The sequence below is a fragment of the Drosophila suzukii genome, chromosome 2L (assembly GCF_043229965.1).
Source record: "Drosophila suzukii chromosome 2L, CBGP_Dsuzu_IsoJpt1.0, whole genome shotgun sequence".
In the NCBI taxonomy this organism is placed as follows: domain Eukaryota; kingdom Metazoa; phylum Arthropoda; class Insecta; order Diptera; family Drosophilidae; genus Drosophila; species Drosophila suzukii.
In genome coordinates this window covers 26508308-26579803 of record NC_092080.1, presented here as the reverse complement: position 1 = coordinate 26579803, position 71496 = coordinate 26508308, and the positions used below count along the sequence as shown (strand labels likewise).

The 71496-nt window shown below is 40.4% G+C and overlaps 5 protein-coding genes and 1 long non-coding RNA gene across 7 annotated transcripts in view; 1 reads left to right on the top strand and 5 right to left on the bottom strand.

Annotated features, from left to right (window-relative positions):
• The window catches only part of H2.0 (Homeodomain protein 2.0), a 1327-nt gene extending 512 nt beyond the window's left edge, over nt 1-815 (bottom strand). Inside the window, exon 1 of the mRNA XM_065868798.2 lies at nt 1-815. This exon is cut by the window's left edge and continues 512 nt beyond it. Within this exon, the coding sequence (XP_065724870.1) occupies nt 41-541 (501 nt within the window). The 5' untranslated portion in view covers nt 542-815 and the 3' untranslated portion in view covers nt 1-40.
• Nucleotides 816-2161: 1346 nt separating this feature from the next.
• On the bottom strand, nt 2162-5035 carry LOC118879653 (uncharacterized). Of its 2 annotated transcripts, XR_011605927.1 has the most exons (5): nt 4729-5016; nt 3957-4669; nt 2948-3087; nt 2488-2867; nt 2174-2333 (listed from the first exon to the last, which is right to left on the bottom strand). It is a non-coding gene; the product is annotated as an uncharacterized lncRNA (long non-coding RNA). The 2 variants fall into 2 exon arrangements; XR_005015981.3 differs by having other exon boundaries at nt 2162-2333; nt 2948-4669; nt 4729-5035.
• An 18154-nt stretch (nt 5036-23189) lies between these two features.
• Nucleotides 23190-28125, top strand: LOC118879637 (uncharacterized). Its single transcript, XM_065868901.2, has 3 exons — nt 23190-24174; nt 26533-26670; nt 27992-28125. The coding sequence occupies exons 1-3, from the start codon at nt 23475-23477 to the stop codon at nt 28123-28125; spliced, it is 972 nt and encodes a 323-aa protein (XP_065724973.1). The 5' UTR covers nt 23190-23474.
• Nucleotides 28126-33307: 5182 nt separating this feature from the next.
• LOC139352306 (uncharacterized) lies at nt 33308-34051 on the bottom strand. The gene is made up of 2 exons (XM_070994387.1): nt 33818-34051; nt 33308-33631 (listed from the first exon to the last, which is right to left on the bottom strand). The coding sequence occupies exons 1-2, from the start codon at nt 34049-34051 to the stop codon at nt 33308-33310; spliced, it is 558 nt and encodes a 185-aa protein (XP_070850488.1).
• A 597-nt stretch (nt 34052-34648) lies between these two features.
• On the bottom strand, nt 34649-36549 carry LOC136117843 (uncharacterized). Its single transcript, XM_065868900.2, has 3 exons — nt 36296-36549; nt 36149-36216; nt 34649-36087 (listed from the first exon to the last, which is right to left on the bottom strand). Exons 1-3 carry the CDS (start codon nt 36547-36549, stop codon nt 34649-34651), a joined length of 1761 nt encoding a protein of 586 aa, XP_065724972.2.
• A 2065-nt stretch (nt 36550-38614) lies between these two features.
• Nucleotides 38615-61563, bottom strand: LOC136117842 (uncharacterized). Its single transcript, XM_065868899.2, has 4 exons — nt 61413-61563; nt 54254-54611; nt 38799-39465; nt 38615-38740 (listed from the first exon to the last, which is right to left on the bottom strand). The coding sequence occupies exons 1-4, from the start codon at nt 61561-61563 to the stop codon at nt 38615-38617; spliced, it is 1302 nt and encodes a 433-aa protein (XP_065724971.1).
• Between the last annotated feature and the right edge of the window lie 9933 nt (nt 61564-71496).

Sequence of the window (71496 nt, the reverse complement as noted above, 5' to 3'; positions counted from 1 at the left end):
ATATTTCTTGCTTTCATACCAAATATTTTCATAACGACATTTAAAAACATTTACAAATATACTGACCGTGACGTGCTACCCTAATTGGCGTCGGTTTCATTACTGATTTGTAATCAATATACAGGGTAGGATATAGTTGGTTAAGTTTTACATAGGGGGATGTGTGCGTTGTCGCCGGTATCGTACTTGCAGGGACCGGAGTATGTTTCGTCGTTCGAGATTCGATATTCGCTTCGCTATAACAATGTGGAAACAAGCAGGAACAAAAGATACCACGATCGCAGCAGGACCTTGTCAAAGGAGACGAAGAGTTCTTTCTATGGTATTTACCTGGCTCGGAGGCCAGTAGCCGGTCAACACTAAAACTCAGCTTTAATTTGGTGGTGCTCGTGGTGGTGGATGGCGTCGAAATAACTACGGTAGTCGGGGCACAGGACTCTTTTGTCGTCGGATCACTTTCCATCGGATCAGGGCCTTTCATTCGAGCTAAATTCTCGGGCATCCTCTGTTCCATACTGGCGGCGCTCTCATGAAATAACATTGCTCGGTTATATGGAGGTTCACGAAAGGAAACTGGAAAGTCACAATCATGTTCCAAAACACCGTCGCTTGGAATTGCTTTTATAGATCGCGAAATTGTATTAAAAGTCTGTGCACCTTCGATTAAACCGCTGTGCAAGACATGCCACTCAGAACTGATCAAAACCTACTAGGGGTACGCTCAATCAGCGATCGATTGCCGTACACATACAAGAGGTCTGTTGCATGGGCGTATTAAAGGGGGAATATGGGGTATTGTTTAATCCCCCACCTGATTTCCTATGGATAACATTTTGTCGAAAAGTGTGCTGCACAATGTTATTTATAAGCACCCCTCAACTAAATTATAGCTACGACACTGATAGGTTAATCTCACTGAGGTTGTGGGTCCCTACAGTTACAGTGGGGCAAAGAATGTAAGATATATGAATAGGAAGTTAAAACTACGTAAGATAATCATTTTATATCCCAGAACTATTGGAGCTAGAGAGATGAGATTTCAGGTTTTTATGGTGTGGAATTGCTCTTACGCTCAATAATATAAAAGCATATTAAATATGCTTTTATCGGTATCTGAGTGATTTTTCTACAATTTTTGTTCTAGATGTGACCAAGTGACATGATATTGTAAATTAATTTTTTTTAATTAAAAACGTCTTATATAAGTTAAAATAAAAAACCAAACCAAAAAAAATGTTTGAAATTTTTGTGACCTCTAACCCCCATGCCGGTGCACCTAGTACGATGCGAAAACGCTAAAAATCACGCCTACATTTTGTTATATTGCTGCAGAATGCTTTTGTAAAATGCCACAAAACCTTTTTCGTTTTAAACTTTTCCCAAGTCACAAAAAGATCCCATATTAGGGTACATTTGATCTATCAGAGATTTATTGACACTCAATAGCATCACATTGACACCTAAATAAGGGCTCATTGATGACAATTATTTTTGGGTGCGTCTTATTAATTTACAATGCATGTGGTTTTAGTCATTTTCGCTTCAGTATTCATTAGTGGCATAAAAAGGTGCAAGTTTCACTTCAACTAAAGCAAGTCTCACAAAATTTTTCATACAAATTTCCATCGACTTGATACCACTGTGATCGAACACGGATGGATATACAGTTGAGCTGTTTACACATAAGCATGCTGCTGTGTCATTAGTTCAGTCGGAGATTGTTTCTTCGACCGCTGCAGAGATTTGTTTACAGATTTCTCCATATGTTCCCGTACTCCCACACAGACACAGACACAGACAACTTAGCGAATTCCGGTTTCCTTGCGTAGAGACCATGGCCTGTGACCAATGGGAGCAAACCGTTGTAGTGGGCGGAGTCAAAGTGAAGATGCTGGTACCCTTGATGAGGTATCTCTCTTTCTCACACGTGGAGTTGGTGCTTAGTTGGTCTGGAATTGAGCGATCTCTGCGAACTTCACCTGCTGCACAAGTTTTGCGGTTTGTGCGTTTGTCAATGATGTGGGTAACCAAGCGTAAACCAGCGAAACAGTACACAGAGAGAAAAAACAAAGAACATTGTGCTTGAATTGAGAACATTCGTTCTTAAAAACCGTGTAAGCACACTTTAAAAGGAAAAAAATGATTTAAAATTTAATACTCTTCCCAAAAAAAACTCAAAAATAAGTTTATTAAGTTTTTAATAGTTTCATATTTTTATTAAGTTGGTGACAGTTATTTAATGTTTGATTATTTTAAAGCGTATAATATAACATTATGGTACATATAAGTGCTTATAAATATATACATTTAAATTAACGTAATGGAAGGGGGCGCTGGAAATAAAAGAATAAATGTGAGAGTTATTATAAGTTTTTTTATGAGTTTATGACAATTATAAGTGTTTTTGCTTACATGTGTTTATATATACATACAAACATGTATGTAGAACAAATAAACACACGTGAACACGAACGAATTTGTCCCTACCAAATTCTTGAGAAAAACACACTCAATGCAGCCATGGCTTTTGCAGTTGCAATCTTTAAAAACAATTCAGCACCTTGCAAGCATTTTCTATCGCGGAAGGCACTATTAAGTGACTTATAGAAGATAAAAACGATGCTGCCGAAGTTGCACATTTCTTCCCGACGGGAGTCACTTCCGCGATCCGAATGCGATATCGCCGAAGTAACTTCTGGAAGTGTCGCCGTGGTCACCTATGGAAGTCACTCAAAGTTACTTTACATATGTTTGCAGAAGATACCTAGAAGAGTCTTTCAATATTTTGCATTTATTTTTGTATAAAGGCTTTGTCGCTCGAATGAACAATGTTGTTTAGGTCCAGCTCCGTCGACATAAGAAATGTACTAATAACCATTTGTAAAAGAAACAGAAACAAAAAATGTTTTGTGTTCAGTCAAAGTAAAAATAAACTAGAAGACATTACCTTTTACAATGAAATATGTTGAGAATCGTTGGATGATGCGGCTTCTCCGCAGTTACACGCGAAGTAATGTCCACAGCTAGCTGGTCCGTAAACAGCTTTAAATAATCGTACAGCTCACGATAAGCACGTAATTTCGCACCCTTTGTTGAGGGGAACATTTAAATATGTTAAGCAATTAAAAACTTTAAAAAAAAGAAAGGAAGTTAACTTCGGCAAGCCGAAGCTTGTATACCCTTGCAGCTATAATTATTAAATTTAAAAACACAAAAAATGATATTCTTAATACTATAAGATAATATGTCAAAAAACACCGAAGCTATAATTTGTTTCATATTATTTTCCCCACCGATTTTACGATCGTTCCTATGGCAGCTATATGATATAGTCGTCCGATTTTGATAAAATTAAATTCGAAATTCAGAACTAATTAAAAAATGTTATTTCCAAGCGTAGGAGGTTATATGTTAAAAAACACCGAAGCTATAATTTGTTTCTTATTATTTTCCCACCAATTTTCCGATCGTTCCTATGGCAGCTGTATGATATAGTCGTCCGATTTTGATAAAATTAAATTAGAAATTCAGAACTAATTAAAAAATGTTATTTCCAAGCGTAGGAGGTTATATGTTAAAAAACACCGAAGCTATAATTTGTTTCTTATTATTTTCCCACCAATTTTCCGATCGTTCCTATGGCAGCTATATGATATAGTCTTCCGATTTTGATAAAATTTAATTCGAAATTCAAAACTAATTAAAAAATGTTATTTTCAAGGAAAGGAGGTAATATGTTAAAAAACACCAAAGATATAATTTTTTAACATTTTTTTTCCGATTATTCCTATGGGGGCTATAAGATATAGTTGTCCGATCCGGCTGGTTATAAGACTTTTGGGAAAGTTTCAGCCCGATAGCTTTAAAACTGAGAGACTAGTTTGCGTAGAAACGGACGGACAGACGGACATGGCTAGATCGACTCGTCTAGTGATGCTGATCAAGAATATACATACTTTATGGGTTCGGAAACGTCTCCTTCACTGCGTTGCAAACTTCTGACTGAAATCATTATACCCTCTGCAAGGGTATAAAAACAAAGCTATATTTTTAAAACGCACAAATTTGATACAAAACCGCACTGTACACAGACAAATTGCGCAACGAAATGACGCTCGGCCGAAAAATAGTAGCATGGGTCAAACCAAACCTGGGACCTCTTATTATGACTTCTTTTTCTTTCCACTAATTTTGTTTTTGTAAAATGTGTACTATCGCCTTTCTATCGCTCAGAAGTGTCTCAGAAGTTACTTCTTCGCGATCCCGACCCTTTTTGTTTTTGTAAAATGTGTTATATCGCCTTTCTATCGCGCAGAAATGTCTCAGAAGTTACTTCTTCGCGATCCCGCCCCTTTTTATTATTTTGTTTTTGTAAAATGTGTACTATTGCCTTTCTATTGCTCAGAAATGACTTAGAAGTTACTTCTACGCGATACATGTATATTTTGTTTTTGTAAAATGTGTACTATCGTCTTTCTATCGCGCAGAAGTTACTAAGAAGTAACTTCTGATAGACAGGCGATAGAAAGATTTCCCTTTTGCTTGCTTGACACTTCTCGGAGTCGGCGACACTTCCAAAAGTGACTTCCGCGATCCGAATGCGATATCGCGGACGATCGTTTTCATCTTCTATAAGTCACTTAATAGTGCCTTCCGCGATAAAAAATGCCTGCAGGGAAAAATTGTATTTTATTTTAAAGCTCTAAGTACTCAGGAACTTATACTAACCCTCATGGAATTTTCTTACGGACTCCATTTCAATATTCTTCAGGAACTTTAACAACTGCTCGTCACTTTCACTTTTCATTACTTTAAACTTTTTGCAATATATGCTGCACAAACAAATCGAAACGCAAATGTCTAACGCGTGCTAACTGATAACCGAAAGATAGTAACGCGTTATAAATAATCCGCAACACCATTTGAAGTCGAAATGCAACTCACTTTTCGTTCTATTTTTAACAACTGCTCGTCACTTTCACTTTTCATTACTTTAAACTTTTTGCAATATATGCGGCACAAACAAATCGAAACGCAAATGTCTAACGCGTGCTAACTGATAACCGAAAGATAGTAACGCGTTATAAATAATCCGCAACACCATTTGAAGTCGAAATGCAACTCACTTTTCGTTCTATTTTTAGTCCTTCCCGATCTTACTTTAAGAACATTTTGAGATTATTGGGTTTCTGAGAACAAATTGTACTTGATTTAAAAACCACGTGCTAAATGTGTAACATTTCGTTCTTGTTTTGAGAACAACTTTGAATTAACCAAATTTTAAGTGCAAACTCAACTTGATGCAATCACAAAGAGAACATTTTGAGCTCAAAAAATGTCGTTCTCATTTTACGAAAATTTTCAACTCAGATGAGAACGTCAGAATTCTCTCTGTATACAAACAGATTCTCAGCATAAACAACTGAACTGAAAATCTGCAATGCAAGACTTCACTGAGAAAAGATATACCAAGACGACATCAATCGTGTATTTTTTCATACTACATTTTCTCATACACCCAGAACAGTATCGTCATCAATATGCTTCTATTTAGGTGTCAATGATACGAAGAACATCAAATTGACCCTAATAGGATAACTTTGACACTTGAAAAAGCCCCCAAATTTCGTTATATTTTTGAATAATTTTTAATAAGTGTTTGTTTTAATTACAAAAACCTATATACATGCCAAAAATTATTGAAAAAAAAAATCATTAAAAAGTTATATAAAAATTAATAGTCAATATTTTGCAAATTCAATCGAGATACACACCATATGCAGAAATTCAGCTGCCTTCACTAATTCGCCATTAAGACGCTAGGTGCGCTATGAGCTATGCGGCTATGGACTATAGCGTTCTCTCTTGTTAATATTGATTTTGTTTTATTTCTAGTAAGTAACATTTTAGCCATTAAATCTATATTTTTACCAGTAACTAGTAGAATAAAAGAGTTAATTGCATCTGTGGAAAATTATGTAACAGGTAGAAGGAAGCGTCTCCGACTCCATTAAGTGTATATATTCTTGATCATCTGTCCGTCTGTCTGTCCGTCCGTATCAACGCTGAGACCTCGACAACTAGATTGACTCGGCTAGTGATCCCCGAATACAATATTATTTAACAGTAACGATTATATGTAATTATGTAAGAAAAAATCAAATTATTCTGACTTGATTGTGTTCCCAGCCTTCATCGTCAGCTTCTTGGCCTTCAAATTGCTCTTGTAAGTTCTGATTTTTACCTTTCCAAAAGCTTCTCTTATGGACGTAACGAAATTCTGAGTTACGTCCTTCAGTCGTTGATACTTCTAAATTAAAATGTATTTTAATATTATTTTAAACATTAACTTTAATGCATACATAAGTGTTTGGAGACTCTCTTATATCCATTTCTTTGAGCTCAAGGTCGCCCTTCATAATCAATGGATATTCGGATTTTGGGGTTTGTCCAAACAGGCAGAAATCCAACAATGCGTTTTAGTATTAATTTAAAAAAAAATAATAGACTAAAAAATGTTGTTTAACTAATTAGTCTAAGCTTTGTTTATTTACTCCCCATATTAGCGATTTGTTTTTTTTATTGTTATTGTTTCAATCTACCCTTCAGTTCTGGAGTCAGCTCCGGGCAGAACAGGCAAAACAGTCTCAGCAGAGAAATCGGCGCAGCGAAGAAGACTGCCGACGGAAACGGTCGGTCAAGAAAGAGAGGCAGATACTCGTAGATTTCACTCTCTTTGTCTTATAATCTGCCTGCACTCGGCGCTCGCACAGACAAATTTCGGCCGGTCCGTTATACTTTTGCGTCTATCCGTTATGTTAAGCTAGCTACCAACATTGTGCTTCGCCTTTCTCAAACAACTGTTCGGGTCCTTTGTATCTTTTGCCAATGTTTCCAAAAATATAAGCTCGAATTGTTTCATCATGTTATGTTTGGCATTTTTGCAATGTAATTGTTACTATGTTTGTTCTAAGGGTTTCATGATTTCTTAAAAGAGTGAAATAAAATTTGCCCCTGTTAATGCGACACGGCCGAATCCATGAATTTTATCAATCTTAGCTGACGGAGATGCCGGACCGGTGGAAAAAGGTGTTAGCGATTATTAAACCGATTATTTTTTTCGATTCGCATGAAATAAGCTTACTAGTATTAAAGAAAAAGTGTGTGCAAGCCAGTATAACATTTTTTACCGTCAAAATAAAAGATGAAAACTAGTTTCCATTGGCACTGAATGAACAAATAATTTGTTAAATGTAAGTTGTATTTATGTATTTATATCGATCTGGCAACTCCGATAATTATATAGAGTTACCGGAGTTTAATTGGCACCATTTCACGCTTTGAGGTTGAATTCATAGTCAAGTTTCGTGTGTTGTCGAATTCACGAAATGGCGTTTATGCACACACGAATCGGCTGAAATCGCGAAATGAAAGCGTGAATTCGGCATCGCATAAACACAGTATGTGTTTCACAGAAGCTCGAATTGTTTCATCATCTTATGTCCTGCGTTTTTGCAATGTCAATGTTTCTCCTGCTCGCCTTGCAAGGTACCGTTAGAACTGTTGCCTGTGCGGCGCTACAAAAAGTGTAGCGCGACACACACACCCAGAAAAAAATGAACGAAAAAAATCAAGAACATTTTTCATGATTTGACAACAATCCGTTCGCTAAGTTCCGTTCATAAAAAACGAACGCCGCGTGGTCATATCATGAACATTTAGGTGTAATTGTAAACGCTTCACTGAAAAATGCCTTGGCAGTAAATGGGGAGAACGCTGTTCTTAAATTATCAACACCGTTCATAAAAACATGTATGTAGGTCTAGTGTCCCGATTTTCCGCACTCGAAAAATTAGCTCGGTGGTCCAGCGCTAGAGCGTCCGCCTTCGACACATGGTAGCACAGGTTCGAGTCCGCGAGAAGACGGTTGTAAATTGTAAGTTTTATTAAAATATTATTTCTAATGTTTATATGTACTTCTATTAATAAATAAGTTCTTTGTCTTCAGCAAAATAACCAAAATACATTGAATTCTAGCAATAACAAAACATACACACATAAACACATGGGAAATTAAATAAATCTCTACCAGGCGTCCAGAAAGTCTAGCGTGTACACAAACCTCGTTATACCCGTTACTTGTAGAGTAAAAGGGTATACTAGATTCGTCGGAAATTATGTAACAGGCAGAAGGAAGCGTTTCCGACCCCATAGAGTATATATATTCTTGATCAGGATCACTAGCCGAGTCGACCTTAGCCATGTCCGTCTGTGCGTCTGTCCGTCTGTCGGTCCGTTTGGATGAACGCTGAGATCTCGGAAACTAAAAAATATAAGAAAAATGATTTTTGAAAAATTCTTTTTGCAGTTACTATTGTTTTTGTTTGAAGAAACTTTTTGCATCAAAAAATTTAAGTTTTCAAGACGAGGAAAAAAGTTTTTTTTAAAAATTTCAAAGTTGATTTACACAAATTCGTCCTTTTCAATAAGTACTGAATGGGTAAAGAAATGTATTGTATCATTCAAACGGCATTGAAATTACCTTTCCATTGATGCCTATAGTTTACAAGAAGTAAATTCAAGTTATGAGTATACTTAACTTTTATTTTGTCAAAATACATATGCCGACCAGTGTATAAGAGCTAGGCTATTGAGATTTGGCATGCAGATTCCTGAGCTTCAGCAATGAATGTGCCACGCTCACTCTAACGCCCACAATCCGCCCAAAACTAAGGCTCCTACAGTTTTGATGCTAAAATAAAAATTTTAACTGAAATGTATTGTTCTCATCAAGACCTATCGATTGACCTAAAAAAACCGCCCAAACCTGTGACGCCCACAATTTGCATGCTAGGTATAAAATTTTAACTGAAAAGTATTGGTCTCGTCAATACCTATCGATTGACTTAAAAAAAATTTGTCACGCCCACTCTAACGCCCATAACGCTTAAATCTGTCTACCGCCGGTAGGTAGCGCATTTTAATCTCGCTTTGCTGCTTGCATATCTCCATTTCCCTTTGGTCCCTTTAGCTGAGTAACGGGTATCTGATAGTCGGGGTACTCGACTATAGCGTTCTTCCTTGTTATACCCGTTACTCGTAGAGTAAAAGGGTATACTAGATTCGTCGGAAAGTATGTAACAGGCAGAAGGAAGCGTTTCCGATCCCATAAAGTATATATATTCTTGATCAGGATCACTAGCCGAGTCGATCTAGCCATGTCCGTCTGTCCGTCCGGATGAACGCTGAGATCTCGGAAACTATTGGTCCCTTTAGCTGAGTAACGGGTATCTGATAGTCGAGGTACTCGACTATAGCGTTCTTCATTGTTTTTTTTTAGATTTTTATGTTCTCAGGTTACCACCATTGACATCATTCATTCGGAACCCAACTCTAAAGTTTCGGTCACATTTTACAAACGGGCTTACGCACTTTTTGACAACGTTTGGTCTTGATATTTGAACGTTTCGAACGGATTTTTTTTCTGGGTGCACAAGTGCAGACAAACTAATGTTTGTTTTGATCATGGCGAGTGGTGCATTAGATATGAGAATGGATGAACTGAGTTGGTTTAAAGATAAGTTTGTTTTTATGAGATTGAAACATAATTCTTGAAGACCTGATTTGTTAATAAAAACCAAACAGAATGATAAAGTTTATGTTAAGGTATGTCTTAAGGAAATCTGATACTGAATTGTGGAATTAGTCATTGATGAGTTTACATAAATTAAGAAATGAAAATTGATTTTTGTTGTGGAAATATTTGTTTGAGTTGTAAAAATAAAAGGTTGTTAAAAAAAATATAAATAAACAGAAAGCAAAAGAGAGACTAAAAATATAGTCTTTTACACACGAGGTCGTGTTAGAGTCAGTATGGCCATGTCGGCGATTGGTATATCTCAGTGTATAAGGAATGCTAGTTTCTTGGAATGCTTGTGTTTCACAGAAGCTCGAAGTGTTTCATCATCTTATGTCCTGCATTTTTTCAATGTCATTGTTTCTCCTGCTCACCTTGCAAGGTACCGTTAGAACTGTTGCTTGCGGCAGGCTTCAGGAATTTGTCATGTCCTTTTTGAGAGGAACCGTTAAAGCGAGGCGACAGCGTTGAGTCGCTGTCGCCGTGTGTGGTTCGCAGGAACAGGAAAGGCAGTTACAAGAACGAATAGTCACTCTCTGTAAATCAACGCCTGTGTTCAGACCGAAACGCACTCCGCTCTAACGGAACCCGAACGTAACTCGACATATATATGGATAAAAAAATGTGTTTTGCTTGTATACTTGTATATTTACCCTTTGATATATGCAGCTAAATCTTTAGTAGCGAAGAAGTTAACACTCTCTCCGTTCTCTCAAAGTTGACAGCGTTAATTCTTGAAAAAGAATGCACTTGCTTGTATGAGTAAGCACATCGTTTTTAAAGGGCCCAGTGCCTTAAGGTCGAAGATCCAAGATTGCAACCAAGAGTTCCAAGATTTATCCTCATACCTATTTCGATAATATTATCACTCTTTCGTCGAATTTCCACGTAAGATAGTTTACACTAAAACTATATCTGGCGAACGGAGCTCAAATATCTACAGGACAAATCTCAAATTGCTAGCTTTTATAGTTTCCGAGATTTCAGCGTTCATATGGACTGACAAAAAAACATACATGCATAGATCGACTCGGCTAGTGATCCTGATCCGAAATATATAAGTTAATTTCCAAATAATTAAAACTTCAAAAATTGGATTAAGGTGTCTTATTTATTCGAGATACAAATCGGAACTACTCTACTCTACATAGCGATCCCTATTTAAAGCTGTGGGTTGGGGCAGCGACGTTGACTTCGGCGGCAGCGGCGCTGGCAGCGGCGTTGGTAGCGTTGACAAAATTGCTTGGTTGCAGAATCTGCAGGGTCTTCAGAATTCGTATTCCGTACTTAGTTGCGGCTGACCGGATGCTCGTGTTTATGTTATTGAACTTTATGTTATTGAACTTTATGTTATTAAACTTGGGCTGCAACTTTGTGCTTGACAATGTTGCAATATTTTCGGAGAAAAATATGCGGAAATATTGCTGTTGTTAACTCTCCCTCCTCAAAATCCTTCTTGTCCTCAAGAGGAGTTAGAAATATGGAATGTTATTGAATTAAGGTATTATTGTTTTAGTGGTTGATATGGTGTTGGTCTTGTTATTTAGAACTTTTGGAAGTGTTTCCTGAACTTGTAAAATTACTTTTTCTTTTCTTTGGAAACAGGTTCTAAATGTGATTAAAACAAGAACAATGACACATGCTAAAGTGATAATTGTGATTCGGTTTAGGGTCGTATCGCTTTCTAATATTTGTAGGTGTCTCTTATTTTTTATGTGTAGGGCTTTTAAGGCTTCTAAGGACAGAATTTGTAGACGCTCGGCTTCTATTGGTTTTATCAGGATTCGTGGTATTTCAGATCTTGTTATTGTTTTTTCCTTATTTGTGTAGTTCTTTCCGTTTATATTTATGGTATCGTTGAAAAAATGAATTACGAAGGTGCCTTTTAGGTTGCGAGTAGTGTTGTCTGCTATTACATTTCCGTCAAAGTCGTTGAGAAGTATTACGCCATCGTCTAGTTCTTCTATTGGCTCTATGTGGTCCAAGTTACTATAGTCACACAGCGATTCCTTTCCCTGAACTAATTTAGAAATACATTTCGATTCTCTTAGGTCTATTGTGTTTTCTTGCTTACAAATTTTAATGAGGTTGGATGCTTTACAATTTTTGGGTAAGGCTAATATTTTATTGTTTGATACAAAAATTTCGTTAATATCTAAATGTACTACTGATTGGTTCTTAATAACAGGTTTAATTACAAAATTTTCGTAGTTGCATGGTTCAAGTTCGGTAATTTTGATCATGTAAATAATAGTTGTTTTATTTTGTAAGACAGACACATCAACAAATTCTAACATTTCTTCAACGGAAAAGGAGGAGATATTATTTCTTTGGAATATCTTGTTTATTTCAATTAACTCGAATTCATTTAATAATAGGGTATTTATTACGTTAAATTTGGCCCATTGTATTGCGAATTTAATGTTTCGTATTTCTTCTTTTATTAGTCTAACTTGATTTTGTAAATTTGATGCAATTTCATTACTAAAACGATTGTCATTCTGAATAGTGTTTGTTAACATGTTCGAAATTGTGGTTAAGTTATTAATTCTGTCCTGAAGTTGGTTATTAATTATTATTTGCTCATTGTTGTTTATTGCTAGGTTGTTTAAATTTTCTTCTATCATTACTAAATCTTCATGATCTGGACTACCTGCGATGTATTTCCAGGCTGAGCCGATCATATATATTGATCTGGTGTGGCGTTTTTTTGGTTCTATTGTAAGTGTACTAATTGCTGTGAGTGATTGTATTATTTCGTGTGTTAGAGTATGGTAGTGATAGCTATTTTTTTTATCTGGTTTGTGTGTGTTCCCTTATTTCAAGTAATTCATGTTCGAGGTGGCTTAGATTAATTAAATGGATAACTTTTATTGATGATATGGTATGAGCGTCAGTATAGTTTGTTATGTCGGTGGTCGCGGTTACCAATGGTAATAATATTGTTAGGAACAATATCCTGTAATAAAAAAAAAATTCCATTAAACATCGGTTTTTTTAGGGTTATGGGTAATGGGTTTTTTTTTTTTTTTAATTTCGGACAAAGATGGACAAAAAAATTTCCCTACAAAAAAATTTTCCTACGGAGTGTGGGACCTAATCTCCTTTAATATTACTTTTGTGAACAATCCTTCCCGCTTCAGTAACTACGGTTGTATTTCTATTTTCTTTGACAATTTCTTTTTTAAAGCGTGGAGATAGTTTTGATCCTAATCTTGTATTTTGCTTAACAAAAATTTCTTGCCCTGGTAAATAAGTTTTTATTTCTTTTCTTTTTTTGTTGTGGTTTTCGAGGTCAAATTTTTGTTTTTGTTGGAGGTTTTCTATATTATCGCGTCTGCTTTTTTCATATTGTTCTGGATCAGTAGTAACGTTTCTTCCAAAAAATATTTCTAACGGTCGTTTTTTTGTAAAGGAGTGGATTGTGTAATTATATTCGTAAACGGCTCTATTTAATAGTTCTTCAAAAGTATTGTAAATTTGTTTTGTCTTAATGCATCGCATTATTTCAGAAAGAGTCTATCTGACCGTTAACTGAACTTTTATAAGGTGGGGCTCTAAAAATGGTAATATTTAATTGATCTTTCATCATAAAATTAATGGGTGCTGAGTAAAAAGATTTTTCATTATCCATTACAACGTATTTCGGTACACCGTAGTAAAATAGAATATCGTGTAGCTGTTTTTTAATGTCTTCTGTTGATTTAGATTTGATAATTTTAGCCTGTGCTAATTTTGAAAATTTGTCTATTGCGGTCAAAACTAATTTTCTTTCTGTGGAAAAAATGTCAATGTGAATTACATGTCCTGGGTATTCAGGAATTGGAGTTTCTGTAATTTCTGGGTTAGGTGGGTGTCTATCGTATTTTCCTTCTTTACACACTTTGCATTGCTTAACTAAATTTGTAACTTTTTGTTTCATTTTAGGAAAGTAATATTTTTCTGCAAGCTGCATTTTATTTTCTTCTGAATTTCTGTGGGCTCTGTTATGGGTTTCTAATATGATTTCTTCTTGGTCACTTTCGTTTGTTACGTCTTCTACCTTATTCTGTGTGAACCTGATTTTAAAAGATCTAAAATGTTCCGGATAAATTCTTTGTATTTCTCCCATTATTTCTTCCGTTGTAAATATTCCATTTATGACTGAAGGATTTAAATATTTTTTTAGTAATTCTATAAAAGTGTTTTTTTGAAGGTTTGGTTGAGTGATAATGTGCCGATGAAATGTTGGGAATGGAATAGTGAATTTATAAATAGGGGGATTTTCTTTATGAATGAATATTTGATTTTTAAATGCATTTATGGGTGCTTCTACGTTGTAAATAAGATTGTGGCCAGAACTCTGAGCGCTATGTTGTGTTATGGTTAATGAATTAATTTCGTTGGTTTTTGGGATTCTGGATAAGGCATCAGCCACTACGTTTTCTTTTCCGGGTTTGTAAAGTAATTCTTTGTTGTATTCGTCAAGGTATGATTTCCATCTCTTTATTGCGATTCCTCCTTTCCAGTTACAATCGTGTGTAAGTGGTTCGTGATCGGTGTAAATTTTAACTTTGGTTCCACCGTAAAGGTATCCTCTAAGCGATTTTACTGCCCAAGAGATGGCTAACATTTCTTTTTTAGCTGTTTCGTAGTTTTCTTCTGTTTGTGATAGGGTTCTGGATATGAAAGCTATTGGTCTGTCCTTTTGTGAAAGTACTGCTCCTATTGCGTGGTCGGAAGCGTCTGTTGTTAGTACGAATTCCTCATTAAAGTTAGGGTATTGTAATATTACGTCCTTTGATATTAGGGTGCTTTTAAGTTTATCAAAAGCTTGCATAGCTTCATCGTTGAGGTGGATGGTTTTCCTCGATGAAGCCTTTTTTGAAATACGCCCGTCCTCGCCTCTAAGTAAAGTCGTGAGGGGTTTTGCTAGTGTGGAGTATCCCATAATAAATCTCCTATAATATCCAGACAGTCCAAGGAATGCTCTTAATTCTTTTACAGTTTTGGGACAAGGGTAGTTGGCGATCGCTTCTACCTTTTTGGGATTTGTCTCTATTCCTTTATCTGATATTACAAAACCTAAGAATTCAACTTTATTTTTATAGAACTCGCACTTGTCTAGTTGGCATTTGATATTGGCATTATTTAAGGTCTCAAATATTTTTTCTAAGTTTTTGGAATGGGTTTCAGCGTCCGGACTAAATACAGTTATATCGTCGATATAAATGTAACAGATTTTACCTATGTGTTTCCTAAGAATGTCGTCTAATGCTCTTTGAAATATGGATTGCGCGTTTTTTAACCCAAATGGAAGTCTTGTGAACCGTTGTTCACGGAAAAGGCAGTTTTTTCCACATCACTTTCTTTTAAAGGAATTTGATGGAACCCGCTCTTGAGATCCAACACAGAAAACATTTTATTATTTCCTAATTGTGCTAAAACTCCATTAATATCTGGTATGGGGTATCTGTCTGCAATTGTTACACTATTTAATTTCCTGTAGTCTATTACCATTCTGTATTTTTATACCCGTTACTCGTAGAGTAAAAGGCACGCCACGAAGGCAATTTATATAAGTTCAAACTAGAAGCTAAGCTTATCCGATTTAAATATTGCGCGCACCAGGGCTGGAAAACCACCCAGTGTTAATCGACCAACAGCTGATAGTGCCGATAGCGATAGGCGGGAGGTTCGATAAGAAACTGTGTTGGGAAACGAAGAAACCCGGCAAGCCGGGCTTACATGCGGCCGCAAGGGCGGAAGCTCGCTCTCATTCCCGAATGGCAGAAAAGGCGACCAGACCTAGGAGCGGACTTCAACCCGGAGTGGTACAGCGGCATGAGCATCGGCACGCCGGATCCATGGACTGGGCATTCTCCTCACAAAACTCAGAAATAGGTCAAATTCAATTGACATTTATTGGCCAATATATATGTATATAAAAGGCACTAACGGAAGCGAAGGAATATCGAGAAAGAAATAGCAAAAAAGTAGAGCACATCCTCTACAGATAGAAAATAGTTAAAATATCTATTTCAATGCCGACAACGACTATTCCGACCCATCACATGCAAATGGCCAACAAGTGGAGGACGAAGAAGGACTGTGGATTCCAGGGGTATGGACCCTTCAGTGGGCGTGGCTGCGTTTGCTGGATATCCTTGGTGCTCATACTCGTCCTTGTGCCTGATTTTATTGTGGCACTCAAGGATGTGTCGGTAATGATACCACAGGCGGTGAAACGTGGCAGCAACGCGCTGTTCACGTGTAATTACGATATGGAAAACGATACTCTATATTCGGTGAAATGGTATAAGGGCAAGCGTGAGTTTTATCGCTACACGCCCAAGGAGAATTCGGCTATGAAGGTCTTTGCCATGACAAGTGGTCTCAATGTCGAGCGCAACCTTTCGAATCAGAGCCACGTAGTCCTGCAGTCGGTGCCGCTGAATATTTCGGGAAAATTTACATGGGAAATATCCGTGGAGGCGCCCACTTTTCAAACGGCCATGGTGTCCGGCGAAATGGAGGTGGTTGAGCTGCCGGAAGAGCACACTGTGGTTACCGGGATACAGGCACGTTATCGCATCGGCGATTTGGTCGACGGCAATTGCTCAATTAAGTACTCGAAACCGGCTGCTAATTTGACATGGACTATTAATGGTATTGTGGTGCCACCGCATCACATAAAGACTTACCAGACTGAGAGACGGGAGCCCCGCCCCAATTACGGTTTAGGTAGGCGCGAGCCACGTGCAGTGATTTGTGCCGGTCGGGAATCGTGTTGCGCCAGAGCTGCTTACTCAGTGCACACGACCACCCGATCGCCCACAAGGAGCATAGGAAAGGATCGCATCTGGCCACCCTCTCCTGGGAGCCCCGCCCCAATTACGGTTTAGGTAGGCGCGAGCCACGTGCAGTGATTTGTGCCGGTCGGGAATCGTGTTGCGCCAGAGCTGCTTACTCAGTGCAAACGACCACCCGATCGCCCACAAGGAGCATAGGAAAGGATCGCATCTGGCCACCCTCTCCTGGGAACCCCGCCCCAAATACGGTTTAGGTAGTCGCGAGCCACGTGCAGTGATCTGTGCCGGTCGGGAATCGGGTTGCGCCAGAGAAGCCTACTCAGTGCAAACGACCACTCGATCGACCACAGGGAGCACAGGGAAGGGTCGCCTCCGGCCATCCTCCCCTCGGATCCCTACCCCCCTACCCCAGTAGCTTGTGAGTCGCACATCCAGGGGGAACGGCCACGCCGTCCAGTTTTGTTGGTATTTTCTCAGGGATCGGCTACGCCGCTCGTTTCGTTAGTATTTTCGCCGGGAGCAGCCCCGCCCTCTCCTATACCTTTCGGGTGCCGTGTTGCGCTAGAGCTGCCTACTCGGTGCAACGCGGATACTCTGGCCTCCTTTCCCCACAAATCCCCGCGGCAACTCCCCGTCCAGTTTCGTCCCAACTCCTTTCTACAAATTTAACTGTAGAGGACCCTGGCCGGACTGAGTTTTATCCCAGCCCATGAAAAAGGTCCTTACAGTTTGGCGCCCGAACAGGGACGAATAAGGACGACTATCCTTCAGGAGAGTTGGGTTTTTACCACCAACCGCATGGCCTAAAGACCCATGTCCAGTAGACGAGATTTAGAGAAAGATAGGAGACCGCAGGAATAGTTAGAGTAGGGGATCCCGTAACGCTGCGCCCGCCAATGCCAACCCACTCCCGGAGCGCCACATAGCCACGTGGTCTCCCACAAAGCCGTCAAGCGCATACCGCGCCCCGAGCAGCGCCAACAGAGCGGCCCAGCAGCGCCCAACAAGCGTCCAGCGATCGGCGTCAGTGCACCACCAGCGGCACCCACCCACGTGCCCACCAGGAGCACGCACAGCGCGGCCACCGCGCCCTCAGCAGCGTTAGACCCAGCAGCGTCCCGCGCCGTGCAGTGCCACCCACGTGGCCATCAGGTGCCCACAGAGCGCCACCAGCAGCGCCGACAGCGCCGGACACGTGGTCACCAGCCACACAACGAGCGTCACCAGGAGCGCGCAACGAGCGGCCCCGCGCCCTCCGCAGCGTTCAGCGCCCATCGGGCGGCGTCATTTGCACCACCAGCAGCACCCACCGGGTGCCTACCGAGTGCCCACCGAGCGCCACCAGTAGCGCCCACAGCAGCGCCCATCAGCAGCGCCAACCGCGCCGGATACGTGGTCACTAGCCACGCTACGAGCGCCACCAGGAGCGCCCAACGATCAGCGCCGCCGCTCACCAGCCGCACTCACCGAGCGCCAACGGGAGCGCTAGCCGCAACCACATCGGTCAGCCAGTGCCGCACGTCAGCAGCACCTGCCGTGCGCCCAGCGCCCAGTCACGCCACTAGGAGCGCTCACCAAGTGATCCCCAGCAGAGCCATCGGCAGCGCCACCGCGCGTATGCCCAGTGTCTCGGGAAAGAAAACGTCAGAGGACGCAGAATCAAAGCCAGATCCGGCAGCTGCCGGACTGGAAGAGGACAGGTTTTTCACCGCATCCGGGGGTGATTCCACGACCGCAAACATGGGGGTCAGGTGGATCGCCTACCGCCGGAAGGACGAGCTGCAGGCTCTGCTAAAAGAGTTTGGACTTGACCCGAACGGCCAAGTAGACGAACTACGACCACGATTGGCATCCTTCATCGGAGGAGGAGACCACAGCCCGGCTCTACGAGAGCGCTTTGCCGCACTGGAGGCAATATACCCGGAAGCACCCACCCAGAGGACGTCCACCAGTCGGGCCACCTCACCGATGCCCGGAATTGAGGATCACACGCTTCCCGTGCCCTGCTTAGGGAACCTACGGAAAAGCCCTGGACGGGAGATACCGGCCGCCAACCCAGCCGCCCATCTTCCGCACAGCCCTATATCCGCGGCAGTGTTCGCCGAGAAACTGCGAGGATGGGGCGTACTGTTTGACGGACAGTCAGACCCCGTTCATTTTATAGAACGCATCGAGGAAGGTGCCACTGCCTACAATGTGAGAACGAGTGACATACCGAGGGCCGTCATTGGACTTCTCTCAGGCCGCGCCGAAGGCTGGTACCGGGCATACCAAATGCACACCGAGCCATGGGAAACTTTCCGGAGAGAGTTTCTGGAGTTTTTCTTGCCTCCGCGGTACTACCAGAGCCTAGAAGATGCCATCCGGACCAGGCAACAACAAGTGGGCGAGCCCTTCAAAATATACGTAGTGGAATTACGCCTGATGATGCAACGCGCCAAGTACTCACTAGGCCAGGAGCTCGAGCGGATCTACGAGAATTTGATGCCGGAGTACCAGCTTTTCATACGGCGACATGAGTTCTCCTCACTAGAGGGGCTTACCCAACTGGCAACTGCGTTCGAAATCGCACGGGATCGAGACCCCGTTCGACATGCAGCCCTAATTCCAACCGCAAGCTGGAATTCCGGCAGGGAGAGCAGCGGAAGACCCACACCTCGACCCCAGAACTTTCTCGCTCCAACGCCCTCTGGACCCAGGAGGCCGGCGATATCCAACGGGATGATCGCCCAGGAAGCGGAACCACCGGTTGACGTCGGCCGAGCTTGTCACCGCTGCGGAGAAATTGGACACTTCACACGAGAATGTCGAAACCCACCGCTGATGTACTGCTGGGACTGTGGGAAACGAAGCATCCGTACCATCGACTGCTGCCGCCGGACGGAAAACGGCCAGGGTCGCCGCCCACGTCGGAAGCCCGCGGTGACCCACTCGGTGCTCCCCCATCACTAGATTCCCCACTCCGCCTGGCGGGGGGGCGAATGGTTGCCAATGTTACCATCGAGGGACAACCTTTCTCGGCAACAATTGACACAGGAGCCTCGCGAAGCTTTGTCAGCGAAGCGATCGCCAAGCGCTTAGACTCAGGAAGAAACAGCAGAGAAGTTCTCTCCCGCATCTCTCTGGCGGATGGATCCCAGAAAGAGGTGACCAAGGCCCTCCGGGCGCAAGTCGGCTTAAACGACCGACAGATCGGGCTGACGCTACTAGTCCTGCCAACGATCCTGGATGAAGTGATTTTGGGCATCGACTTTCTTTGCGCCATCAGCGCAACTCTAATCTGCGGGCAAGTCTGTTTGCAACTAGCCCCACCTGCCACCCGGAAGGTAGAACCAACCCCAGATACGCGGGGGACTCCTACGGCCGCAACCGCGCAATCCCCAAGGACACCCGGTACGCCGCAATCATCGCAAGGCACCGAGGGGGGGACCAAAACAGTCCCAAAGCCTGCTCCGAGGACTCACATAAAGCCAAACGCGCCAGTGCTGAAGACAAGTCCTGACCCCTCGGGACCCCCGTTGTCAAGGAACCCGTCAGGCGACACCGCGGGAACCTGCATCACCACGGATAACAGGTACGGCCTACAACCGCAGGCGGACGCCGCCACGGCAAAGGAGAAGAACCCGTTTCGACGCCCCTCCACGAGCGCCCTGTTGGCCACCACAACGGTGGAAACTCACACGCGCAAACCAGCCACCTCACCTGGGCCTGGGGAACCACAACGGAAAATCGGTGTATATCAGCTGCCAGCCCAGTCGGACGCAGGCAGCGCACGGAAGCACAACCCGTTCCGGAGCCACTGTCCCCACGGACACCTGGCCACTGTAGCGGAGGACCCAACCAGGCTACAGGTGACCGAAGAACCTCACGCCGAGGAAACCGCCCACTTTCTGCAGGAGGAGCTACAGCTTTTCGACGAGCTAAGCGGGCCAACGGAGATCGCCGAGCATACCATCACTCTCCGGGAGAATAAGCCACTAAAGCAGTGGTATTATCCAAAGAACCCCGCCATGCAGAGCATAATCAATCAGCAGTTGGACGAGCTATTACGAGATGACCGAATCGAGCCCTCCCGTAGCCCGCACAGTGCCCCGCTGGTGCTCGTGCGGAAGACGACAGGGGATATGCGGATGTGCGTCGACTATCGACAACTCAACGCACATTCCATACCCGATGCGTACCCACTCCCACGAATCAACCACATATTGGAGCGGCTACGGAACGCCCGGTTCATCTCAACGCTGGATCTTAAGAATGGATACTGGCAGATCCCTATGGCGGAAGGAAGCCGCGAATGCACGGCTTTTACCGTCCCTGGGCGTGGACTCTTCCACTGGAAAGTCATGCCCTTTGGACTGCATTCTGCCCCAGCAACGTTCCAGCGAGCCCTTGACAGCGTCATCGGGCCGGATATGGAACCCCACGCCTTTGCCTACTTGGATGACATCATCGTCATCGGGGCGACGTGGGAGGAACATGCCAGGAATCTCAGGGAAGTCTTCCGACGACTGCGGGAAGCAAAGTTTCGGCTGAATCAAGGCAAGTGCAAGTTTTTCCAGAAAAAGCTGGTATACTTAGGCCACTTGATCAGCGGAGAAGGCATCAGGACGGACCCAGATAAGATAGCTGCTATCCAGGGACTACGCCCGCCAACCAACGTCAAGGAAGTCCGTCGCCATTTGGGCATCGCATCTTGGTATCGACGCTTCGTCCAGGATTTCGCCTCCATCGTTCAGCCCATGTCCCGACTCCTCAGGAAGGGGGTCAAGTGGAGCTGGGAGGAGCCCCAACAGCAGGCATTTGAGACACTCAAAGCCAGACTAACGGCCGCACCGGTACTGGCCTGCCCAAATTTTGAATACAAGTTCCAGCTTCAGACGGATGCAAGTGATACAGGACTTGGAGCAGTCCTCACTCAGAGCATCGATGGAGAGGAGAAGGTCATCGCCTACGTAAGTCGACGCCTCGAGCGAGCCGAGGAAAACTACTCCACTACCGAAAAGGAGTGCCTCGCCATAGTTTGGGCCACGCGGAAGCTACGCTGCTACTTGGAGGGCTACCAGTTTGACGTGATTACGGATCACCTCGCTCTCAAGTGGTTGAACTCGATTGAAAACCGCACGGGCCGTATAGCCCGGTGGGCTCTGGAGCTGCAACAATACCAGTTTACCGTCCTCTATCGGAAGGGCAAATACAACGTTGTCGCCGACGCCCTCTCCCGACAACCCCTAGGGATGCTTCAGCTGCTCGCGGAACACGGAACTCAGTGCAAATGGATCCGGAGGATGCAAGAAGAAGTCCAGAGGCGCCCCGAAAAGTTTCCGGATTACACTCTGGATCACGGACAGCTGTATCGACACATCGGACACACCTCAGACGTGGGAAACAGCAACCCATGGAAGCTTTGCGTGCCTCGGGAGCAGAGACAACGAGTGCTGGAGGAATGCCACGACCACCCTTCTGCTGGTCACCTGGGCATCCGGAAGACTCGCAGACGGATTGCCCAACGATATTTCTGGCCGGGATTACATCGAGACGTTGTGCGGTACGTCACCAGGTGCTTGGTTTGCCAACAATACAAGGTGAGTCAACGCAAACCGGCGAGCAAAATGCTCACCCGCCATCCCACGGAGCCATTTGCGCTCGTCGGAGCCGACTTCGTTGGACCTCTTCCTCGGACCCGACGAGGGAATACCATGCTGCTCGTATTTATAGATGTCTTTTCCAAATGGGTCGAGATCATACCCCTAAAGAAGGCCACAGCCGCCCAACTGGAGTTTGGATTTCGGGAAAGGATAATATCCCGCTTTGGAGCACCCAGGACTTTGATCTGCGACAACGGCACGCAGTTCACCAGCCGCGGTTTCAAGACATTCTGTCGCACTAACGGCATCAAACTGGAATACACAGCTCCCTATTCCCCGCAGCAGAACCCCACCGAACGGGCAAACCGGACCATCAAGACAATGATAGCCCAGTACGTGGACCAGGATCACAGGACATGGGATCAGCTACTGCCAGAGATCTCGCTGGCCATAAACACGAGCATCTCAGATAGCACCGGTTTCAGCCCCGCCTACCTGGTGCAGGGTAGGGAACTCAGATTGCCAGGGGCCCTCTTTGATGTGGTCACGCCTGGTCTACACTCGTCGCCGTTGGACCCCACTGAGCGAGCTAAACGACTTCAGGAAGCTTTCCGCACTGCGCTGGAAACCAACCAGATGGCTTCTCAGGAACAAGGCCGCCACCACAAAAAAAGTTTGGATCCCAGTGGATCGTCGCCCCAGTCGGCTGGAGGGTAGACACCCACCAGCGACGACTGCCTACAGCCCTAGTCGCATCCATCCAGGAGCAGGATCGACGGAGGGTGCGCTACCTGCGCCAGATCGAGGGTCATCGGTTCCGAGTCACCATCACCGCCGGGCGGGAGGTGATCGTTTCCCTCCGCCATAATCACGCCGAAGAATGGGGGGGGTGTGAGGATGCGTGAAACACACCCTCCACATTTCGCCATTTCTATTCTTTCGGCCACGAAGGCATACAATTGGAGATTACGCCACGAAGGCAATTTATATAAGTTCAAACTAGAAGCTAAGCTTATCCGATTTAAATATTGCGCGCACCAGGGCTGGAAAACCACCCAGTGTTGGTCGACCGAGGGCCAACAGCTGATAGTGCCGATAGCGATAGGCGGGAGGTTCGATAAGAAACTGTGTTGGGAAACGAAGAAACCCGGCAAGCCGGGCTTACATGCGGCCGCAAGGGCGGAAGCTCGCTCTCATTCCCGAATGGCAGAAAAGGCGACCAGACCTAGGAGCGGACTTCAACCCGGAGTGGTACAGCGGCACGAGCATCGGCACGCCGGATCCAAAGACTGGGCATTCTCCTCACAAAACTCAGAAATAGGTCAAATTCAATTGACATTTATTGGCCAATATATATGTATATAAAAGGCCCTAACGGAAGCGAAGGAATATCGAGAAAGAAAGAGCAAAAAAGAAGAGCACATCCTCTACAGATAGAAAATAGTTAAAAAATCTATTTCAATGCCGACAACGACTATTCCGACCCATCACATGCAAATGGCCAACAAGTGGAGGACGAAGAAGGACTGTGGATTCCAGGGGTATGGACCCTTCAGTGGGCGTGGCTGCGTTTGCTGGATATCCTTGGTGCTCATACTCGTCCTTGTGCCTGATTTTATTGTGGCACTCAAGGATGTGTCGGTAATGATACCACAGGCGGTGAAACGTGGCAGCAACGCGCTGTTCACGTGTAATTACGATATGGAAAACGATACTCTATATTCGGTGAAATGGTATAAGGGCAAGCGTGAGTTTTATCGCTACACGCCCAAGGAGAATTCGGCTATGAAGGTCTTTGCCATGACAAGTGGTCTCAATGTCGAGCGCAACCTTTCGAATCAGAGCCACGTAGTCCTGCAGTCGGTGCCGCTGAATATTTCGGGAAAATTTACATGTGAAATATCCGTGGAGGCGCCCACTTTTCAAACGGCCATGGTGTCCGGCGAAATGGAGGTGGTTGAGCTGCCGGAAGAGCACACTGTGGTTACCGGGATACAGGCACGTTATCGCATCGGCGATTTGGTCGACGGCAATTGCTCAATTAAATACTCGAAACCGGCTGCTAATTTGACATGGACTATTAATGGTATTGTGGTGCCACCGCATCACATAAAGACTTACCAGACTGAGAGGCGGGAGCCCCGCCCCAATTACGGGTTAGGTAGGCGCGAGCCACGTGCAGTGATTTGTGCCGGTCGGGAATCGTGTTGCGCCAGAGCTGCTTACTCAGTGCACACGACCACCCGATCGCCCACAAGGAGCATAGGAAAGGATCGCATCTGGCCACCCTCTCCTGGGAGCCCCGCCCCAATTACGGTTTAGGTAGGCGCGAGCCACGTGCAGTGATTTGTGCCGGTCGGGAATCGTGTTGCGCCAGAGCTGCTTACTCAGTGCAAACGACCACCCGATCGCCCACAAGGAGCATAGGAAAGGATCGCATCTGGCCACCCTCTCCTGGGAACCCCGCCCCAAATACGGTTTAGGTAGTCGCGAGCCACGTGCAGTGATCTGTGCCGGTCGGGAATCGGGTTGCGCCAGAGAAGCCTACTCAGTGCAAACGACCACTCGATCGACCACAGGGAGCACAGGGAAGGGTCGCCTCCGGCCATCCTCCCCTCGGATCCCTACCCCCCTACCCCAATAGCTTGTGAGTCGCACATCCAGGGGGAACGGCCACGCCGTCCAGTTTTGTTGGTATTTTCTCAGGGATCGGCTACGCCGCTCGTTTCGTTAGTATTTTCGCCGGGAGCAGCCCCGCCCTCTCCTATACCTTTCGGGTGCCGTGTTGCGCTAGAGCTGCCTACTCGGTGCAACGCGGATACTCTGGCCTCCTTTCCCCACAAATCCCCGCGGCAACTCCCCGTCCAGTTTCGTCCCAACTCCTTTCTACAAATTTAACTGTAGAGGACCCTGGCCGGACTGAGTTTTATCCCAGCCCATGAAAAAGGTCCTTACAAAATGTATTGGTCTCGTCAATACCTATCGATTGATCCAAAAAAAAATTTGCCACGCCCACTCTAACGCCCATAACGCTTAAATCTGTATACCGCCGGTAGGTGGCGCATTTTAATCTCGCTGTGCTGCTTGCATATCTCCATTTAGCTGAGTAACGGGTATCTGATAGTCGAGGTACTCGACTATAGCGTTCTCCCTTGTTTTATGTTGGAACTATCTGAACTATCTGAACCTGAACTGGTGAGTTGTAAGGTGATCTTGAGGGTCGTATTATATTGTTTTCTAAAAGTTCTTCTATCTGTCGGTCTATTTCGTCTTTAAGTGCCATAGGATATTGGTAAAATTTTGAGTAAACTGGAGTGTCAGTGTATGTACGAATTTCAGCTTTCACATTTGTGGTGTAGGTCAGTTTTTCGTCGGGTTCAGCAAAGAGTTTTGGGTATTTTCGGAGGAGTTGGTTTAGTTCTATTGTTTGTGTCTTTTTAAGATGGTCTGTCCGAGGAATAATTAGGTTGACTGTTTCTATTTTTTCTTCTTTTATAGCTATGACTCTGCCGGATTTTAATGACATGGTTCTATTGTTGGTATCGATTATTGCTCCTAACTCTTTTAAACTGTCATTTCCCAATATGGCATCAAATGTATTTAATGTTGGTAACAAAAAGAATTTGATTTTCGTATCGGTGTCGTCGAATAGGTTTGCTATTTCATGGTGTGTGACTTTGATTTTTCCGTCAACCGATATGGCATCGAATGAGGATATGTTTTTTACTGGATTTTTTATGAATTTATGTAGGATGTAATTTTTATTTTAACCGGTATCAATAAGAATTTTTAGTGTTTCTCCACTCCTCAATTTACTTTCAAAATATGGTAATGAGGAGTTGGTTATTCTAAAAAATTAAGGTATGTGTAGTAATATGGGTATTCCTGGTCTGCCTGATCTATTGTGTCACAATAATCGGAAAGAGTTTCATGGTAATCGGTCGGGGTTTCCTCTTGAGTTTTTAGAGTTTGGTCGTAATCTTCGAGTGATGGTGATTCTTCTTTTACTTCCGTGGAAGTACCCGTAGCTGATTGAATATTAAAGTTCCTAGATTTTTTTCGTGGTTGTGGCTTTGCGGCCAAAGGTCGAGGGGGTGGTTGGCTTCCTGAAGGCCGGGCCGTTACATATGGGGCCACTTGTAAGTTCTGGTTGCCATTGAATGGTTGTCGGTGTAGATTATAATGTCTATTTGAGTTGGGTTGTGCAAAGGGAGTCTGGAACTGGGCGTTCCCTGTAGGGATTGACCATTGTGGCCAAATTGGTTGCATTTGTGGCACGAACCGTGAAGGTGCATTCTTGAAGGACGATTGTTGCCCTCTGTTGGTAGCGTGGTTAGCGCGGAATGCCTGATTCTCAAGCTTTAAGCATAGGTGCAATGCTGCCGGAAGGTCAGCAGGTTCTTTCATACCAAGTAGGCGAGATAAGTCGCCACGAAGTCCGCGTACAAAAGTGTCTAAGGCTTTGTCTCTATACATTTTGGTCATCAGTTGTTCTGCTTCAGGTCCTAATTCCATACAGCCTATTTTATTAAGTATCAGGGACAGATGTTTGTAGACCGCCTGATGGAACTCTTCTACAGTCTGATTAGTGCCCTGGCTAATCGTCGTCATTTGGTACTCAAGGGTTCCTATATCCCGTTTATCTGCGTAATGGAGGGTTAGACATTTCAAGATAGCATTCCAATTTAATGGAATGTTGTAGGATTCCAATGCAGTGTCTGCATTTCCCGTTATTTTGTTACGAATAGTGTGTAAAATACCAAAATATTTAGAGGTTCCTACAGTGTTTTCATATGCTTTTAGCACTCTATCGACTCCTTTTTTCCAAGAACTAAATTCCGCTGGATTTCCTGAAAATTTTCGCAGACTTTTTACTATGTCTGGTACCCTGTCTAGACCTTCGAGATTACCTCTATTTTCTAGAAAAATTTCTTGATTTGGGGCACATGCGAAATCAATCCCTGGATTTTGTGCTTGTCTTAATAAAACTGGTAATTGCTCTGCAAGTATTTGCCTGACGGCTGCCTGTAATTCTTCTGTTGCCATGTTATTCCTGTGTTGTTGTTGTTGAATTTCTAGTCTCTGAAGTTGCTGAACTAAATGAATTTGGTTTGGATTTACTTGCTGTTCTAAAACTGCGTTGGGTTCTTCTGGCTGTTGTTGTTCAAAATTGATAATGGGGGGTCTTATGAGATTTCGCTGATTGGCCATTTGTTTTTTTAAAGAAGGGGAATATTCATGGGTGTGTCTTACGCATTAAAGTAGTTTTCATTTCAAATATAATAATATTAATGTGAAATTAAATGGTAAAGGTAAAATTGTTGGGGGAAAAAAATGTTTAAAATTTTTAATATAATTTCTTAAATTGTAGTTTAAAATTTTAATGTTTTTTTTTAATTTTAATTTGGTGCAATATTATTAAATTTTAATTTTGTGCAATATTATTTATGTTTGATTTTATTTGGATTTCAATTTTTAAATTTAATTTTAATTTAATAATTCGAGTTTGATAATTTTTAGATTCAAATTTTAATTTAAACTTTACGTCTTTTATTGATTTGTAATTGGTTGCTGCAACGCACCGGAATAGAGAATGTCCTGCGGGCTTGCCTGACAGTACTTGTAGTCCACCGATGGATCAGCAATTATTTTGTCGACCGGTTGTCGTCCTCAGCTTCAATTTTATTATGAAGGAGTTCCTCTGATTCTGACCTGAGTGGGCCAGCGGAGTTGCACTTAATAATTTTCCGCACGGATCGAACTTAATCAGATGTCCCCGCGTTGCACTTTAAAGTCAACGGAGTTGCACGGATTTATTAGCACTGATCGAACTTAATCGGATTTACTCGCGCTGGTCCCTGTTCGGGCGCCAGTTAATTTCCAAATAATTAAAACTTCAAAAATTGGATTAAGATGTCTTATTTATTCGAGATACAAATCGGAACTACTCTACTCTACATAGCGATCCCTATTTAAAGCTGTGGGTTGGGGCAGCGACGTTGGCTTCGGCGGCAGCGGCGCTGGCAGCGGCGTTGGTAGTGTTGACAAAATTGCTTGGTTGCAGAATCTGCAGGGTCTGCAGAATTCGTATTCCGTACTTAGTTGCGGCTGACCGGATGCTCGTGCTTATGTTATTGAACTTTATGTTATTGAACTTTATGTTATTGAACTTGGGCTGCAACTTTGTGCTTGACAATGTTGCAATATTTTCGGAGAAAAATATGCGGAAATATTGCTGTTGCTAACTTATATACATTGGAGGGTCCTTCTACCTGTTACGTACTTTCCGATGAATCTGGTATTCCCTCTTTCTCTACGAGTAAAGGGTTTAAAAATGTAAGAAAAATTTAACTTCGACGTTCTCGGTACTCTTGGAAAACCATTTATATCGGATCGGATAATTAATGTTTAAATAATACAAAGACCGTTATATTTCGATTTTGGTAAGCATGTACAGTATTTAATTAAAATAAAACATTATCTTTATTTTTCTGTAATTAGTTTTAGTTTTCTCAAAATTGCATTTTCTGGCATGGTGCTACTCGGCCCATCTTCTCCAAAGTAACCAAATGGAAGGACAGTGTGCTGAATGATATCAGCTAAGTGTTCAAGAATTTTGTGTACCGTCGCTGTCATTGGTAACCAAGAATATTTATCAATTATAATATCCGCAGTTTTGTGGCAGAAACTTTGAAAGTTGGAAGCAACTATTAACAATTGGCTTGAGAGACATTAAAATAATCCTCAAGTGTGTAATGAGCCTGAGATCTATTCCCGGCGAGCTGTGTTTCTATCATTTGTGCTGCCTAAGCCCCCAACTTATATTTTGACTAAGCAAAAAACCCTTTTTGTTTCTGTTTCTTTTTGAAATGGCTGTTAGTAAATTTCTCATGTCAGCGTTGGACAAAGCCCTTTTAAGAAAAATAAGCCGTTTTTAAATAAATAAAGTTTTGGGTCGTCCAAATTAACTGTCTCACTAGTGAATATTAAACAATTTTTTTTTTTATTTCTGTTTTTAAATTTTACGTGTTTACTATTACAATATTATAGGTCGACTTATTTTATATTCACTGCTCTTTACTTTTCACTCGTTTCAACTGCTCGATTCAATTCTCAAAAGCGGACTTCTTGTGAGATTTCCAAAAGTTTTTATATTAAATTATTTAACATCATCTAAAATTTCAAAGACCTTAAAATTGAGTTTGATACGCACAAAAAAGATGAATGTTTAGGCAACGCTCGATGTTCTGAACTGATAAATGTGGCAATTTGTGTTGGTTAATAACTTTAAAACGTGACTTTTTACAACATCGTGTCTTAAGTCTAATATTGAGAAATCATAAGGGCTATATGTGCACTTTGAGAAGTAATCCATATCGTTAGAGCTGTTTTTGAGAAATCAAAAAAGCTTTAAAAAATCGGAATAACAAATCTTTTGCCCGTAATTCTTAAGCGGTGGTATTTAGACAAATTATATTAGAAAGGCGTACAAAGTATTTCAAAATGTCTTTTAACGACATATGGTTCACAATTTACGGGTTTACGAAATGTAGCTACTTATAGCTGTTTTCCCGCCAAGAAAGCGAGTTTTTCCAAAAGTGGTAGAACTAAAGTTTCTTATATCAAGCTGTTTAACATTGTCTACACTTTTCAGGACCCAAAAATAAAAAGAAATCTGCTAAAACATTTTCTGGGTATAATTTTTGAACGCTTTTTCTCCCAAACCAATTGGTTTATTTATAGGTACGCAATCCTTTTAGTTTTTGCGATACCTTTCGATATATGTAACAGAGATTAGGCAAGCAGATCTACTAAAGGCACACTGGTTAACAGCAGCAGAAGTCGAACAGCAGAGTAACAGCAGCAGAAGTCGAACAGCAGAGTAACAGCAGCAGACGTCGTACAGCAGAGTAACAGCAGAAGGAGTAGAAGAAGTAAAAGTAGCAGCCGAACAGCAAAGTAAGCAAGAGAGAATTGAAGCAGCCGAACGTGTGTGGAAAAACAGCGGAAAGAAGCTGCATTTATCCAGCAGTTTAATAAAAGCCATTTGTTCTTGAAATTACCTGTGCACCGCGAAATACTATTAGTAAACCGTATTCAATAATATCTTACATTTGCAGGCTCAACCAGTCGCGAATTGCCAGTGAAAAGTGAGAAAATGCGCAAGCCGCATGTCTCAGAAACAGTTAGCCAATAAAGCGAGACATAAAAACAGTTTGGTGTCGCACAGCTCAAAAGCCGCCAGCAGAGAAAACAAGACTTCAATCGGGAGGAAAGAAGATCAGAAAAAGAAAACGGTATTTTTAAGCAGGCTAATAGTAAAGGTATTGCGCAACAGAAATTTTAAGACAAGTTAAAAGGAAGGATGAGAAAATGGAAAAATACGAGGGCCCAAGTGGATCAGGGACAGGTGGAAACTATCGCCGAAACGATACAAACGTCTTAGAAGGAAACACACAGACGCTCCCAGATCTGGTCACGCTAAAAATTAGAGCCGATGAAATTGACAAAAAAAAATGATGCGAAGCTGGTAGTGGAAAATTTAGCCAAAATAATTCCTGAGCTCAGTGGAGAAAATATGTCAGTGCAGCAGTGGTTTAATAACTTTGAATTAAACGCTGAAGCATATGGGCTTAACGACAAACAGAAATACGTACACCCATCTTTTTCTGGAGTCTACAGAAGTGTACGAGTCAGCTGCGTCACCAACTTATAACGGAATTCGAGTGCGATCGCGTCCGGATGAACGCAGAGATCTCGGAAACTATAAGAGCTAGCCTATTGAGCTAGGCAAGTTTGTTTCAGCAATATGCCACGCCCACAAACCGCATAAAACTGTGGCTCCTACAGTTTTGATGCTAGAATAAAAATTGTAACTGAAATGTATTGTTCTCATCAAGACCTATCGATTGACCTAAAAAAATGTTTGCCACGCCCACTTTAACGCCCACAAACCGCCCAGGCCTGTGACGCCCACAATTTGCATGGTAGATAAAAACTTTTAACTGAAAAGTCTTGGTCTCGTCAATACCTATCGATTGATCTAAAATTTACCGCGCCTACTCTAACGCCCATAACGCTTAAATCTGTCTACCGCCGGTAGGTGGCGCATTTTAATCTCGCTTTGCTGTTTGCATATCTCCATTTCCCTTTGGTCCCTTTAGCTGAGTAACGGGTATCTAATAGTACTCGACTATAGCGTTCTTCCTTGTTATACCCGTTACTCGTAGAGTAAAAGGATATACTAGATTCGTCGGAAAGTATGTAACAGGCAGAAGGAAGCGTTTCCGACCCCATAAAATATATATATTTTTGATCAGGATCACTAGCCGAGTCGATTTAGCCATGTCCGTCTGTCTGTCCGTCCGGATGAACGCTGAGATCTCGGAAACTATTGGTCCCTTTAGCTGAGTAACGGGTATCTGATAGTCGAGGTACTCGGCTATAGCGTTTTTCATTGTTTTTTTTAGATTTTTATGTTCTCAGGTTAAGCCCGAAATGTTCTTAAACTGACACCATTCGTTCGGAACCCAACCCTAAAGTTTCGGTCACATTTTACGAACGACCGTTCATGAACTGTCAACAAACGGGCTTACGCACTTTTTGACAACGTTAATGTTAACTAATGTTTGTTTTGATCATGGCGTGTGGTGCATTAGATATGGGAGTGGATGAACTGAGTTAAAAAATTGGTTTAAAAATAAGTTTGTTTTTGTGAGATTGAAACATAATTCTTGAAGACCTGATTTGTTAATGAAAACCAAACAGAATGATAAAGTTTATGTTAAGGTATGTCTTAAGGAGGTGTGATAACATAAATTAAGAAATGAAAATTGAATTTCGTTGTGGAAATATTTGTTTGGGTTGTAAAAATAAAAGGTTGTTAAAAAAATAGAAATAAACAGAAAGCAAGAGAGAAACTAAAAATATAGTCCTTTATACACGAGGTCGTGTTAGAGTCAGTATGGCCATGTCGGCGATTGGTATATCTCAGTATAAGGAATGCTAGTTTCTTGGAATGCTTGATGTACGGCGCTCGTCCTCAAATTTCGTCAAGAAAAAAGATGGGAGCAACAGGGTCTGAGTGGACTATCGCCAGTTGAACAAGATGGTGTTAAAAGATTGCTTCCCCGTTCCAATCGTTGAAAATGTGCTTGAAAAACTGGATAATGCAAAAATTTTCACCAAAATGGACTTGGAAAATGGTTTCTTCCACGTTCCAGTAAACAGGGTTCATAACGAAGGAGGGCCTCTTTGAATTAAATCGAGCGCCTTTCGGTTTTTGCAATTCTCCAGCAGTCTTACTCCGCTTCATAGGTCATGTATTTCAAAAGCTCATAAATTAAAACATTCTGGACCTTTACATGGACGACATTGTTATACACGCCGAAACTGTCGACGAATGCCTGGAAAAGCTAAAGAAGGTTTTAGATGCAGCAGCTGAATACGGGCTGAAGATGAAGTGGAAGAAATGCCGATTCCTGCAATCCTCAATATTACTTTTTGGGACATCAAGTTGGAGGCGGAGAAATTAAGCCTGGACCGGAGAAATCCGAAGCCATCAGAAAGTTTCCAATGCCGCCAAACATCAAGGCGGTGCAGTCGTTTTAGGGATAAACTGGTTTTTCCGTAAGTTTATAAAAACTATTCACTGATCGCAAAACCATTAACGAATTTACTGCGAAAATACGTTAAATTTGAAATGGGTCTGGACGAGCAGCAGGCGGTCGCCATATTAAAGGAAGCGTTGGTGAGCGAGCCGGTGCTAGGACTCTACCGCAGGGATGCAAAAACCGAGATACACACCGACGCGTCGAAGGATGGGTTCGCAGCTACGCTGTTACAGTGGTATGAAGGACAATTGCATCCGGTCTTATTCTGGAGCAAGAAAACCTCGGAGTCTGAAGCACGTTAGCACAGCTATATACAAGAAGCCAAAGCTATTTTTCTCGCATGCAAAAATTTTAAATCATATAGCCCTTGGTTAGAAATATGAACGACTTGGATGTGTGGACTGTATGTAATTTTATTCTTGCCAGTTGCGAAGCCTATTTGATACTGATCTGAATTTCACAAAAAGACGCCGACGTAGCAGCGTTGCCAGAATCGAAAAAGTATATATATATATGTATGTCGGTATTCTGTTCCATAGGATAGAGATGGCATTATGCGCCTAAATATGAGAGGTTATTAAAGACTGCAACCGTTCATGAACATCCCGGCCCGCCCTGAAACACAGTTTCTGAACTGGGCAAAACGGCAATCTTCGTGATTGGCCTGGTCATCTCTCCTGTTTAGGTCTTCAATTTGACTGCTTGAACGAGGTTGTGCTTCCCTGGATAGGTTTCCATAACCCGTGCGGTGTGCCAAGATGCTGGTGGTGTATTGGACTCCTTAAAGAAAACTACATCACCAATCGAGAGGTTGGGTGTTGAAGTGGTCCATTTCGGACGTTGTTGCAGAGTAGTCAAATACTCCTGATGCCACTTATTCCAGAATCCTTGAAGCATAGCCTGGATGCTTTGCCAATATCCTAATCGGCCCACAGGGATGTGGCTTAAGTCAGGATCTGGTACGGTGGATAACGGTCGCCCAATTAAGAAGTGATAAGTAGTTGTCTTCGGTATCAGATATGTAGCATAAGGGGCGTGAATTTATCACTGCGCTGATTTGAGCAAGCAAGGTGCGCATTTGTTCGAAGGTGAGCGTTGAGTTTCCGATGACTCGGCGCAGATGCAGTTTGACACAGCGAACTGCCGACTCCCATTTCCCTCCCCAATGAGGAGCTCTGGGGAAATGTGTACCCACTGAATTCCATCATCCGCCAAAGTGGATGTGACGATGTCCTTGTGTCGTTGTGATGAAAGCAATTCTTGCATTTCGTTGAGGGATCGCTTAGCTCCAATAAAGTTTGTTCCGTTATCGCTGTAGATTTTGCTACACTTGCCACGTAGGGATATGAAGCGCCGCAAGGCAGCCAAGAAGGTTTCTGTTGTCAGGTCTGTGACAAGTTCCAGGTGTATGGCCGATGTGACCATGCAGACGAACAGGCAAATTTAGCCCTTGCTGATACGTGGCTTCCGAACTTTGGCATCCTTCAGAAAGATTGGACCTGCATAGTCGCAACTAGTATTGACAAATGAAAGGGCTTGAGTGACACGCACGCTGGGTAAATCAGCCATTTGTTGTTGGGCGGTGTGGTGGCGTTGACGAAAGCAGGATAAACAGTCGTGTGTTATTCTGCGAATGAGATTACGTGCTCCAAGTATCCAGAATCTTTGACGAACGATTACAAACAGGGAAGAAACGCCAGGGTGAAGATTTACTCGGTGCTCGTGTTCCAGGATCAGCTTCGAGATTCGGTGCGTTTTTGGTAGCAAAACTGGGTGTTTTGCCTCTCGTGACAACTGCGATTGGTGCAGTCGTCCGCCTACCCTCAGCAAATCGTTTTCGTCTATCATTGGTGCAAGTTTGACCAGCTGCGATCGGTTCCTTAGGGGTTTCTTGGCAAGGAGCAATTGATAGTCCACGTGGAAACAGTGCTGCGCGTGTTTTATACAAATGATCCGTGCTGCCTTGATCTCTTCAAATGTAAGAGCTCTTGAGGCCCTATCACAGGACGGGTTTTGTGTGCGTTAAATGAATCGCTTCACATAGGCGACAATGTGAACGAGCTTGAGCCAAGAAGAAACTCGTGCGATCAGCTCATCCAGTGGATGAACCTGAGTTGCAACAGCCACTGTAGCCAAACAGTTGGACTTGACTTCTCCTTGAATGCGTTTGTCTGAAAGAGATAAACCAAAACGTGAATCGTTCAACTTTACCAGGTATTGATCCTGGTCCCGTAGCCACAAAGGTCCATTCCACCACAAATGGAAGTCGATGAGGTCAGCAGCCATCAGACCCCTGGAAGCACAGTCAGCTGGGTTTGATTTGGAGTCTACGTGCCGCCAGGCCTTCCTAGGAAGAGTGTCAAGGGTTTCCGAGGTTCTGTTTCCAACAAAAGTCTTTAGTTGGGCTGGTGCATAGGATAACCAGGAGAGCACTATTGAGGAGTCGGACCAGGCAAAAACAGTTATGTTCTTGTGGCGTAATGCAGAAGAGATCGAACGAATGAGTTGGCTTAGAAGAAGTGCTGCGCAAAGATCCAGGCGTGGCAAAGATTGTTGTTTCAGTGGCGCCACCCTTGTCTTTGCAGCCACAAGGGATACCGAGATGGATCCGTCGTCATTTGTAACTCTGCTGTACACCACAGCAGCATACGCCTTGGTTGAGGCATCCGAAAATCCGTGAAGTTCGATATTGTCTGCGTCGTTGGCAATGAAGCGTGGTAATTGGAATTTTTGTAGAGTGTCTAGATCTGCTCTCCACATCAGCCAGTTGTCCGCTAGTTTAGTTGGGAGTGGGTCATCCCAATCCAAGTATAAGAGCCAGAGTTTTTGGAAAATAATCTTAAACTGTATTACAATTAGTGCTAAGAGTCCGAGAGGATTAAATATCCTGGAAACGTCGGACAAGACTTGTCTCTTTGTGCAGTCAGGATTTGCTGCTAGACCAATGTTGTACGTTAGAATGTCTTTTCCAGGATCCCAGTATAGCCCGAGAACTTTAACTGGCGACGATTGTGCGTTGGTATCATCCTTTTGTATGAATGAGGTATTAGATACCCATTTCCCGAGTTCAAGATTTGCGCGCGACATCAGCTGAATCAACTCGTCTCGGTTTCGACGTAGTTCATCCTCATTGTTTGATCCAGTAAGAACATCATCTACATAAAAATCCTCCAGTAGGATTTTTGAAGCATTCAAGTATTCGTCTTGATGATCTACGGCGAGCTGTTCCAGGACTCGTACCGCCAGGAATGGTGCACATGACGTTCCGTAGGTGACAGTGCACAATTGGAAATGCTTGATCGGATCAGATGGATCCTCTCTCCAAACGATCTTCTGATAGTTTCTCTGCTTTTCGTTTACCCATATTTGGCGGAACATTTTAACGATGTCCGCCGAGAATGCGAACTTGTTCATTCGAAAGCGTAGGCACACAGCAAATAGATCGCGTTGGATACTGGGCCCTGTGAAAAGAGTGTCATTTAAGGCCTTACCGTTAGCGTCGCGAAAGGATCCATCAAAGACCACTCGCAGTTTTCGGCCTAGCACTGGGTGGTGGGGAAGAAAGAAGTGATTCCCAGTAGCGCTTTCCTCTGCGGACACAGTACGTATACTTTATGCGGGAGTATATCAACCTGGGACAAAGGCGTGAGGTGCATAAAGTATACGTACTGTGTCCGCAGTTGCTCGTTTTGTTGTAGTCGTCGCTCCACCGATTTGAAACGTTTGAGAGCTCCATGTAGAGTTTCTCCGAATTCAGGACTTTCCGTGTTGAATGGAAGTTCAACGACATACTTTCCGTTTTCATCGCGGCTGTGGGTGGCGAGAAAGTGCTTCTCGACCTGATCGTCTTCCGGTTCCAATTTTGTGTTGCTTTGAACGTTCTCCAGTTCCCAAAACTTCTGAAGCGTGTTGTCGATATCCATTGTTGTGGTTAGTGCAATAGCGTTGCTTGAGTTCGATGTGATGAGTGAAGTGATAAGGTGATTCTGCCTAGCACGTGGGCATAGACAACCAAACGATCATCGGATATGCGTGACTTGATTTGCAGCGTGCTGCATCCCCTTGTCGTGTCTGCTTTTACGGAAGAGATTCCCGTAACCAAAATGCGTGATGCCGACCGTGTCAGTCCGAGAGCTTAGATGCAACGCTCAGATACATAAGACAGCTCTGATCCTGTGTCCAATAGAAGACGGCATGTTACGTGGTCACCTTTTGAGTTTTTAACATACACCATAGCAGTTGGTAATATGCTTCGTTTGAATTCCGTTAGATGTGTAGATTTTGCAGTGCCTTGTGCACATATCACCCTAGTCAAAATTATTTTCACAACACACAATTATTTGCACATCCCAACTTCTTTTAGTTGTTATTCTTGTTGTTGTTAAACAATATCCCTGAAATAAATGTTATCGCGTAGCTTGATCTATACTGAAGCAACACAAAAAGAAATGCGAAAGATAGCGGTTCATAAGATAAAGCTAAAGGCAAAAGAAAAAAAGCTTATCAGTTGTCAAAAGTATTTGCACACGTTTTCGGTGCGTCAAAATTATTTTCACAATGCAATTTCGTCATTAGTATTTGGTTTGCAGCGACAAGTGGCGGTTCGTTTGCTCTAATAAATTCAATTCAGGGAAAATTCAATTAAAATAATCAATTATCTTTTACATTCATCCAAACAAAATGCCTAAATCAAGGGAGTTAACCCTTGAGCTCCGGGCTGAAATTGTTACTTAGTTTAAAGCCGGTATTTCAGCAGCTGAAATCGCTGAATTGTATAAAATTTCGCGCAGAAATGTCTACTATTTACTAAAAAAGATCAATACAGCTGGCACTTTAAAAAATAAGAAAAGATCAGGCCGAAAACCTGTGTTGGACCAAAGACAATGCAGGCACTTACTAGGAGTTGTAGCGAGCAACCCAAGTGCAAGTCCAGTAAAAATTGCCCAAGAATCAAAAAATATAATTGGAAAACAAATAAGTGATTCTACACTTCGTCGCAGGCTAAAAGAAACTGATTTCAATACATATGTTGTCCGCAAAGTGATTGACATCACACCAACCAACCGAACAAAACGACTTCAATTTGCATTGGAATATATTAAGAAGCCTTTTGACTTTTGGTTTAATGTTTTATGGACGGATGAGGCTGCATTTCAGTACCAGGGGTCCTACAGCCATCATTTTATGCATTTGAAGAAAAACCAAAAGCATTTGGCAGCCCAGCCAATCAATAGGTTTGGTGGTGGCACAGTCATGTTCTGGGGATGCCTTTCCTATTATGGATTCGGAGACCTCGTACCGATAAAAGGAACTTTAAACCAGAACGGATACGTTCGAATCCTTAATGACCATGCTTTTATGTCAGGAAATAGACTTTTTCCTGCTTATGAATGGATTCTTCAGCAGGACAATGCTCCATGCCACAAGGGTAGGATACCGACCAAATTTTTGAGCGGCCTTAATCAGGCGGTCCTTCCTTGGCCCCCACAAAGCCCAGACCTAAATATCATCGAAAACGTTTGGGCTTTTATAAAAAAATCAAAGAACCATTGATAAAAATAGAAAACGCGACGGAGTCATCGCTGAAATTGACGAAATTTGGTCAAAATTGACCCTTGAATTTTCCCAAACTTTGGTAAGGTCAATACCTAATAGACTACAAGCTGTCATTGATGCCAAAGGTGGTGTAACTAAATATTAATAATGTATTTTTATAAAATTAAGAAAATCTTTTGTAAAAATTAGATATTAAGCTGAAATAAATTAATCTAAGTTTTGTGAAATTACTTCTGACGCGAATAAAACGTGTGTAAATACTTTTGACAACTGATAAGCTATTTTTCTTTTGCCTTTAGCGTTGTCCTATGAACCGCTATCTTTCGCATTTCTTTTTGTGTTGCTTCAGGGATATTGTTCAACAACAACAAGAATAACAACTAAAAGAAGTTGGGATGTGCAAAGATTTGTGTGTTGTGAAAATATTTTTGACTAGGGTTGTACAACCTTTTGGGTGCCCGCTCCTTGGGCCAAATGACTGAGTGTCACTGGGTTTGTGTTAGACGCGCTTAAGTTTTGCTCGTCCCCCTCCGCTATCTGGGCAAGATTCCCACTACCCTGTGGATTCGGTTGAACATGAAGAAGGGAGTGATGATTTCCTTTGCATTGCCTGCACTTGTATGTTGACTTGCACCTGTTGACCCCATGATGATTTCTCCTTCACAAATGATCGCCTCTGCAGTCCAGACATATCCAGAAACTGCTGACAGCCATATAGAGTGTGTTCTGTAGAACTACATTTGGTGCAGCCACTACTTTCACCCGCAACCATCGATTGTGTGATCCGTTTTGGTTTTTCAGGATGTGTTGTTGCCTTGCTTCCAGTCGCAAGCTCCCTTTTGCTCAGCTCCAGTTCCTCGCAGCGAGAATCGAGAAACGTGAAGAATTCCTCTACAGTGTGTGAATCTGTCTCCATGCTGCGCTCAATCCACCTGCGCCGTGTGTCAGCGTCAAGTTTCTCTAGGGCTAGATTTATGATCCAACAGTCGCGTCCCTTCTGATTCACCGCATCCAATCCACGAACAATTTCGTTTGCTCCGTCCGAAACCTTCCGTAGAACTGTTGCATCGATCTTTGTAGTTGTTGGCAAGCTCTTAAACTGTTCCAAAAACGAGTTTACAATGTGCCGTGGACGATTGTATCTTTCTTTAAGACGTTCCCATGCAGTGTTGTAAGCCGTGTCCGTAATTGCCAAGTGTCGAACCAAGTTGGCAGCCTCATCAACGAGTAGTGTTTTTAAGTGATGGAACTTCTGGGAGTAGCTATTTGTTGGGGCGGTGCGGCTTGATCGGTGAAATAATTGAAGCCCCAAGATTGAGTGGTACCCAAAAAACACGGGAGTACTTTTGGGGTTTTTACGCGACGTGCGTAGGTGTTTATTCGTACACTTTGAAACATGAACTGCTTAAGCCTAACTTAACTTAAGCGCTCCAGAGCAGAGCGGAGACTTAGGGGAGAGATGGAGAGGGAGAGCGGACGGCAGTGCGAGCGCGCGAGATATAGAAATCTGGATAAAACTGCCGCTCGACACTGCCTCCTGAAATTAAACGCCCTTTTGGCGTGAACATTCTTCCCCCCCTTGCGAGGACACCCGTAGCAAGAACCTCAGGATAGTAGGCTCAGGAATATGTTGGAAGTGTAGATCGGTCGTCCGTATGTAGGAGAGTGTGGTGGGCCTTTCCACACTTGTGGCAGTGATGGAGCAGTACTTCTGGATATGTACTTCCTGAAGCCGATTCTGGGGGCTTAGCCGTAGAAAGTGGTGGCACTTCCGTAGAGGATGGATCTTTTGGCAGACTCGGCATTGGTAGGATTTAATACCTCGAGTACGTCTGCCATCCAAGGCGGGGTATGGAACCCAATATTCGGATGGAGTATTCTTAGGAGGAACTTTTTGTACGGAAACTTGCGTTGAATAGGACGAAATGATGTGTGGAACTGAGGCGGATACTGGCCTTGGAGGGTCGGATGGAATCGTCGGAGTAGTAGGACCGCGGTTTCGATGCAGCAATGTGTGATGCCGATCTTGGCAAGTGAGACAGTTGTGAGCGCTTGTGCAATCCCGGAACTGATGGCTACTTGCAAAGCAATTGGAGCACAACTGCTTCCTTTGGATATAGGCTAAGCGATCTTCTACCGTCATCTGTAGGAAGCGTGGACATATACGCACGGGGTGGTTCTTCTTCGAACACAGATCGCAGCCTTTGGTTATCGGAACTAACCTTGTGTTGAAGGAATTTATTTTTGGAAATTCTGCCTCTCGATTTGTGTTTTTGGACTGGACGTGGTGGAAATTGGAAGATCGGAAGCTACCGACGGCCTCAAGAGTTAGATGGCGCTCCGTCAAATATGCATCAAGCTCAAGCCACGTAGGAATTTCGGCTTTATTTTGGATGGATTGCTCCCATAATGAGAGAGTGAGCTTTGGTAGTTTTGTCGAGCACATATAAACCAGGATAGGGTCCCAATTCTCAATATTAACACCGGAAAATTTTAAGGAAGTTAAGCAACCTTGAAAAGTGCGTTGAAGTTCCTTTAAGGCTGCTCCCGACTCCTGTGCTATGGAATGCACATTGAAAAGTGTTTTCAGGTGACTGTTCACCTGCAATCGCTTATTTTCGAAACGCTCAGTTAGGTTATTCCAGGCTGAGCGAAAGCCATCATTGGTGAGTGGGGATCTCGAAACTATGGAGTGAGCTTCGCCACTTGTTTTTGAGTTTAAATGGAATAATTTTTCAACGGGCGTTAGACTCGGATTGTCTATGTATATTGCCGTGAAAAGGTCCCGGAAAGTCGGCCAGCGAAGATAATCGCCAGAGAAAACCTCTGTGTCGATAGGAGGGAGCCGACAGCCATAAGACGTGGAATTTAGGGACGGAGTTACTGGAGCTTGAGGTATTTGGGAGGAGCCCTTTTGGATTTGTTCCATCAGCTGCGCGACAAATATTTCGTAAGTGGAGTACGTTTGGTAATACTTGGACTTTAGTATGGATTTTGTGTCTGCGGCGCTCTCGCCTGCAGCTATAATGCAGTCGGAGCATATGTCGTATGCTGCCTTTACCGTTTGCCACAAGGAATTGAGGTGATCGCGACGGATTTCATAGGCGGATAACGTTGGGGTAGGAGCACCTGGAGCGTTCACAGTGGCCTCAAAGTGAATCAGACAGTCAGCTGTGGCCATAAATCGGGTTAAAGCGGATTTTACTGATGTTGCCATGACGTTAAATAATTTCGAATTTTAATTCAGATGTAAGGAAACGGATTGGAATCAAATTGGAATTTAGGAACCAATTAAGATTGTAAATATATACGGTCACACTGTAGGATAGGCAGAGTCAATAAATATTTATTGTATCGGATTGTCGGACTTATGTAAAGAATTACGGACTTTAATATTGTATGTTTGGAAGGAACATTTATTGTGAGCTCTTGACCCACTGTGCACTGGCGATATACGTATGTATGTACACTGTACATATGTATATATGTGGGGTGCGAATAGCGGAATATCGTTGCGGGAATTGGAAAGACTTCGCTTATGTTTGTATGTCGGTGCGTTTGTTTGTCACCTGCACAACTAAATTGCAAACGATTTGCTGGAGTAAATTTGTGGATATTGTCACTTTGTTTTTAATTTTAGAAATAGTTTAGCCGTATTTGTAGGTCGAGAAAAGTAGTTGGAGTGGACTGTATCAGATTGTTTTTGTAAATATACACATGCAGCTGGAACACAGTAAAAAATAAAGAGTGCAAATCTTAAGAGAAAATTTTATGACCGGGAATTTTTTACTGCGGCTGAGTTATATTTTACACACGATTGGAATTGAAAATATATTTGACAAATATTTTCGTTGAATAGTAGCACTGAAATATTTACTGGAATTGTTTCAAGTGTGCAACTGTGGGCAAAGGAAAACTGGAATATTGTCGGGCACAAGTAACGGAATTGAAATACATATATTTAATGCCGTTGCGTCGGATTAATCTCTTTTGGATTTAGACAATATATCATACAGAAAGTTAGTCGAAATAGGGTTCGAAAAACTGGCTGTATGACCGGCAATTATAGTAAGCGGAACTTATCTGGAGTGTTTCAAGCCTGCTGGGACAAAATCAAAGGAAACTCCAGGAGAGGAAAGTCCAAAGATTTTGAAATCCTGCTCGAACTGGACCAAAATGTTGGGGCGGTGCGGCTTGATCGGTGAAATAATTGAAGCCCCAAGATTGAGTGGTACCCAAAAAACACGGGAGTACTTTTGGGGTTTTTACGCGACGTGCGTAGGTGTTTATTCGTACACTTTGAAACATGAACTGCTTAAGCCTAACTTAACTTAAGCGCTCCAGAGCAGAGCGGAGACTTAGGGGAGAGATGGAGAGGGAGAGCGGACGGCAGTGCGAGCGCGCGAGATATAGAAATCTGGATAAAACTGCCGCTCGACACTGCCTCCTGAAATTAAACGCCCTTTTAGCGTGAACACTATTAAAAGCGGTTGCGGAGGTTTTTTAGGCGGTTTTAAATGTATTTTGTATGAGTGGTTTTTAATTGCAAGCGTATACTCATCCCAAATCAGTGTGTTTGGTATTCCACGGAACCCTCCCGTTTTATTGCATTTCAAATATTGTGACCCCTCGTTATCTTCTGAGAATGAGCAGGAGAAAGTGAACGTGCGTACCCACGAACCCGAATCTCACCCCCTACCCTCGAGTCCTTGCTCATGACTGCTTGTGCGCGAAGGTGTGAAATTTTAATTTTGTGAGTTTTGTTCAAAATGTGCAGTTTTTATTGTAGAACAGAGCTCATTTTTCCTAGACACACTCCTCAAAAGGAATCGTATAACATATAAGAAAAACTAGAGTATAAGACCGCAGCGGCGGTCATCGCAGCGGCAGTCTCGGCAGCGTCCAAACCTCCGCTGCGAAAACCGCCGCTCCCGTATATTCCCACTACTCGACTGAAAAAGGCAAAAAACGACGATGACCTCCGATATCCTAAATAATATACCCCCTCACTAAAAAAAAAAAAAAAAAATTTGGTATCATTGGAAAGCACTTTTCAAGCCCTTTCCAATGGTATAATTTTCTCTGTTCTAAAATAAAAACTGCACATTTTGAACAAAACTCACAAAATTAAAACTTCACACCTTCGCGCACAAGCAGTCATGAGCAAGGACTCGAGGGTAGGGGGTGAGATTCGGGTTCGTGGGTACGCACGTTCACTTTCTCCTGCTCATTCTCAGAAGATATCGAGGGGTCACAATATTTGAAATGCAATAAAACGGGAGGGTTCCGTGGAATACCAAACACACTGATTATGGGATGAGTATACGCTTGCAATTAAAAACAACTCATACAAAATACATTTAAAACCGCCTAAAAAACCTCCGCAACCGCTTTTAATAGCTACTCTTAGCTTAAGGCTTAGGAAATTCGAATAGTTGCATCGCGACATCTTATGCCAATGCTGGCCCGACCTTAACTGACCATTTATTCATATCTTGCTTACACAGAGATTGCCTTTCCTTAACCTATGTCGAAGTTGCACACCTTCGATATTTACCTACATCCAGACCCCTCCTACACCACGTTCACCCACGGTAACTTGTTATCAATCCTTGTGTTCGTTTTCCTTCTAATAACCATTCTACTGGGGTATTGGGCTGCTCCTTATGTTCGAGAACCAATCGGATTGGTTCTAGGAGTACAACATGCCTGTATGCACTCCCTGTAGATGTCAACCTGTTAAGTGAACATTCTGGACTATAAAAATGACACCACTCAAATTGCTCAGGATCAGTTCTTTAAATGCCTCAGTACTGTATTCTAATAAAATAATTAGATCCACATCGGTCCTTGCAATCGCGCCTAACAATTCTAATCGTGCTTTTTACCTTTTAAACGAGTGGGTGAAAATTGTTAACAACATTATCGTGCTTTTTACCTTTATAACGAGTGGGTGAAAATTGTTAACAACATTACAACATATAAGAATATATTTTTTGAATAAAAATATTAAAACCAAAACCCTAAGAATGGAGTCATTCGTTGCTTGTGATTTGGGCACCAAAAATGTGGAGATGAGTGAGTTTGAAGCTCATTATGCTCAGTGCTCAAAGCCTCGGAATGCCTTCGAGGTTTTAATGTGTAAATCAAAATAAGGTGTGACTTATGCTCTACCTTAGTTCATAATTATGAATTTGACGAGCACTATCAAAATTGTAATGGACCTATAAATGCATTCAGTGTTTTAATGAATGTTGAAAAACGGCAACCACAAAACAGAAGGCAAAATCATTTGGACGATCATCCCACAACATCATCAAATGCTCTCAAACGGATGAGAATGGATGAGGGTAATGAAGTACTCAAACAAGGAAAAAAAGCTAAAATTAGCGAAAATAAAAATAATTTAAAATAAGAACTTTTATGTCCTACTTGTGGTGATAAATATCTGGCATCAAGGGAACGTCAACATATATTGACCGATAAGCATAAAAATGCATCAGCCAGAGAAGTAAAAAATAATGAAAACATAATTCTTCTTAACTCTCAAACTGTTTTTCCTGTTAAATCATATCGAATCAATAGTACAGGTACAGTCCAAAACACTATTGATTTAAAAGATTTTTATCAGCATTGCCAAAAAAATATAATTGAAATTATAAAGCATTGCATGATAGAATATAGAGCTATTAAATTCAACCTAAGAGTTTATGGTACCTATATTAAACAAACAGACGAAAGAGTTACTGTTGAAACAACAAAACATTTTGGGACATCATGTAAATCTGTATACCAAAATGAAAGCATTATCGATGAACTTAATATGGCATTAGATAGCTTACTAGCATCGAGCAGTGAGTTTCAAGAAAAAGACTCTGGATGGGCAATAAAAAATTTCAATTATTTTGAAATTACTATAATAAAGCTAGAAAACATTCCTGCTAGCGGATACATTCAGGCCCCGAAGAATATACGAGCCCGAAATGCACTTATAAACGTACAGAATACTGACGTATTTTGTTTCAAATGGTGCATACTGGCATTCATAGCTAACAAAACTCATGAGAGTGCTACCTTTACAACAGCAAAGCAAAAAAAGTATTCACGAGAGAAAATGACAAAGCCCACAACTTACCACATTAATATTAATAATGAAATAATTGTATATGACGGAATAAGATTGGATTTTTCAGGAATCGAGTTTCCAATAACGAATAAAGGGATTATCATTTTCGAGAAAAATAATAAAGACTTTAGTATAAATGTTTATGAGATCGATGCTGATGGTGATAAAATTATCGGTCCAACGTTTAGAACCAAATGTATTCAACCTAACCACATCAATATATTGGGAATAAATAACGTAAACCAAGACAGTATGCATTACGCTTACATTACAAGTGTAAAAAGATTATGCTACTCACAGCATTCCAAGGTCAAATCAGGAGGATATTTTTGTGATAACTGTCTACAGTTTTTCACAGTTAATAATACTACCCACAACAAACTTGAATGCGGGAAAGTGGCCTCGTTTTACCCTGAACCAAACACTACAACTTCATTCAAGGGCTTTCATAAAAAATTATCTCCTCCGGTGGTGATATATGCCGATATTGAGGCTGTTCTTGAAAACTATAGAACATGCCTAAATTCGTCTTCAACGTCGTCAACAACAAAAGTGGATCCGGATCTTAACGAATTGTGGACATATGAAGGTATGTAAAAAACAATAAATAATTAATTTCTTAGTATTTTAAAAACTAATTCAAATTTTGTATAATTTTATAGGCGCTGACTGCATACAAAAATTCTGCAAATCACTAAAGGAAAAAACTACGAGCTTGTTTTACATGTACTGGTCGACCCCCAAAAAACCGATTGCTAGCACAATCCATGAAGAGGAAGGAAATTGCTGTGCCTGTGAAAAGGAAATACACGCTGACGACCTGGACAAATATTTTGATCAATTTTCTGGAAAATACACGGGTCCCATTCATAAAAATTGTAAGCCAAAGTACAAATTAAGTGATCCCTTCTTTCCTGTAGTATTTCATAACTTATCTAAATATGACATACATTTATTCATTACTGAATTAGAAGGAGACTTAAGCCCCATACCCTGTAATAAAGAGCTTTATATAGCGCTAACGCAGACAATTAAAATAAATGCATCAAATAGATATAAAATAAGATATATCGATTCGATTAGATTTTTAAATTCTAGTTTAGAAAAACTATCGAGCTACATGGAGGACAAAGATTTTAAAATTCTAAGTACTAAATTTCAGGGAGAAAAATTTAAGCAAATGCGTAGAAAGGGTGTTTTTCCTTACGACTATTTAGATAGTTTTGAAAAATTTGAGGATACCCAGCTTCCTGACATTGATAGTTTTTACAATTCTCTCAGCGAAGAAAATTGTAGTATAGATGATTACAATTTTGCACAAAAGGTTTGGAAAACTTTCAACTGTAATACTATAAAAGATTATATAAAACTTTATTTAGAAAGTGATGTTTTAATTTTGACCGATGTTTTCGAAAATTTTAGAAAAATTTGTCAGAAAATTTATAAGCTTGACCCTATTAACTATGTTACAGCACCGTCAATATCTTGGGATGCTATGCTCAAGTATACTAATGTAAATTTAGAACTTATTAGTGACGGAGATAAGGGGTGGGTTAACTCAATGTACCCAAAGAATTTCTATAGCTAATAATAAATATATAACTAACTTCGATTCAAGTAAACCAAATAACTACCTCAGCTATATTGATGCAAATAATTTATATGGTTGGGCAATGAGTCAACCCTTACCGCTTTCAGGATTTAAATTTTTAAGTAATGATCAATTAGAATCTTTCGATTACAAAAATATTTCTGCTGAGGGAAATGTAGGATATATATTAGAAGTGGATTTAGAATATCCTACTGATCGGCATGACTCACATAACTACTTGCCTTTCTGTCCAGAAAACAAAGTTCCTCCAGGAGGTAAGCAGAAAAAACTTATAGCTGATTTATCGAATAAAAGCGAATACATTATCCACTTAAAACAGCTTCAACTTTGTATACAGCATGGTTTAATTGTAAAAAAAATACATAGGGTTTTGTCTTTTACACAATCATGCTGGTTAAAGCCCTATATTGATTTAAACACTGATCAAAGAAAACTAGCCGAAAATGATTTTGAAAAAATTTTTTTTAAGTTAATGAATAATGCAGTATACGGCAAAACAATGGAAAATGTCGCCAAGCGTAGAAATATAGTATTAGTAAAACATTATAAATCAAGACAAAACTCGCCAGGCTTCAGGCAACGCATAGCTAGACATGACTTCCATAGCGTTGAGATATTTGGGACAGATCTTGCAGCGATTGAATCAACACCATCAAAAATTATGTATGATAAGCCAATATACATAGGAGTTGCTGTTTTAGAATTATCTAAATGGTTAATGTATGAATTTTATTATAATTCTCTATTACTTAAAAGTCCTTCTTCGAAAATAATTTATATGGATACAGATTCATTTATTTTATCTTCAGAGGAAGACTTTTACGAAACTATAAAAGAAAATCCTGAACGATTCGAGACCTCAAATTATAAACTAGAAAACCAATTTAATATAGTTCAAGCTAATAATGAACATGCAGGTAGGGTTATGACTTCTTTTGCTGGACTTAAGGCTAAGGCATACTCTTGTTTAGTTGATAAGGAAGGAAACGAAAACGAATGTATAAAAAAAATTAAAGGAGTTAAGAAATCAGTTATTAAAAAACTGAATCATGAAGATTATATAGAATGTATAAAATATAAAAAAACATTTTATGGATCCCAGCGAGTTATTCGAAGTAGGTCGCACATCCTCTATACTGAAATTGTGAATAAAATAAGTCTTAATTATAAGGATGATAAGAGATATATTTTACCAGATAATTGTAATACATTGGCTCATGGTCATTATAATATTGAACATATATTAAGTAGTAGCCAAAATTCAACCCGTTATTAAATAAATGTTTATATGTTTATATTATAAGAATAAAAATTTGTAAATAAATAGATACAAAATTAAACTTGTTATTGTTGCGTTTTATTACTTTAGCAGGTCATTTACAGATATCCATGAGTTGTGGCTGGAATCGAAACCGCTCCATTTTACAAGCACTTGATTATTTTTCCTTTTTAGTATTTTCTCTACTAGGAAAGCATTTTTGTCTTTCACTTTTTGAAGTTCCTCTTCATAAAATGACCCATTAATATGGGTACCCATATAATCTTGTATTTCATATGTTACGGGGTATGTAGACTTGACTTTTAAAACTTTAAAAACTTCTGTGGTCCAATTAGGTTCGTATCCCTTCAAAAATGCTCCCTTATATTTACTTATTCTAACAAAATCACCTACTAAAAATTGATGTTTTGGAAAAATTTTTGGTATATTATATACTGATTTTAAAATAAACTCTTCACTTTTCGTGCAGACATCTATAGGCTTCATTTTAATTGTTCGGTGATATGAATTATTGTATTGATTTACGAGATAATTGATGTTATGAATCCACTTATATTTACCCTGCTTACTAAACATTTTCCACATACGATTTTTTAATGTTCTATTAAAGCGTTCACATATAGAAGCCTTGAGATGCGTATAAGTATGATAATGATTTATATCAAATTTATCCATTAATTTCCTAAAAGTGGAATTAAAAAATTCTTTCCCTTGATCTGACTGAATATTCTTGGGTGTACTTTTACTCTTTTTAAAAACAGATTTCATTGCCTCTGCTACATCCAGGGCAGACTTTGACTTAACTGCCTCGGCGTATGCATACTTTGAGAACGTGTCAATAACTGTCAGTAAATATCTTAAACCCTTATTTTCTTTCCAAAACGGTATCATTTCAACTAAATCAATTTGCCATGTGTCATTTAAACCTTTTTGAACAAACTTTCGCCGTATAAATTTTTTTCGCGCTGCCTTATGAATTTCATCGACAACTTGTTGTTTGCTCATCTTAAGGTGTTGATTTATTAGTGTTATTTTTTATTTGATGACGATGGTTGCTTAGTCAATAATGCTTGCTTATATACAAGAACATCCCTTTTTATTTCTGAACGCATCTTTTTTGAAATTTCAAAACATAATCGTGTTAAATCTATTTGCACATCCTTATAATAGGTACCTTCTAAATCAGATATTTGAATATCAAATTTTTGTAAAGATACACACTTAGGAATAATATGATTATTGTAAAGATATATTACTTGCTGTCTTAATATGGAGTTCCAACATAAAAATGTAGTAAAAAATATGCCTAATCTTAGTAATGATCTCCAGGACTCAGAATCAAACTCAATTTTGTTACCATACTGATTAATCACAAAAACGTACTGATTATCTGATTTCCTAAATCTAAAGTTACATTTTATGGAGTGTAAGCACGGATGATCAATAATTGTATCAGGCATCAAGAAGTCATACTGGCCCAGTTTCAACTGAATAAATTCCTTATACGTAAGCAGTTGCATCCATTCGTCTTTGTCAAATCCAATGAAATTATTTTTACTTTGCTGCATCCAAACCATCGGCAAAAATTTTCGAGTAGTTGACAGACCACATTTCAATTTTAAGTTATGAACAACATAATACTCGAATCCAAAAATGACTTCGTGGTCCTGTTTCTTTCGAGAATTTTTATTTCTTTTAGTTACACACATGTCCATCAGGTAAGACTACTTTAAATAAACTGTAAATATGTTCTAGTCTTACCGGTATATAAAGGAGAAAGCCCTAGCAAGCACACCCTCAGTTGATTAAAAAATCTCAACCAATGATGAACACAGTCGATCGTAATTCAAGCATTATAGTAGATTTTCAATATGTACTTGGTAACAACAAACAAGTTTTCGTTAAGGAGCTGGCGTTTATGCCTGCTGGAACTGTTATACCTAATTTTTTCCATTTCAAACCGCCATATAACATAAAAGAATTGGATAATGGAGCTCTTAAGCAGCAGCACCTTAACCAGCAGAACGTAAACGGATTGGATTGGTCAGCTGGAGATATTCCATACACAAGTCTTGATGAAATACTCACACCACTCAATAAGTATCACACAGTTCTTGTTCGTGGTGAAATTAAAAAGAATTTTTTAATCAAGTATTTATCAACAAACATAATCGATATAGATATTGGAAGAAGTTTAACTCAACTACCCAATTTTTTTACGAATTGTAGAATACACAAGAAAAAACTTCCACTTCGATGTTCATTAAATAATTTATTTAAGCTGTTTGTATTCTTAGAAAACACCAATTATGAAATATACAGTAATGGTGACACATGTGTTTAAAATTTAGTAAAAAGAAATTCATGGTCCTATCAGGTTGTCTCTTATTTTGGATTCTTTTAAGAGATTTTTTGGAAATGATCCCCGTAAAAATGGATACACGCAACTTATTTATTGTAATTATTGCGGATCTGATACTCATTTCGAGAAGAACTGCTCCAAGAAACGCGATCAAGAGAATATTAATAAAACCTAGTATAACTTAAAAACATTATATAAGCAATTAGTAATAATATAATATATTAAAATTCATTCCGAATAAAATAAATTTTTTTAATAAAAAAAATGTTTACACAATTTATACATCCTTTTACAATGCTTATTTGTGGACCCTCAGGATCGGGAAAAACAACCTTTTTAGAAAATCTAATCACCAAAAAGAATTATTTTTTTAATATTCCAATAGATCGAATTATTTGGTGTTATGCAGAGGAGAGTGCCAAGCCCAATTTCGAAAAGATAGAATATTTTAAAGGAGTCCCTGAAACAGTTGAAAATGAAACGAATGAACAAATTCTTTTAATATTGGATGACTTGATGATGGGAGCCTTTAATAAAAATGTGTGTGAGCTGTTTACAAAAGGATCACACCATAGGAATTTATCAGTAATAGTGGTAACTCAGAACATATTTAATAAATCTTCGCACACCAGAGATATTTCACTAAATACCAAATACATTGTTGCTTTCAAAAATCCTCGTGATAAGCTTCAATTTCAATGTTTAGCAAGACAAATTTACCCAGAAAACCCCACGGAGCTATTTAGAATATATAAAGAAGTAACGGAGCAACCCCACGGATATTTACTTATTGATCTCACTCAGGGCATTAACGATCTCTTAAGATTTAGATCTGACATTTTTAATTCAGAATATTCTGTGTGCTATTCAAATGAAAATGGTTTACAACAAGAGCCTAAATCGCTTGAAAGCGAACAAACATTTATTGTATGTGCTCAAAAAGGCCGACAATAGACTACGTAAGGCAATTATAAGCAATAGTAATAGTGACCTGGTAAAAACAATAGTAGAGATTGTATTGAACACATTACAGGGAAACCATAAAGTTACTAAATCCCATCTTAATGCTCTAAAAAAGTATAAAAATGCATTGCGCTACCTTTCGTGCCCAAGCCGTACATTAAACTCTAAGAGAAAAGTCCTTATTCAAAAAGGGGGATTTCTACCGATTCTAATAACTTCATTGCTTTCTGGAATTTTTGGAAAACTATTAAAAAAAAGCAAAGTAATTTTAATGCATAATAACAGCTATCAGAAATTGATAAACAATGATAGAGAAAATGAATTAATAAATATAAAATTTTTACCAATATTAAATAATAACAAAATAAGTGATTTCGATAAATGGATCAAAATTCGTCAAGAATTAAGTTACTATCAAAATAAACAACGTAATAAATCATGGAATTTTCAAAATGAACAAAAAGCGAATCCTATTACAACCAAAACAATTGAATCCCAAACCACTGATTGGATTGATATAAAACCCAGCACATCAAAATCAACATCAAAGTACGATCACTCACGTCCGGAAAAATTTGAGTTTCCCGATTTACCACCTGAAAGTGATAATGAGGATTTTAGTTCAAATAAAATACAAAATGTTGTATCAGATAAACGAAAAGTGAGTGATACCTCTTTTTTAGATAGTGAAACAGATAAAAAGAAAATAGGATTAGAGGAACCAGTGCTCAAAGTGAAGCTTAATGAACGACAACGCAAATTCAAAGCAAAACTACAAAAATTGAAAACGGAAACTTTACCTTATCAAAATTTTAAATATGTAACAGGACGTGAAAGGTTAATGCGGTCGGTTAGAACAAAAAATCCAGTACAAACTGGTAAAAATAAATTAAATTGGATTTCGTATCATTAACTTCCATAAAAATCAAATATGGGTTATTTAAATGAGATTTTTATCACATTTTTATTATTATTATTATTATTAACAGCTAAACGAAAATTATAAATCCGCGATTAGCTTAATGATTAAAGCTATAGCAACTAAGGCCTTAAGCTTATTTGAGTTAAGGTTCCGAGTGATTATTTACATGATTTTTTTTCTGATTCAAAGGGCTTAAGTTGTAATATAATTTATAGGTAATGAGAAGAATCTAAGGGTGTGTATTATATTAAGTTAGGTGGTACAGGTTTGTGGCTTTTAGGAAGTCTATTGTTTTATTTAAGTGTTTGTAAGAAGTTATTTTCTCTATTGTATTATCAAGGTGGTTGGTTCTTTCATTGTGGTAGAGAGGGCAATCTATAAAAATGTGACAAATAGTAAGGGGTATGTTGCAGTTGGGGCAGAGGGTTGGTGGGGATTTGTTAAGGATATAGTTGTGGGTTAAGTTGGTGTGTCCGAGTCTGATTCTGCTGAATTTTTTGAAGTTTGTCCGTGATGTGTTTTTTACTATCTCAGGGGTAGCTTTTTCGTGGCAGATTAATTTGTAGTAAGGGGATGCTTTTGTAAGTGTTGTGTTGTCTAGAGTTTGTAAGTTTTGATTGATGTATTTGCTTACATCTGATGGGTTGTAGTTGCATTCTGTGATAAGAGGGAAGATGTGGGTGTTTTTAGCAGTTGTGTCTGCAAGGTTATTACCTTTTATACCGCAGTGTCCGGGTATCCAAAGCAGGGTCAGTTTGTCAGTTTTGTATTTGCATACTATGTTTCGTATTTCGCGTAATAGTTTTGGTTGTTGGTGTTGTTAATTGCTTTTAAGGAGGAGAGGGAGTCAGTGCATATTACGTATTTTCCTCTATTTTGTTTGGCGTATATGCATGCGGCAAGGATTGCCGCAATTTCCGCCGTGAAAATGGAAGAGAATTCAGGGAGTAGTTTCTGCAGAATTATTTCATTATCTGTGGTGACGCTATATGATACGCCTTTTGGTGATTTTGAGCCGTCGGTATAAAGAAATGTACGGTTTTTCATTTGATTAACAATTTCTTTAAACTTTTGTTGATAGGCAATCGGGGTTGTGTTTGTTTTGTTGGTGGAATTTAAGGAGATATTAGTGATTGTTTGGCTGCCAAGCCAGTGTGGTGTTTTTTCTTTCTTGGTGGTTATGGGGGTCAATGTTATGTTGAGTTGGTTGCAGAGTTTAATAGTGTTATAGAGGGAGGAGGGGATTTTTGGAGTCTTCTTGGTTTTAGTTAGATTTTTATAAATTTTTTCGATAGGTGAGTGTTTAGAGTTTAAAATTATTTTGAAGTTTTTTTGTGTGGCGTGTAATGCTCTAAATTCCAAGGGTCTTATGTTTGCTTCAAGTAATAAATTGTTTATTGGTGTTGTACGAAAAGCGGAGAAGGTATGTCGGATAGCTGTGTGGTATAAAGTTTTAATTTTGTTTAGGGAGGACTTGGGGGCATTGCCATATAAATGTATTCCATAATCGACTTTGGACATCAAGATTGCTTTTACTACATAAAGGATGGTGGTAACATTGCATCCAAACTTGTTACTGGATAGGCATTTTATTATGTTAAGTCTTTTTGATAGTTGTAAAGTTAAGTTTTCAATGTGATTGTTCCATTTGTATTTCTTATTTATTGTTATTCCTAGGATTTTTAAGGTGTCTACATGCTGTAATGTTATATTAGATGGGTGGAAGGCAAAGTTGCAGTTTCTCTTCCTGCATACATGCAAATGTTTGCATTTGGTGTCTGAGAGTTTGGCTCCTGAGTAGTCACACCATACAAGGATTTCCCTAAATAGTGGATCTATGTTGAGATTAGTTGTTTTTTTGTTGAGCTTGTATATTATAGTGTAGTCGTCTGCATAGGCGGTGAATTGACAGTTCTTTTGTTTGGCTATTATTTGGTTTAACTTGTTGTAGGCTATAACAAACAGGATAACCGACAAGGGTGAACCTTGGGGTATACCGTTGTCTAAGGATTGTGATGTCGAGTATACCTTATTGGCAAGAACTGATATTTTTCTATTGGTGAGAAAGTTAAATATATATTTGGCTATTTTTGGTCCTATTTTCCAAACTTTGAGTTCGTCCATGATGCTGTGGATGCCTACCCTGTCGAAGGCTTTGGCAAAGTCTAAAGAGATGATAGAGGCATGATTTTTTGTTGACAGGGAGGATGTTATCTGATAATCTAGCATGGCTAGAGAATCAGAGACCGATTTTCCCTTTTTGAATCCAAATTGATGGCTGTCTAATAGCTTGCCATTTGAAGCTAGCCACCAAAGCCGTTTAGATATAATTTTATCCATGACTTTCGCTATGCATGGGTTGAGGGAGATAGGGCGATAAGAGTCAATGGAGGTTTTGTCCATATTTGGTTTGGGTATAGGTATGATAGTGCTCACTTTAAACTGCTGGGGGATTTGTGAGTTAAGGATGTTATTAAAAAGGTTGAGAAGTCTTTGCAGTAGGCTTGGAGATAGGTTTTTATACCCGTTACTCGTAGAGTAAAAGGGTATACTAGATTCGTCGGAAAGTATGTAACAGGCAGAAGGAAGCGTTTCCGACCCCACAAAGTATATATATTCTTGATCAGGATCACTAGCCGAGTCGATCTAGCCATGTCCGTCTGTCCGTCTGTCCGTCTGTCCGTCTGTCTGTCCGTCCGGATGAACGCTGAGATCTCGGAAACTATGGGAGCTAGGCTATTGAGATTTGGCGTGCAGATTCCTGAGCTTCTTACGCAGCGCAAGTTTGTTTCGGCACAGTGCCACGCCCACTCTAACGCCCACAAACCGCCCAAAACTGTGGCTCCTACAGTTTTGATGCTAGAATAAAAATTTTAACTGAAATGTATTGTTCTCATCAATACCTATCGATTGACCCAAAAAAAAGTTTGCCACGCCCACTTTAACGCCCACAAACCGCGAAAACCTGTGACGCCCACAATTTTCATGCTAGATAAAAAATTTTAACTGAAATGTATTGGTCTCGTCGATACCTATCGATTGATCCAAAAAAAAATTTGCCACGCCCACTCTAACGCCCATATCGCTTAAATCTGTATACCGCCGGTAGGTGGCGCATTTTAATCTCGCTTTGCTGCTTGCATATCTCCATATAGCTGAGTAACGGGTATCTGATAGTCGAGCTACTCGACTATAGCGTTCTTCCTTGTTTATTATTGGGTAGCTAATACGATCTCGTCCCGGAGTCGTGCCTTTAAGTTGATTAATGGAAGCTAGCATTTCGATCATGGTAATATCTTTTTCAATACTAAGGGCAATAGTAGATGGGATGTGTGAGAAGTCGTGGGTTGAATTTGATTTTTGGTGAATGAAGGTTGGGGGAAAATTGTTGTCGAGTGCTGAGTTAGACCAATGGGTACTAAGTGTGTTGGCTATTTCATTATTATCAAGTATGTTTTGTGTGGGGTTATTGGGATCAGTAAGGCAGTGAATGTTGTGTCGTGTTTTTAAGCCACAGAAGCGGTTTATGTTTGACCATATTTTGAGGGTGGAGGACTTTGGGCTTATTTCAGCTGTAAAGTCTTGAACAGATGTTCGTTTCCTAATTTTTATTTCCCGTTTAAGTTTGGCGTTTGCTTTTTTGTATGCAAGTATGTTTGTCATGTCAATGTTTCTGTTTAGAGTGAGCCAACATATGTTTTTTTCGTTTTTGAGTTTTTGAAGGGTTTGGTCCCCCCATGGAACAGTTTTCTTTATTTTAAATTTATGTGATTGGGGAATGGTTTCATTGGCTGCTTGAATAATTATTTTAGTTATGTTGGCTGCTTCTTTGTTTATGTTTGAGCTGGGAAATCTTTCGTTAGATAACTTTTCGGAAATCTCTTGAAATAGGGGCCAATTAGCTTTTTTAAGGTTGAATCTGGGTCTTTCGACAGGGCAGGTGATGTTCTGTTCAAACAAGTCGATATGGATGGGATAGTGATCACTACCCGAGAGGGAGTTATCTGTATACCATTTGGAGCTAAGAGAGAGTAAAGGTGATGCGATGGAGAGGTCTATGTGGGTGAAGGTATGGTGTGTTGTAAAGTGAGTTGGTGATCCGTTGTTAAGTGTTATTAGTCAGGATTGGTTAATAAATTTAAATATTATGTTGCCTCTAGTATTGTTGGCCTGTGAGCCCCAACTTCTATGCCAACTGTTAAAATCTCCTGTAATTAGGAAGGGTGGTTGTAGACTGTCGTAGATGTTTCTGAGGTTTTGGATTTTAAAAGATTTGCTGTGGGGTATGTAGGATGAGATTATGGTGAATTTGATTTTGGAGTGAACTTTTACTGCTATTGTGTCAAAGTCGGGTGCATTAGTCGGTATGATTTGTTGTTGTATTGAGTTGTGGATTAGAAGTGCTACACCTCCATATCCGTTTATAGCCGTATTTTCGTGGTAAAAGGTATAGTTAATTGGGATAGGAATGTTTTGGGTGGAGTGTAGGTGGGTTTCTTGTAATGATATTATTTTTGGGTTGTGGTTTTTAATGAGGACTTGCAACTGGCTATAATTGTTAATATACCCGTTTAAGTTCCATTGGAGGACTTTTAGCATTGTTAAAGTTAGGTTTTTGTTGATAGTGCTATATGGTATTTTCTTGTATGTAGGCTAAGGTTAAATGCTGTCGCTATCGCTGTTAAGCAAATGGTTAGTTATTTTGTTGTTTTTCTTAGGTTTTTGTTCATTTTTTTCCTTAGATTTAAGGGGCTTGGCAAGTGTGTTTTGTTTGCTTGTGTAAATTTTAAGTTTGAGTTCTTCTGATAGGGATGAGCTGAATGTTGATGTTGATTTTGATGTTGAGGCTAATGCGGGTGTGGTGTCCATGGGCATTTCGAGATCGTCGTATGATGTTGCTTTTCTTTGTTGTGGTTGGGCAGGTGTGATATTTTTGGATGGTTTGACTGCAGTTTGGTGATTGGAGAAGCAAGAAGGTGGTTTTGTGGGTATTGTTGCATTTTTGGTTGGTTGTTCTGCTGATATGGTAGAGTATAGTGCTGGTTGGTGTATGTGTCGGGTGTAGTATATTTTGATGGCTGTTTTGTGGTCAACTTTTTCTAGGGTTTTGATTGATGTCAGCTCTTTTTGCTTTATGAATGCTGGGCATGTTTTGTCAATTGGGCTGTGTTTGTTGGTTGGGAGGTCGTATTTGCAGTTTATGCAGAACTTATCATTGGCACATGTTTCGTCAGTGGATGTGTGTTTCTCTGCGGAGCAGTTGTTGCATAGTGTGTTTGATTTGCAAGCTGTTGTGGGGTGACCAAGTCTGAGGCAGTTGCGGCATCTGAGTGGGAGTGGTATGTATGGGCGTATGTTTACCTTTTCATAACCAATCATCATTGTCTCTGGGAGTGTCAGTGATGCGAATGTTATAATGATGAGTCCGGTTTCTTTTAGTTCGTTGTTATCCATTTTCTTAATTTTTCGTATTTCTGTGACGTTTTGCGATTTGAGTTCTTGCAATATGATTTCTTCTTCGATGTTTCTAAGATCATTTGAGTAAATTACTCCCTTGGAAAAGTTAAGAGTACTATGCTCACTAACTGATACGGGAAAGTCATGGAAGATGCTCAGCTTTATGAGTTTTATGGCTTGGAGTGTGTCTTTGGTCTTGATTAGTAGACCGCCAATTCTTGTTTTTTTGCACGATTCCACTAGACCATTGCATGTATAGTCAATTACTTTTCTGATTAGGAAGGGGGATACATTTTCAAATGTTTTATGGTCTGTTCTGTTTATGTTGATGAATTTCGGGCCGGTGTCGCTTGACTTGAAAAGTCTATTTATATCGGGGGGCATTGTTGTTGTTGTAGGGCAGGTGCCCTGCTGAGGTTTTTGGAACTGTTCAGTAGATGTTTTGTTATTGTTTTTTTTTTCGAAATTTGTTTTGTGCACTTGTACACTTGTTTTTGTTGTAGTTATTGTTTTTAACTGATAAGGGTTAGGTCTGGGGCTCGCTCACTAGTCACACGTCTTTACTCCTCAAAGCTTAGAGTGAAACTGTTTTTATCACATTGTTAAGTAATGATTCAATGAATGTGTTTCCTGACAACGTAAAGTGTGCATTTACAAACATTGTTAACATTCCAGAAGACATGAACGATGATTGGGAAGTCGGTATTTCAGACATATATTTGAATAATTACATTAAATATACACCTAACCAAGATAAAAATGTCATTGAAGAAACCGAGTTTGTTAGTCTTGTAAATGCTGAAACATTTAGGTATAAAAATGTATCCGTTCAAACGAATATTCCTGAAAATGGATTGATTTTTATTTACACTGACATAATAAAACCAAGGTCAGTAGGTAGTAAAAGACCGCGATGTCTTCGTGTAATGCATTATAATGGAAAGGAAAAAAATATTCAATTTAAAAATATTGAATATTACCCTTTGGACATATGGTCACCAAATGAAATCTCAATACTAATTACTGATTCCAATGGATATAAGGTACCATTTGAAACTTCAGCTGTTCCGATTTTCGTTACTCTTCACTTTAGAAGAAGGAGAAGGTCAGGACTATAAATAATGCATACCCAAATATTATTTGGTGAAATCATGGTGAAATCTTATCAGGATTATTATGTAAATCAGTGTGGTGGGGGCTTAAGCAACATCGGAAGTCTTTACATATCTCCGCATATAGTGCAACAAGGACGAGGAATCGGAAATTTTTTTAGCGGTCTTTTTAATTACATAAAACCACTTTTTCTTTCGGGCATAACTGTTATAAAAAATCAGGCTGCTGAGACTGGTAAGGCTGTAATCAATGAATTTGGGAGAAAGCCTTTAAGAAATATAATTCAAGAACAAAGTAAAATTGCTTTACAAAATCTTTCAAATAAAGCAATTGATAAAATTACCCGTTTTCAAAGTGGAAGTGGAAAAAGAAATAAAAGGCTTGGTAATAGGAAAAAACGACTTCATTATACATCTAAACGACAACGTAAACATACCCAAACGCAACATAAAAAAAAAAAAATCAACAAGAAAATTAAATATTAAACATATTTTTTCTAAAGCAAAATGAGTACGCATATCGAATGTATGAAAAGTGAATTAGATTTTTTTGCGGCACACCCCACGCAAAGTTCTATTCTAAGAACGGAAGAAGTCTCATACAATCCAATTGTTTCTTTGGACGGCGCCTCTTCAATCGAATTTGTTTGCTTGGGAAATGGAGAAACGTATCGAGATTTATCAAGTGTTTATTTACGACTTGTTGTGCAACTTAAAAAAAATGATAACAACAGCATTGAAGGAAATGCTGTTGGTGTTGTAAACAATATTCTACATTCAATATTTAGAAGTTCGTCAGTTTATTTAAATTATATACTGGTTTCACAAAGTGATAATAATTATCACTATAGAGCATATTTGCAAACAATTTTAAACTATGGGAGTGACGCCTCTGAAAGTCACTTGGCCTCCCAAGGTTATTTACCCAATTTTGGAAGAATAACAGCAGGGAAATATGTTTATCCGGACTCGAATGAAACCCTTAAAAATATGTTTCAAAATAGTAACAAGGTTGAGTTATTCGGAAAAGTTCATGGAGATATTTTCAATCAAACCAAACTGCTTGTTAACAATTTTGATTTAAGAATTAATTTCAATATTGAAAAAACAGCGTTTTATTTAATGGAAACTGGTACTGAATCAAATTTAAAGATACTTGAAGCACAACTTTTCATGAACCACATAACAGTTAACCCAAGCATTTTATTGGCTCACCATCATGTTTTACAAACAAAAAATGCTCTGTACCCATTCAGCAAGGTTGAAGTCAAATCATTTACAATATATCCGGGCAACAATACACTGTCGATAGACAACGCAGTTATTGGTCAAATACCAAATTTTCTGGCCTTTTGTATGGTTAAAAACCGCTCATACTCAGGAAACCGAGCCTTAGACCCATTTCAATTTGAACATTTTAAAATTCAACGCTTTAAGCTATTGGTTAATGGAGTTCAAGTTCCTTCCCAGGCTCTGGAGTTCGATTACTCGAACGCTGAAAAGGTTCAAAGCTCAAGAGGTTATAATATGCTTTTTAGATCATGTGGAATTAAACATTACGATCGTGGGCTACAAATTACCAAGGAAATGTTTGATTCAAACAGTTTTATATTAGCCTTTGACTTAACTGCTGATCAATCAAATTCAACTATATGTTCAAATTTAATCAGTCAAGGTACTACAATATAAGAATCGAAGGAAGATTTTCGGAACCACTTGCTGAAGCAGTTACTTGCTTGGTATACTGTGAATACGATTCAATGATTGATATTGATAAGCATAGAAATATTCGTACGCTCTTTTAAAATGAATACTTTACAAATTGAACATTTTCTTTCTAAGCATTCAAAGACAAAATCTATTTTTAAAGGAGTTTTTCCTTCGGATAGGTTACCAAAAACTATTTTAAAGTATCCCGCACTAATAATTGCGAATACCGACACTTCAGATCAACCTGGAACTCATTGGATTGCATTTTATTTTGATAGTCGTAGGTCGGCAGAATTTTTCGATTCATATGGTCAATATCCTCAGAAAAAAGAATTTAAAAAATTTTTAAAATCTAACGCTTATAAATTTTTTTTTAATAAGCAACAACTACAGGGATACTTTTCTAACACTTGCGGACATTATTGTGTGCTGTACGGTCTTTTTTAAAGTAAAAAGAAAACTCTAAATTGTTTTTTAAGAAAATTCAAGGAAAACGACTATTCATTTAATGATAAATTAATAATAAAAATGTTTAAAAACCATTTAAAAAAATAAAAAACATATATATTTAAGTAAAATTAATTCGTTTTATTTATGGTTTTGGAGCAATACGTTTGTTTAACTTATAATATTTAATCATTAGACTAAGGGCTTCCTCTTTCAGTGCAGGCAGCATATGACACTGACATGTGTCTGGTCCAGATGAGGCATCATCGTCGCTCCAGGGACAAAGTTTATAATGGAATCCAAACTTCGAATGGATCAACTCTTTTTCCTCTAAATCCTCCAAAGTAGCTTTTAGGAACTCCATCCTTTGTAGGTGTTGCTCGAAAAGCATGCCTTCAAATTGCATCAAGAATAGTTCTATCTGTTGAGCGTACATTTTTAAGGAAAACTATTTCTTTTTGAGACTGATTTAAGACTGTTGTTGGATTTAAAAACTCAGCTCTTTATATTGAAGAATCTTATTTACTTTACTTATTTACTGATAAAAATTCAATTTGAGCACAACTATATCTGTTCAGATCTTTTCCTTTATATACCATATGAGTTATTCCATTCTCATTTAATTTCCTAAATGGTGTCTTTGTAGAAAATTTGTTCACATAACTTTTAGGTAGAAATATCCAAACATCTTTATCGTCCTTATCAGTTAAATACAGAGCTATTTTAGTTCCATATGGTGTCTTTTTCAGCTTACATCCAGTGATCTTATACTCAAATCCAATACATAGATTTTCAATTTTTGTGTAGCCAATCACAGGCTTCACGTCATTTAAGGTCTCTAAGAAGTCCTATCAAATTCAACAAAATTAGGTGATAAAGTATGTACTTTTAATTTATATGCATACCATTTTTGATCAGCGTAAGATTGGATTCGTCGTGCACTTGTACCTAACTGTTGTATACTAATTCTTTAACCAGAAATTACACGGTCTTTTATACTTGTCAAAAACTATACATTTCTATCAATTCATGTGGAGTAAATGAGATAACAACATGTCTTCATTATATGTACCAAAATACTTATTCAAACTATGTAATACTTGAGAATAACGTCAGAAATACATATCAGCATGTCTATCTCTTTTTATATTTATATAAATCTTTCAATAGCGTTAAATAAAGTTAGTATATATAACGTAAGAATTGTCCCTCAAATGCTATATAAGATACATTTTTTATAGAAAAGTCAGTTTATTTTTAAAAACATCGAAATGGTGAAGTATCATTGCGAGTTGTGTTCAGAAACAAAATCCTTTACTACTCGCAGCGGCCTAAAAGCGCACACCTTAAAAGTACACAACTTCGCCTATCAGAAATCTAAATCCTCCTTTTATTGTTGTTATTTCTGTCCTAAAGTACGGAAAATTTGGTTGCGATACGACTTTAATATGCATCGTCTATTGGTTCACAACGCAGAGCTAAAAAGTATTTGTAAGGCAAAGAAAAATTGTTCAATAAATAAAAAACAATTATAAGCCCTCAATTTTAAAATAGTTTTTACTTTATTTTTCTTTATGCATGGTGTATTTATAATTAAAAAGTTAAGAATCTAGGTCAAATAAAACATCTAGTAATGCGTCGTCATCTCCATCATCCAGCAAAGTTAAATAATGGTTAGTCGGTGGCGGTTGAGGTCCCATAAGTTCTTCAAAGATGTGGTCGTCGTTAGGAAAAACCTCATCTTCTGGCCTGGATAGGTCGTCGTCCAATTGAAATTCCTGTGCACACTGAAATACATCTTCACCTTCTTCGTGTGTGATAAGGGATTCCAAGAAAGCCTGCGTAGTAGTCCCCAATGGAAACTGGCTCCACTCAAGAGACTCCAATCCTGGGTCCCTATTTTGGGTCGATGATGCAGCCGGTTGAAATACGCTTTGTAGAAGGCGATCAACCGAATCTTCTGCTTCGGAAACCTGCACAAGGTCCAGATCCGAGTTTTTGATTATTTCAAGATCAGAATCTTGCGTGGGTGGTAATTCCAGGTTGTCAATCTCAACCTCGTTTTCCGAATCGATAAATTCTACTGTTAGATCCATAGGTATGCAGTACTGAGGCATTTGAAGAACTGATCCTGAGCAATTTGAGTGGTGTCATTTTTATAGTCCAGAATGTTCACTTAACAGGTTGACATCTACAGGGAGTGCATACAGGCATGTTGTACTCCTAGAACCAATCCGATTGGTTCTCGAACATAAGGAGCAGCCCAATACCCCAGTAGAATGGTTATTAGAAGGAAAACGAACACAAGGATTGATAACAAATTACCGGGGGTGAACGTGGTGTAGGAGGGGTCTGGATGTAGGTAAATATCGAAGGTGTGCAACTTCGACATAGGTTAAGGAAAGGCAATCTCTGTGTAAGCAAGATATGAATAAATGGTCAGCTAAGGTCGGGCCAGCATTGGCATAAGATGTCGCGATGCAACCATTCGAATTTCCTAAGCCTTAAGCTAAGAATAGCTATTAAAAGCGGTTGCGGAGGTTTTTTAGGCGGTTTTAAATGTATTTTGTATGAGTTGTTTTTAATTGCAAGCGTATACTCATCCCATAATCAGTGTGTTTGGTATTCCACGGAACCCTCCCGTTTTATTGCATTTCAAATATTGTGACCCCTCGTTATCTTCTGAGAATGAGCAGGAGAAAGTGAACGTGCGTACCCACGAACCCGAATCTCACCCCCTACCCTCGAGTCCTTGCTCATGACTGCTTGTGCGCGAAGGTGTGAAATTTTAATTTTGTATTTTTTTGTTCAAAATGTGCAGTTTTTATTTTAGAACAGAGAAAATTATACCATTGGAAAGGCTTGAAAAATGCTTTCCTATGATACCAATTTTTTTTTTTTTTTTAGAGAGGGGGTATACTTTTTAGGGTATCGGAGGTCATCGTCGTTTTTTGCCTTTTTCAGTCGAGTAGTGGGAATATACGGGAGCGGCGGTTTTCGCAGCGGAGGTTTGGACGCTGCCGAGACTGCCGCTGCGATGACCGCCGCTGCGGTCTTATACTCTAGTTTTTTTTAGTTTTTTATAAAAATAGGAGCTATAGGCTAGTTGGCACTGTAGGCAAGGTGGAGCTATAGAAGACGAAGAAAGATAGTGGATATGAATTTGAGTCATTTAAATTTAAGCAATTTATAATTGACGAAAACAATTTCAGTGAAGTTTATGTTTTTTGTTGTTTCGTCTCGATAAGAGGCTCATTTTACTAAAATCAAGGAAAGTTAACTCCTGGAAACAAGAGCCCTTATGCTTAAACTCGAGTGCGCGTATGCTTGAATTTGAGAATTCGTCTTCTATTTTTAAAAAAGTATTCTCAAACGAAGAGCACTTTCTTTTGATTTCAGTAAAGGCACTCAAATTGAGAATTCTTGCACATAAATCCTCATTTCGAGTGCATTTGTGCTTTTACTAGAACAATTTTTCCTCAAAATTAGTAAAAGCAGCACACATGTTAACAAATAATTTAGCTTGCATTTTAAAAACAAGTATCCCCTTTTCTCAAACTGAGAAATGCCATGCGCTGAAATTGAGAAACAAGTTTTTGATAGTCAACTTCTAAATTCCTTAATTAAGAACATTTGCGGGTACAATATTTTTATTCATTTTATTTTCTAATACAGTTATACATATATACAGAGGGCTGACCGCCCGACTAATAAACAGAAGAGGGCTGACCGGCCGACTTCTGCTTCCCCCCGCCGCGGTGCCGACTCAGCACGGCAACATGCGCCGGCCGAGCACCGACCTATCTGCCCCACGCAGCCCGTGCCGACTCAGCACGGCGAAACCCGCCGGCCTGGCACAGGAACGCTGAACGCTCACCGTGCAAGTGGAGCACGGTGAGAACTGCAAGGTCGGCAAAACTTCAGCCGGCCGCTGACGCTGAAGCTGACGCCGACGTCGACGCCGGGACGGTCACTCACCGAGCCCTGGTGGGTATCGGAGCAGCGAATCGAAGGGCAGAACTAATTGGACCGGCGAACCGAATAGCTTAACTTTATTAAATAAACGCACTTATAACGTATAACCAAAAATCTGAGTAATTACTTGGGAAGAACGAGCTTGAAACTACTAAAGGGAGAACACTCCAAGAGGACTCCACCATATGGGAATGGATAAGTATAAGACGGTCCTTTGGAAGGACTAAACTGGCGAACGAACAGGGACCTCTCCAATAAGCGATGAGGATCCCTAGCATAACAGGTGGGAAGTGAAAATTGTGTGTGTCGTAAAAAAAAAGGGAGAAAATTTAAAAAAATTGGAAATAAAATAGAATGAAAAAAAAATGATTAAAAAAATGTGTTTCCAGTCGATTCCAAAGAAAGAATGAGAAAAAATAATTACTAAAAATAGCCGACCCGCTGCGTTGATTTGATTTACGAGCGCAAAAGGTTATCGTGAAACAAAAGAAGCGACCAAACCGCCGCGATGGTTTCCATTCGTGTTGCAAATATAACAAATATATATTTTGATAACCGCTGCGGTAACTTGTTTACGAGCGGCCGCTGTCTATAAAAAAAACAAGGAAGAACGCTGTGTTCGAGTACCTCGACTATCAGATACCCGTAACTCAGCTAATGGGATCAAAGGGAAATGGAGATATGCAAGCAGCAAAGCGAGATTAAAATGCGCCACCTACCGGCGGTAGACAGATTTAAGCGTAATGGGCGTTAGAGTGGGCGTGTCACATTTTTGGATCAATCGATAGGTATTGACGGGACCAATACATTTCAGTTAAAATTTTTATTCTAGCATCAAAACTGTAGGAGCCACAGTTATAGGCGGTTTGTGGGCGTTAGAGTGGGCGTGGCACTCTGCTGAAACAAACTTGCGCTGCGCAGGAATCTCAGGAATCTGCATGCCTAATCCCAGTATTGTAGCTTGTATAGTTTCCGAGATCTCAGCGTTCATACGGACAGACGGACAGACGGACATGGCTAGATCGACTCGGCTAGTGATCCTGATCAAGAATATATATACCTTATGGGGTCGGAAACTCTTCCTTCTGCCTGTTACATACTTTCCGACGAATCAAGTATACCCTTTTACTCTACGAGTAACGGGTATAACAAGGAAGAACGCTGTAATCGAGTTAACATTTTTTTTCTAGCATCAAAACTGTAGGAGCCACAGATAGGCCACAGCGGCCTCCCACAAACCCTAGAAGTGAGGTGAGCGAGAAGGGATGAACTTCCAATCGATTCCATTTGAAACACAGAGATTCGATAAGGCTGACGTGTGGGGATCGCTGAGAAATAGTTGTCGAAGATCCGCAAGTTCGTTTTTAGCTCCGACGAAGTTTTTGGCGTTGTCTGACCAAATAGCCAAATAAGCCGCAGGCTTATGAATCTCTTTAATGCGGCCAGAAAAGATTCCGTGGACAAGTCCCGGACGATTTCTAAATGCGTAGCCTTGCTGCTGAAACATATGAAAACAGCGATATAACATCTTATCGGTGGCCTGCTCCTGATTTTCGATTTGTAATAAAAGGGTCCGCAGAAATCAACACCTGTTGTATGGAACGCTGGATTGGGCCTTACTTGGTCTGCAGGCAAGCTTTCCATAATGTGCTCTCTTAGCACTGGTTTCAAACGAAAGCGCCGAACATACTTGCAAATGACGCTTGCAAAATTCTTGCCTTAGCAGACCGAACAATCCTTTCGATTCTGCATGCATACATTTTTCGTGAAAAAATGTAGGTATGGAAGTTAACAACAGAGGGCTGGCCGACCGACTAATACGAGGGTGGTCCGATAAGTACTTAGCCTCCAAATGAAAATCGAAAATTTTGGAAAAGTTGCTTTTTATTTATCAACATAATCTCCTTTTACCTCGATACATTTGACACAGCGATGCTCCGACTTCTTTAACCCGTCTGAAAAATACGTTTACTCGAGGTCTGCAAAATAGGTCATTGTGGCGGCGACGACCTCCTCATTCGACGCAAATTTCTGTCCAGCGATTGATTTTTTCAAGTTTGGAAACAAAAAGAAGTCACACGGGCCAAATCTGGAGAATATGGTGAATGGGGTAGCAGTTCATAGCCCAATTCGACCAATTTGGCCTTGGCGAGGGCGGAAGTGTGAGCTGGTGCGCTGTCATGATGGAAAAGCACTTTTTTCTTCGCCAAATGGGGCCCTATTTTCTGCAATTCGGCGACAAATCGCCCAATATTTCGGCATAGTACAGCATAGTATCGGCATTTTCGCCAGCGCACAGAGGGTCAAGGGCTAACAATAACTGTTCCTTTCAAGGAAACAAAATTAAAGTCCGTAATTCTTTACATAAATCCAACCATCCGATATTGATATATTCATTGAATTTGTCTATCCAACAGTGTGACCGGATATTTTTTCGAACTTAAATTGGTTCCTAAATTTCAATTGGATTGTAACTCGTTTCCGTTTCCTTACTTCTGAATTACAATTCTAAATTATAATACGTCATGGCAACATCAGTAAAATCCGCTTTAGCCCGATTTATGGCCACAGCTGACTGTCTGATCCAATTTGAGGCAACTGTGAACGCTCCAGGTGCTCCTACCCCAACGTTATCCGCCTGTACAATCCGTCGCGATCATTTCAACTCCGTGTGGTAAACGGCAAAGGCAACATATGACATATGCTGCGATTGTATTGTGGCTGCAGGCGAGACCGCCGCAGACACCAAATCCATACTAAAATCCAAGTATTACCCAACGTACTCCACTTATGAAATGTTTGCCGCGCAGCTCATGGAACAAATCCAACAGGGCTCCTCCCAAATACCTCAAGCTCCAGTGACTCCGTCCCAAAATATCACGTTTTATGGCTGGCAGCTCCCTCCCATCGACACAGAGGTTTTCTCGGGCGAATATCTTCGCTGTCTTCGGGACTTTTTAACGGCGATATACGAAGGCAATCCGAGTTTAACGTCCGTTGAAAAAATGTTCCACTGAAATTCAAAAACAAGTAGCGAAGCTCATTCCACAGTTTCGAGATCACCACTCACCAATGATGGCTTTCGCTCAGCCTGGAAAAACCTAACTGAGCGTTTCAAAAATAAGCGATTGCAGGTGAACAGTCATCTGAAATATCCTTTCAATTTGCCACCCATAGCACAAGAGTCTGGAGCAGCCTTAAAAGAACTTCAACGGACTTTTTAAGGTTGCTTAACTTCCTTACAATTTTCCGGCGTTAATATTGAGAATTGGGACCCTATCTTGGTTTATTTGTGCTCGACAAAACTACCAAAGCTTACGCTCATATTATGGGAGCTTGATTTAATTTTGATGGCGCGCCATCGAACTCTTGAGGCCGTCGATAGGTTCTTATTGACCAATTTCCTCCACGTCATGTCCAAGGACACAAGACGAGAGGCAGAATTTCCAAAAATAAATTCCTTCAACACAAGCATAGTTCCGACACCCAAAGGCTGCGAGCTGTGTTCGGAGAAGAACCGCCTAGTCTATATCCTAAGAAAGCAGTTGTGCTCCAATTGCTTTGCAAGCAGCCATCACTTCCGGGATTGCACAAGCGCTCACAACTGTCTCACTTGCCAAGATCGGCATCGCGCATTGCTGCATCGAAACAGCGGTCCTACTACTCCGCCGATTCCATCCGACCCTCTCAATCTGCCTCACTTCCACACACAATTTCATCCTATTCAGCGCAAGTTTTCGTACAAAAAGTCCCTCCTAAGAATACTCCATACGAATATTTGGTTGCATATCCCGCCTTGGATGGCAGACGTACTCGAGGTATTAAGTCCTACCAATGCCCAGTCTGCCAAAACATCCATCCTCTAAGGAAGTGCCACCACCCTCTGCGGCTTAGCCCCCAGAAACGGCTCCAGGAAGTTTATATCCAAAAGTACTGCTCCAATTACTTGGCTCACAATCATTCCAAGGACTCCTGCTTCAGTGGTCATCACTGCCACAAGTGTGGAAAGGGCCACAACACTCTCGGTTGTCGGTATGTAGGGACGACCGATCTTCATTTCCATCATACTCCTGAGCCATCGTACTCCTGAGATTCTTCCTACGGATGTCCGCGCAAGGGGGGGAGAAGGGTCACGCCAAAAGGGCGTTTAACTTCTGGATTCAGTGTCGAGCGGCAGTTTTATCCAGATGTCCAGATAAATAATTTTGGGTGAATAACTTTCAATGAAGGAATACCATCTCTTCATTTCGATATTTGGATTTATCTGAAAAATTTAGAATGAAAGAGGTTGATGATCTGTGTAGATCTCGATGTTGTTAACCCCGTATAAGTAATTCCGCAGATTTTTAAAAGCCCATACTATGGCTAAAAATTCGAACTTACTTGTTGCGTATAATTGTTCGGTTTCGGTTAAAGTTTTTGAAATAAATTGAATTGGGTTTTCTTCTTCAGATAGAACAGCACCATTAGCTAAATCAGACGTATCACTTGTTAGAGTACATTTTTATACCTGTTACTCGTATCCATATCCGTCTGTCCGTCCATCCGGATGAACGCTGAGATCTCGGAAACTATAAGAGCTATTGGGATTCGGCATGCAGATTCCTGCGCTACTTGCGCGAATATGCCAAGCCTACTTTAATGCCCACAATGCGTTCAAGCCAGTGGCGCCCACAATTTTCATTCTAGAAAAAGAATTTTAACTGAAATGTATAAGTCTCGTCAATACCTATCAATTGACCCAAAATAGAAGTTTGCTACGCCCACTCTAACGGCATTCTAGCCCATAACGCTTAAATCTGTCTACCGCCCACATAACCTTATACAGAGATCGGGGGTAGGTGGCGCTTTTCAATCTCGCCTTGCTGCTTGCATATCTCCATTTCCCTTTGGTCCCTTAAGCTGAGTAACGGGTATATGAAAGTCGAGGTACTCGACAATATATATATAAAAGTTGTTCTAATTCTATTTGTGCGAGTAAATAATCTTTCAGCTCGTTAAAAGCATTTACAGCAGAGTCGTCCAACTGTGTTGTAGTTTGATGCTTTTTTAGATACTGTGCCATTTTGGCCTTCTAAATATTTTGTTAACGGTTTCGCAATCTTTGCGTAAGTAGTATGGAAACGCGGATTCTGGGACAATTAGCATATTAATGGCCCCCGACCCCCCTCACCCTCTCATTAACGTATTGATCATGTTTGCAATTATCATTATGCGCAATTAATAGTCAGGTGAGAAAGGTGCACGTGAGAAAGGTCGCACACCCATAGTATCCAAAGGTTGATATCTCAGAGGAGATTGTCCCCATCGCCCCCACATCACCGTGTGACAATATTGATCATGTATCCTTCCCCTCATTATGTGCAATTAATAGTCAGGTGAGAAAGGTGCTCGTGAGAAAGGTCGCACAACCATAGTATCCAAAGGTTGTTATCTTAGAGGAACATATCCGATCATGTTGGGGAAAGGTGTGTTCACGTACCCTTTTGCATCGTTATCACAGGTGTTGCTGTGCACGTGTGAAAGGTCGCACACCCAAAGTATTCAGAGATGGTTATCTTAGGGGAACATGTCCGATAATTTTGGGGAATAATGCTTCCTATGATTGTAAAACTAATTTAGAAATCAAAAGAACCCCAATAAAATAAATCTCACAAGTTAATGATTCTCAGATGTGGAATATTTTCAAATACACATTTTTGTTTCCGCCCCAGAACGTTTAACTGGTAAATTGTCTAAGATTCTCTCCTTTCCACAAATGGGTCACAAACATGTCATAAAAGGGATTCAAGCAAGAGATACCCGAACCTGTCAATTACCTGACCGCAATAAAAGGGACACATGCACAACCCAGAAAGCTGCTAGCTCTTCCCATAATAGGGGTTGAAATCACGACCGCGCAACAACTCGCAAGTAGCCGACATATCTCAGTCAAGGAAATATTTTCCATTCTCCGTACCTGTAATTTTAATTCTAAATAAAAAGTCAGAAGTTTATTTTGTAGCATAATAATACATTTATTCATTTATTTTGGTATTGCAAACATTTTTGTTATATATAGAAATTAATTTTCTGCTTTTATTCCGGCGATTTGCATAGAAGAAGCAGGCGCACGTTTCCGTCGTCATTTCTGGATTACAAAATGAAAAGTGTTCACCATAATTCGTAGTTTTGAGATCATGTCCACCTCGATTCATGAACATAGTTTTTGTGTTTAGAAGGTATTGAAAATGCTGACCAATTATATCTCCTTTAAATTGTTCAATAAATTGGTTAATTTCCTTGTGAAATTTCATTTTGTTAATTTAATTTTCTTGTAGGTCTTTACACATCTAGTCTCAACTTTAAA

Bases quoted from the DNA above. Each gene is read 5' to 3' on its own strand.
- LOC118879637 (XM_065868901.2), top strand. From the start codon at position 23,475: ATGCCGACAACGACTATTCCGACCCATCACATGCAAATGGCCAACAAG. The intron at 24,175-26,532 runs GTAGGCGCGAGC...AATTCCATACAG, and splicing joins CCGCCCCAATTACGGGTTAG to CCTATTTTATTAAGTATCAG. The intron at 26,671-27,991 runs GTTAGACATTTC...CCCTATTTAAAG, and splicing joins GTTTATCTGCGTAATGGAGG to CTGTGGGTTGGGGCAGCGAC.
- LOC139352306 (XM_070994387.1), bottom strand. From the start codon at position 34,051: ATGGTCACATCGGCCATACACCTGGAACTTGTCACAGACCTGACAACA. The intron at 33,632-33,817 runs GTACACATTTCC...CTGATACCGAAG, and splicing joins CGGATGATGGAATTCAGTGG to ACAACTACTTATCACTTCTT.
- LOC136117843 (XM_065868900.2), bottom strand. From the start codon at position 36,549: ATGGATATCGACAACACGCTTCAGAAGTTTTGGGAACTGGAGAACGTT. The intron at 36,217-36,295 runs GTACGTATACTT...CTGTGTCCGCAG, and splicing joins AACGAGCAACTGCGGACACA to AGGAAAGCGCTACTGGGAAT. The intron at 36,088-36,148 runs GTCTTTGATGGA...CTCTTTTCACAG, and splicing joins TAGGCCGAAAACTGCGAGTG to GGCCCAGTATCCAACGCGAT.
- LOC136117842 (XM_065868899.2), bottom strand. From the start codon at position 61,563: ATGCTTTTCGAGCAACACCTACAAAGGATGGAGTTCCTAAAAGCTACT. The intron at 54,612-61,412 runs GTCAGTGTCATA...TCATCTCTTTAG, and splicing joins CTCATCTGGACCAGACACAT to ACTTTGCCAAAGCCTTCGAC. The intron at 38,741-38,798 runs GTGCAGGCAATG...CCGAATCCACAG, and splicing joins AGGTGCAAGTCAACATACAA to GGTAGTGGGAATCTTGCCCA.